At 42.0% G+C, this 58,792-nt stretch overlaps 1 protein-coding gene across 5 annotated transcripts; it reads right to left on the reverse strand.

Annotated features, from left to right (window-relative positions):
• Positions 1-1,063: 1,063 nt before the first annotated feature.
• PGAP4 (post-GPI attachment to proteins GalNAc transferase 4) lies at positions 1,064-45,835 on the reverse strand. Of its 5 annotated transcripts, none has more exons than XR_011145003.1 (6): positions 45,661-45,835; positions 28,705-30,386; positions 23,967-24,133; positions 23,109-23,187; positions 4,964-5,029; positions 1,064-1,673 (listed from the first exon to the last, which is right to left on the reverse strand). XR_011145003.1 is itself a non-coding variant. In XM_068973903.1 (2 exons), the coding sequence occupies exon 2, from the start codon at positions 30,308-30,310 to the stop codon at positions 29,099-29,101; it is 1,212 nt and encodes a 403-aa protein (XP_068830004.1). In that variant the 5' UTR covers positions 30,311-30,386; positions 45,661-45,835; the 3' UTR covers positions 26,398-29,098. The 5 variants fall into 5 exon arrangements, 1 of the variants encoding a protein (XP_068830004.1); XR_011145004.1 differs by lacking the exon at positions 45,661-45,835 and adding an exon at positions 45,269-45,345; XR_011145006.1 differs by lacking the exons at positions 1,064-1,673; positions 4,964-5,029 and adding an exon at positions 9,820-9,927.
• Positions 45,836-58,792: the final 12,957 nt, after the last annotated feature.

Consider the following 58,792-nt stretch of genomic DNA (forward strand, 5'->3'; position numbering starts at 1 on the left):
GAATGCCATGGTTAGAGAAAACACGATTACCTCCTGCTAGTGCTCTTGTTCACATGTGTGTAGGTAAAGTTACCATTTTTCCCATGTCCTTTCCTCTCCCCAACCACTAAGGCACTTGTCTCTAGGGTCTTTTTTCCCTTATAACTTCTCCCATATCCATCTCGGACCTAAGAGATTAGCTGCCTATAGCGGTTCGGCAAAAGAGAAGGTCCCTTTAGGATCTAGTAGGAAAGAGAAAGCAAGACCATAAATAGATATACATAACTCAGATCTCAGCTCTGTGCACCTTCTGTGTGTGTGTGTGTGTGTGTGTGTGTGTGTGTGTGTGTGTGCTGCTGGTGATGGGGGTGGGGGTGGGGTTTGTACTGCCCAGCATGCAGGACTGGTTCCCCAATCAGGGGTTGAACTGTTGCCCCTACACTGGAAACACAGAGTTTTAACCATTGGCTGCCAGGGAAGTCCTTCTCCTTGCCTTTTTAGATCCACATGTACTTGGCTCAAACCTCCATTTTACAACCTCAAAAAAGCCCAGTGCCTTCCTTCACTTTGAGAAATTTCCCAGGGGAGCTCTTGGAAATTATTAAGGTCACTCTGGCTCAGAGCTTCTCCTTTCACTGATAGTTCAGCCAAGCACAGGAGTCATTCTTCCAGCCCCAGGGCACCAGCTCTGCCCAAGCCTTGGTGACCCAGATGGGAGATTTCACTCCTTCATTCAGTTCAGTTCAGTTCAGTCGCTCAGTCACGTCCGACTCTTTGTAACCCCATAAATTGCAGCACACCAGGCCTCCCTGTCCATCACCAACTCCCGGAGTTCACTCAGACTCACATCCATCGAGTCAGTGATGCCATCCAGCCATCTCATCCTCCATTGTCCCCTTCTCCTCCTGCCCCCAATCCCTCCCAGCATCAGTCTTTTCCAATGAGTCAACTCCTTCATTAGACTTCCACAAAAAAGCAAAAAAAAAAAAAAAAAAAAAAGACACAAAGTTCACTCTCACAAAGTTCTCTGGTAATGTTAAAATATAAACTGAGGAATATTAAAAATATGGGAATTTACTTGAGCAATGCCAGCTGATTAGAAGCGCTCTGTAGAAGGAAGCTGGGGAACCGCTTTCATAGAGCACAGGTGGAAGCCAAGGAAGGTGTCTCATGGCCTCCTTGCTGAATTCGTTTAACAGCAGACATCACTAAAGGTGTGTGGAAACGGGAATCACATGGCCGCCACAGAACAATTTAAAATTGAGCATTAGCCAGACGTCCCTCGTTCCAAGAGCCTTCTGAAACACAGCAGATGTAAGACGCCGCAGTGTCCTTTCCCCCACCTCCCACGCTCCTCCTCACTTCCTCCCTCGCAGACTGCGCTTGGAAGTGGGGGTTGATTCTACTCTACCAACTGAAGCAGTGCCCCCTCAACTCACCTCGAAACATTCTGTCTCCAAACAAATCCGCTTGCGCGATCCACGCGCCATCTACTCCGCTCGTGAGGCGCGCTCAGGAACCCTGAGACTTCCTCTTACCTGGTGCACCTTCTTTTAAAGGAACCTTCCTTCAAACACCTTCCTTCGTGTTAGGTCACAATTTTGAGTTCTCACTTAAGGCTATTCCAAGGCTGTGTGGTGTGGGGCACGAGACTGGCAAGCCCTTGCTGGCGAGTTCAAAGGAATGTTCTCTCCCTGAGAAGAACAGAAACAGCGCAGGCAGATCAGAGTTGGGTCTGTGCTAAGTCTCCAGCTCTGACACAGAACTTCCGGTGCGTGTCGTGGATGTGGGAACAACGTGGGCGCCGCGTTGAGATGAGAAGCAATCTTTGCGTGGTCCTGTTCTCCCCCTCCTCCCTCGCCGCCCTTCTTCCCTGTGACTGTGGCAGTTGTGAAACAGAATCGGAAACCACCAGGGAAGAATTAACAAGGGACAAGCGTTCCTTTGGATTCAGATGATGTAAATTCATTTTCTTGAGCTAGACGTGACCAGGACAGATGGTGGTTCTGTGAGCTAATCATCTCAGGAAGAAAAGCAAGGGAAGATATGGATGATTCTGAACTTTAAGTTCATATTTTTTTATATATATATAGACTTCCACATCCTTTAAACTGGGTGTAAAAATCTGCCCACACAGGGTTGACCTTCCTCCACATTCCTTCTGTTAAACCCAGGAAGAGCAATATTTTAAGTTCGGTGTGTATCAGTGGAATTTTTCTCTTGGCCAAGTAGGGAGTCTAGGCCAAATTAGAACTACATATCCATTAACATACAGACTGCACTCCAGGCACCTATGTAAGGGGCTTCCAGGTGGTGCTAGTGGTAAAGAATCTGCCTGTCAATGAAAAAGAGGTAAGAGTTCTATCCTTTGGTAAGGAAGATCCCCTGGAGGAGGGTACAGCAACCCACTCTGGGGGGCTACAGTGCCTGGGGTTGCAAAGAGTTCAACAGGATAAAGCAAGTTACCATACTTGCATCTATTTAAAGTGAACAAAACAGTTTTTGTATTTGCTTCCATACCTGTGGTTCTAGACTGAGTAAAGATTGGGCTATTTAGGCCCACAGCTTCCTCAGCTTTCACCAGGAACAGTGCCAGAGGCCAGGAGGGGCTGTGCTTCACATTCAAGAAAGACCTCAAATTTCCTTTACATGTTATCTCTACATGAGTTACACAACAGTTATTTCGTTGCATATGCGTTCAAAACATTAATTTGCTGAATGTATGCATTCAAATTACACCACAGATTTGGTCACTCTAGCTCTGCCATTTCTACATTTTCAGTATATTTACTGGAACCTTAAAATTATGGAAATAGCCTGGGTCTCTCTTGGGCACTGACAGCCAACATCCTACACCTACCTTGATTGTTTATATACATAATAAAGGAATATAAACTTGGACTCAAGTCCCCTAATTATTTATCAAACGATCCCCTGAAAGAAATATTAGGAAGAGATTCTTTGACGAATATGTAGTCTATCTAGTTTGATGATATCAGAGGTACATTGCACAGCCAGTCTTTGCTGCTGGAGTTGTTCTGGGTAAATAGCATTAGTGTGCTTTCCATGTAATGTCATGTGACTTGCCTGAGGGCCATCATCAAAAATACTTCTGTGTAACTCACTCTCTGGTTATCGTCCAATAAAATCTCATCACAGACTGTGTTCATTATGAAGTTCAGACAGAAATTCTTGTCTGATCTGAGACCTAAGAATATTTAGTTCTTCTCCTGAGCAATGAGTTTAATTTTATCTTATAATGTTCTGAAGTTGCTCAGCTAGCTAGGTTTCCATTTCTCATGGCCTGTTAGTTCATTCACAGACACATTTTTGATCTACCTATACAAAGTGGCAGACCACTGTGGTTAGTTAAATCTAATTTGTTTACTACTTCTTTTCAGTTTTATCTCTGGGCTTTTGTTTTTGGTATTTGTTTTTTTTTTATTTTGGTTTTTAATAGTTTAGTTCTTAATCCAGGTGTATTTTATTTTTGTGAATGGTATTAGGCAGGGATGTAAGTATATTTTTCCCCAAATTGTAAATTGTGAGCCGTGCATGTTCTTAAATTGCAAATAACAGATTCTACTTGTCTTAACTTGAGTTGCAATAAAAATAGCACAGGTTGAATAGCTTAAATAGCAACAAATATTTTCCTCACAGTTCCGGAGGCTGAGAAGTCCAAAATAAAGGTAGATGCAGGCAGATCCAAGGTCTGCAGAGGACCCACTTCCTGGTTTGCAGATGAGTATCTTCTCATTGCATTCTGACATGGCAGACAGCAGAGAGGTGAAAGAAGCTCTCTCCTGTCTTTTTATAAAGGCATTAATCCTGTTCCTTGAAGGCTCTACCCTTCAGACCTAATCACCTCCCAGGGTCCCCACCTCCTAAGACTGTCACATTGAAGGTTAAGATTTCAACATTTGGATTTTGGGTAATTCACAGACCTCTGAGAGAGCCAGAGAACTAGACTTTGTAGGCCACACAGCCTAGAACAAGACAAGCAAGGTCAATACATCCAGAAGAAATACCCGACCACACCACAGGATAGTTCTGGCAAAAAATAAAACCAAACAAAAAAACAAGCAAATGAAAAAAAAAAAAAGATTCAGTGGGACACTGCAACTCTGACATGGTGGTCTGAAAGAGCAAATATTTTTGACGCCACACTTGCCAGACGGGTCTCTCTGAATATGCCCCCTTCTACATCATGGTTCCCTTCTACCTCAGATGTCAGTGGTGGGAGGAGTAATAGAATCAAAGTCATATGCCTGATTTATGGATTCTCTCAGAAAAGCAGGACTTGCTTATGTTGTGAGACATAATTAGAATGTCAGAAGGGTATTCAAAAGATATCAGGCAGCCATAATGCAGAATTCCACTACATTAATCAGTTATCTCAATACTGTCTCTTAAACAATTCAGCATTCTTTTGAAATACTGCCCATAAAACATTGATTAATACATAGATGTATCCACAGCATTAACACACACACAAATGTATTATGCTTTCCATTTTTCCTTTGATGCATTTTTGTTTATCTTGTATTACTCAACACTGTTTTAATTATTATAGCTTATGATACATTTAAATATCTAAAAGAAAATGTCCCTACAATCTTCAGAGATTTTTGCCTCTTCTTACCTTTTAATTTTCCAAACAAACTTTAGACTGGTTTCATGAAATCCTCAGTTTGGCATCCTGACTGCAATTATACTAACGTTATAAACAAATAGGGAAGTAATTGGTGGTTGTTAAAGTTTACCATAAAGAAAAGCAATATACCACTCCATTTACACCTTAATTTTTGTAATTCACTAAATTTTCTAACTTCTTTTGATAATTGGAACTTTGCATTTTCTGTTCAGTTTATCCTAGGAATTTTTGTTGTTGTTTCTATCAGTGGAACATTTTTCATTATATTTTAACTTATTAATGGTATTAGAAAGTCTATATATTATAGAAAAGTTTTCTTTAGTAACTCACCTTCTTTTTGACATCCATAACTAGTTCTAATTGTTTTCCAGTTGATTGTCTTTCCTTGAAAAAAATCTAAAATAAGAGAAATTATATTGTGTAGAAATAATTCACAATTGTTATATTCATTTTCAGCTTCTTACTTTTACATTGGTTATGATTTACAGAAAAAGGCTAAAATTTTGTGTTAATAGTATGCTGCTTATTATTTTTCATAGTGAAGTAAGTTATCAGTGTTTCATTAAGTGTAATATTGCTTTTTTAGTTTGAGATATGAGATATCCATTCTTTAAAAAATTATATATCTTAATCTGAATTAAAATGATAAAGAGAGAAAAGCAAGTATTATAAATGAACACATATATATGGAATCTAGAAAAATGGTACGTATGAACCTATTTGCAGGGCAAGCATGGAGACGCAGAGATCGAGAATGGACTTATGGACATAATGGGAGAAGGAGAAGATGGGGTGAATTCAGAGACCAGCACTGACATACTGTACACTGCTATGTATAAAATAGATGGCTAGTGGGAAGCTGCTGAATAACACAGGGAGCCCAACCTGGCTGCTCTGTGAGGACCTAAAGGGGTGGAGTGGGAGGGAGGGAAGACTCAAGAGGGAGATAAATATATATAGTTATGCCTGATTCACCTTGTTGTAGGGCAGAAACTAACACAACATGGTAAAGCAAGTATCCTCCAAATTAGAAATAATGATAAAGAACACTGAAGCAGATGCTTTCAGCAGCCTCTGGCCACAGGTCATCTGCAGGAGGTGCTGCCTGGGATGGATTAGTGACAAAGTTGTCATAGGCAACTTTGCCCGAGTGGGCACGGAGTGCAGGGCCAGGTCTTGTTTTTGTGGTGGTAGAGGCTTTTGCTGGGCCTGGCGGAATCAGGGCGAAGGGGCAATAAAAAGGGGCAAAGCGTGAAGAGATCCGTCATTCCACAGGGAGCGCGTCCTGGAGCCCGCGCAAAGCTGGCTAAGTGGCCACTAGGCGGCGCACGAGGATGTGGTTACCCAGGAGGCGGCCCAGGATGGGGTGTTGGATTTCAGAGGCGGCAAGCACCACCACTTGTGTACTTCAGCAAATGGAGCCACTTGACTATTTGGCCTTGGAATCCAACGCGTGTTGGCTTCTCAAGGGTCGAAAATATTTTCTTAATCAAATCTCAGATGGATGTGCAAGAAAAGAGGATGAGTAACGATATAATCCATGTGTCTCCAGGCAGCTTCCTAAAAAGTATAGCTCATGAATGCCGGCGACGGAATGAAACACCAACACTGCAGAGTGGTTTAAATCTTTATGTTTTAACACTTGCTTCTTACAGCTACTTTATTTTATATCCCTTGCACAACAACCTACAGGGCAAGCTGCCAAGCACTATGATTCAGAGACTATACAGTGCGTAGGCGCAGGGCGAGATAACGTTTACCTTGACTTATTTACTGCAGCTAAGACTTTGTTTGGGGGAACTTCCTTATCAACTTAGAATCCGTTTTGTCCCAGGGTCTGTTCCTTTTGAGGAATCAGAGAAACATCCTTGTGTGCAAGAAATGTTCTTTTCCCACGGGAACAAACAGGATTCTTAGCTGAACATCTCGTTTGCAAGAATGTTCAGCTCAGGTTGAGAGTCTCGTTTGCAAGCACTTCTCAACCTTCCTTAAACCTAGTTCCCTACACTGGGCAGAACATCTCGTTTGCAAGAATGTTCAGCCCTGGTTGAGAGTCTCGTTTGCAAGCACTTCTCAACCTTCTTTATAACTTGTTCCCTACACATGAAAGCAAGTGTTAGTTGCTCAGTTGTGTCCCACTGGGGTAACCATAATTCTAGGCACCAGCACAGTCAGCTGAATTAACCTTAGAAGTGCAATAGAAAAAGAGGATGAGTAACGATATAATCCATGTGTCTCCAGGCAGCTTCCTAAAAAGTATAGCTCATGAAAGCAAGTTTTAGTTGCTCAATTGTGTCCCACTGGGGTAACCATAATTCTAGGCACCAGCACAGTCAGCTGAATTAACCTTAGAAGTGCAATAAAATGTGTGACCATAGGAGAATATTACAGGTAAAGAACAGAAGCTGGGAGAGATTCTTGGATATAGATATAAAATATATATAGATAAAATATAGATATGTACCATCTCACACTTCCAAAATAAATTGAAGATATGCAGGCACTTTTGAGTAATAGAAGAGTAGGGGTGTGTGGATGTAGTCAATTATCTAATAAGACATTAACAAAAGAAATGGAAAACCCCTTTGTACAAGTAAGATATAGAAGTGCCTCAGCACCACCCCTACCCCCATCTGATGGAAGGAAATTAAAAATCATTTCCTGAAATAAGTTAACTTCATTTTAGGCTCCAAGTTTTTTCCACACATAATGTTTCAAATACAATATCTAACACACCTTAAAAGATAAGCAGACAAGTGTACTGAAAATATTTTAATTAAATAATGGAAATAATTTATATTAAAGATTTTCAGAGGCAAATGAAGTAGCACATTTTTTTACCTGAAGTACTTTTATTAGAATAGCAGAAAGACTGTGCTAAAGGTAAAAAAAGAGAAGAAACCAGAATAAATCTAAAGAAAGGCTTTGAGTAGAAACAAATAAAACAAATGACTTCCCTGACAGCTCGGACAGTAAAGAATCTGCCTGCAATGCAGGAGGACTCAGGTTCGATCCCTGGGTCAGGAAGGTCCCCTGGAGAGGGGAATGGCACTCCAGTATTCTTGCCTGGAGAAGTCCATGGACTGAGGAGCCTGGTGGGCTACAGTCAACGGCATCCCAAAGAGTTGGACACAGCTGAGTGACTAACACAGAAACAAATGAAACAAGATAAGTTTATTCTTTGAAAAGACAAATGACAGACCTTCTGCCAAGATGATTGATTTTGCCTTCTCCTTGTCTTCATCAAAGTTAAGAATTTTCAAAAGGGTATGAAAAAGACAACAAGGATATCAAGAAACTTCTGGCCCACATATTTGAAAGCCTAACTAAAATGGACAATTACTGGAATGATAACAAAATTGACTCAAGAAGAAATAGACCAACACAATTCTGTAAAGCAATTATTCTTCAATTAAAAATAAATAAATTTAAAATAAAGGAGAAATAGAAAAACCATTAAAGAAGTAGAAACTGAAGTTGCTCTTAGCACATGGAAAAAATTCAAGGGCCACAGTTTTATTGATTTGTTTTAACCATGGAACAAATGCTTCTGATTTTACTCAATACTATTCCAAACTGCAGAAAAAGTAGACACTTCCAACTTATTTATGAGACTCACAAGAGCCTGAAAGTAAAACCTAAAAAGATAGTATGAAAAATTAGTTAGTCTCTTTAGTGAGCGTATGGTGGTGTGGTGTGGGTGCTCAGTTGTGTTCAACATTTTGCGACCCCATGGACTCTGGCCCACTAAGCTCCTCTTTCCATAGCATTTCCCAAGCAAGAATACCGGAGTGGGTTGCCATTTCCTACCCCAGGGAATCTTCCCCACCCAGGGATTAAACGGATGTCTGTTAAGTCTCCTGCATTGGCAGGCATGTTCTTTACCACTAGAACCATCTGGGAAGCCCTTAGCGAAAACATAGATGGAAAAATTCTAAAGAATATCTTAGTCAGTTGAATACAGTAACTTATAAAAGTGAGTATGACATGGATTTATCACAGGGGTGCAAACGTACTTTATCATAAGAAGATACAATGATATAAGTAATTACATTATCAGATTACAGGGGGGGGGAATAATCATCTCATAGTGAAAAGGTGTTAGAAAAAACTGATTTTAATCAATAGAAAGAACTGTCTTTAACCTGATAAATGTATCCATGGAAAACCTGTGTCCTAGTTAATGGTGAAATATGAGAAGCATTTTGTTTAGGATAAGGAATAAAGCAAGGGTATCCAGTATTACCACATCTGTTCAACATTGCCCTAGCCAATGAAATAAATGGTTTAAGACAAGAAAGAGAATAAAAAATATAAAGTTTAGAAATGAAGAAACAAAATTGTTCATTATTTGCAGGTGATAAGGTTATCTACCTGATGGAATAATTATTAGAATTAATCATAGTTTAGAAAGGTTGCGTGCATGTACTCAGTCACACAGTCGTGCCTGAATCTTCGAGGCCCCATGGACTGTAACATGCCAGGCTCTTCTGCCCATGGAATTCTCCAGGCAAGAACACTGGAGTGGGTTGCTATGCCCTCCTCCAGGGGATCTTCCTAACCCAGGGATCACACCTGTGTCTCTTGCATCTCCTGGATTGGCAGGCAGATTCTTTACCATAGGTACAAAATCAGTATATCTATTCAAATACATCATAAACAGAAAATATATCTTTTGAAAAATAATTTTGAAAAGCATCAAACAATATAAAATAGAAATAAACCAACAAATAGGTAAGATCTCTATGGGAAAGTTAGAAAACGTTATAAATTAAAATGTTAAAACTTAGATATAATTCAAAATTTAGTTTCTTAGCTACTCTAATCTCATTTTAAGTGCTTAATAGCCACATGTGACTAGTGGCTACAATATTGGGCCTTATGGTTATAAAAAACTAAGCAAGTTTAGCAAGTTTTAGTAGTTTGTTGCAGAGAGAAGTATGATGTAGTGTTCAATATGACTTTCAAGCCTAAAAAATGTATTATATACAATTATATTTAGTTAGAATTCTGTGAGGAAAAATGACAATAAACATGTTCTGAACAATCACATGTATTTTTCTTTAAAGAATGATGTGTATGTGTATGAGTCCTTAGTCATGTCCAACTCTTTGCAACTCCTAAGGACAGTATCCTGCCAGGCACCTCTGTCATAGAAGTATCTAGGCAAGAATTACCTGGAGGGGTTTGCCATTTCCTCCTCCAGGGGATCTTCCACACTCACGAATTGAACCCCTGTCTCTGTGTCGCCTGCATTGGCAAGTGGATTCTTTACCACTGAGCCACCTGGAAAGCTTTAAAGAATGATGATGAATATTTATCATTATAGTATTTTAGAACCCTTTGCATGTATTTTAAACAGTGACCAATATTAAAGCATTGGATATTATATCCTTTGGAACTCTTTAAATTGTATGTTAATATAAAGTGCAAGAGTGTACATAGTTTCTGAAAATTATTTGTGGAAACACATGGGCACAATTTGAAGACAACTATCTTAAGAGTAACTGAATCTTTCTTCAATGGAGATTATATATATATAAAATCTTTCACAAAATAAAAGCAAATATTGAATTATTATCAAAGTCTGATGTTTTTTAAAAAATGATTTATTATTGTTGGTATAGTGTAGATTTAAAAATCATTAATTACTTTTGTATCTTGTGTATCCCTGGATTGCTCCAGGGTCCTAGCAAGGTCACAAAACCAAAAGCTATTAAAAATAATTCAGATTTATTCATGTTTCTCAAGGGACATTAACGAAGATCAGGCTTATAACCACAGCAACAATTCTTTAAATATCCTTTTGTTTTTATCTTATACCGATGAGCTTTAGAGTCACTGTCACAAACTCTCCATCTTCACTCTCCTCCAAAGCTCTCCCACACACCTCTCGAGACAGAAACTTCTCTGTCCCCCTTCCCTTGGGTGTGTGTGCTCAGCTGTTCAGCTGTGTCCAACTCGTTGCAACTCCATGGACTGTAACTTGCCAGGCTCTTCTGTCCATGGAATATTCCTTGTGCCCCTCCACATTTCTTCCCCACAGGAAACAGAAGTCAAAACTTCTGTTCTTGATCACCAGCTACAGGACTCTAGAAAATGGCTGGAGGACATAGGGGCTTTTTGCCTCTGTTTCTCAGTAATTCTTTACAGAATAGAGTGCTCGAAAAATGTGGTTGTTTTCACAGTCTGGCTGGTTTTCTTGAAAAATCCTCATGGAGAGTTCTTTAAGAATAAATGTTCAACTTTATTATTGGACTGAAATTTTCTTGGTTATGCTGCAGAATCAGAATCATCAAATACAATGATGCAATATATTGCCTGTATAAGGCACTCACACTTAGTATAAGACTGGGGGAGGACGTTGCATATATATGTAATGTTATTATATGTCTTCATAAGCAAATAAACTTGCCTTCTTGATGTACATATTTACCTTATGATTCTCGTTAAAATGTCTCATTCTGAGAGACAAATCTGTCCTGAGTCTGCAAACAAAATCCAGATTCTGATCCTGAGGGACTGTGGTTCAAACATATACTGGGAGAAATTTACTCTGTGAGGTCTGTAGTCTTGTTCCCTTAATCCCTGTGATAAACTCAGACATACCCATCCAGCTGAAAAAGTGCTTCTAAATAGTATTACCTGTAGAGTTGTGCATTTTGCTTTTCTCATGTACCATTGCATCTTGAGCATTTTCCTATAACATTGAATATTCTTTGAGAACACACTTTTAATGGGTATTTAATTTTCCAGAATATAGATATGTCTTTATTTATTTAACCAATTTTTCTGCTTTGGAAATCTGGGTTGTTTCTAATTTATTTGTCATAATTATAAAAAGAGATGCAGTGAATACCCTTATACTTAAAAGTTTTTATTATACATTTCTGTTATTTCCTTAAGATAAATTCCTAGGACTGGAAATATTCAGAAAACGAAGACCATGGTATCGGTCCCATCACTTCATGGGAAATAGATGGGGAAACAATGGAAATGGTGTCAGACTTTATTTTTTGGGCTCCAGAATCACTGCAGATGGTGACTGCAGCCATGAAATTAAAAGACGCTTACTCCTTGAAAGAAAAGTTATGACCAACCTAGAGAGCATATTCAAAAGCGGAGACATTACTTTGCCGACTAAGGTCCGTCTAGTCAAGGCTGTGGTTTTTCCTGTGGTCATGTATGGATGTGAGAGTTGGACTGTGAAGAAGGCTGAGTGCTGAAGAATTGATGCTTTTGAACTGTGGTATTGGAGAAGACTCTTGAGAGTCCCTTGGACTGGAAGGAGATCCAACCAGTCCATTCTGAAGGAGATCAACCCTGGAATTTCTTTGGAAGGAATGATGCTAAAGCTGAAACTCCAGTACTTTGGCCACCTCATGAGAAGAGTTGACTCATTGGAAAAGACTCTGATGCTGGGAGGGATTGGGGGAAGGAGGAGAAGGGGATGACCGAGGATGAGATGGCTGGATGGCATCACGGACTCGATGGACATGAGTCTGAGTGAACTCCGGGAGATGGTGATGAACAGGGAGGCCTGGCGTGCTGTGATTCATGGGGTCGCAAAGAGTCAGACATGACTGAGTGACTGAGCTGAACTGGAAATATTAGAATCAAACTGGATGAATACTGTGGTCAACTTCACATTGTTTCCAATACCCATTTTCCTCTTCTTCTAAAATAACAAAGTATTAGCTGAGTAAAAGGCTGCTTGGCTAAAGATATTGCCCAGTCAGCCTTATAGCTAGATGTGGCTGTATGACTAAGTTCTGGGTGATGGAATTTGAGTTTAGTGATGAAGGCCCATAAAAGAATTGTGCTTCCGGGACTTTCCTGGTGGTCCAGTGGCTAAGATTACACATGCCCAGTGCAGGGGGCTCAAGTCTGATACCTGGTTAGGGAACTAGATCCCACACACTGCAATTAAGACTTCCCATGCTGCAACTAAAGATCCTGCATGCCTCAATTAAGACCTAGTCCAGCCAAATAAATAATGTTAAGAAAGAAAGAACTGTGCTTCACTTTCCTGGTCTTTCTACAGCTCGGAAGATGAAAGACACTGAAGCAGCCAAATTGAACCCACAAGTGGAAGTCATGTGTTGAAGACAGCAGCAGGGCCAGCTACAATTTGGGGGCCCATTGCAAAATGAAACTTCAAGCCTCTTGTTCAAAAAAAAAAAAAAAAAAGGTGGGGGGATTGCCATTAAATATAGTAAAATTTAGTCTTCTCATCTTTCCATGCTCTTTCTTCCGGCATTTTTTTTTGCTATTTAGTTTTCTGCTAAGTAAACTTAAAACTTAGATCATTAACATGAATTTTACCATTCATTGTACTGTGCAATGTCCATTTATAAGTGCAAATATAAGAACATTTAACTCATGTGCAGAATCACCAAAATTACATGATTTGTATTTTGTAATTCATACAAGCATATATATCTCATTCTTATCAGAAGAGTATAAATGCTGCACAAAACTGATTTAAATGTTTTGTTTCACTTCTTCATACATATTCTATCAACACTATCTTCAGGTTATTGATGAGTAAGGAAAGACTGAAAGGAAAAACACTTTCCCTGTTTTCCTAGGCTATCATTTTCAAGGTAAGTGACTTGTCAATACAGGGAAGTAACGCAAGTAAGGAAAGATGTGAAGAGGTTCCCTGTTGTTTGTGTTTCTTAGAGTATTATTGTCATCTTTCTGGATTAGTATTAAATTCTAGTTTAAATGGAGAGCATGTCCTCCCAGGACTCCCAGGACTGCCAGTTCCCTTCCTCACTTCCTTTCTTCGGTCCAGTCGCTCAGTTGTGTCCTACTCTTTGCAACCCCATGTATCGCAGCACACCAGGCCTCCCTGTCCATCACCATCTCCCGGAGTTCACTCAAAGTCAAGTCCATCGAGTCCGTGATGCCATCCAGCCATCTCATCCTCGGTCGTCCCCTTCTCCTCCTTCCCCCAATCCCTCCCAGCATCAGAGTCTTTTCCAATGAGTCAACTCTTTGCATGAGGTGGCCAAAGTACTGGAGTTTCAGCTTTAGCATCATTCCTTCCAAAGAAATCCCAGGGCTGATCTCCTTTAGAATGGACTGGTCCTTTCTTAGTCATCAACATAACATACTTGTACTCACTTTGAGTTCCTCTGAACTTCTCTGTGCTGTGGGTCCACTGGAATTCTGGGTTCATGAAGCACTGCCAACATGAATGGCAGGAATGCAGACACGAACTGTGTATTCCTCTGCTCACTTGCATGAGCAGTGACTTTACTTTTAAAAGTAAAAGTTTCCACTGGACTTTACTTTTAAAACACAAGTTCAAAGATAAAATTAGTAAGACTTTCAAGATAGTAACAGTAGCGCATTAAACCAAACTCTGGGCCCTTCTGAGCATGGGGCTCTGTAGAACTGCACAGATCAAATAGTCATTAAGCTAGACCTGGACTGCCTACCTGCTGGATGTTGAGACTGAAACACACTTCTACCCAGTTTAAACTGTTGCATTTTGGGGTCTTTTTGTTACACTTTGTACCCTGACTCATGCAAACACTTTTAGTTCTCAAAAATATCCCTTCCTATAATCTGGGGACTATGTATTATAATGAGTACTCTAAGTCATACTTTTAACATTTTTGAAAATGGAGTGAATATTATAATAAGTGTATTTTAATATATTTATTTTACTCTTTCCCCCTAAAAAAGTCATTAAAAGCTAGAGATTTAGTGTTTTATAATTGAGGACATTTTCAAATCAAAGGAAGAACCCCCCTCCCACCTCCCTCCCCACATGGGAGGGGGGTTCATGTTTGGGATCGCATGTACACCCGTGGTGGATTCATGTCAATGTATGGCAAAACCAATACAGTATTATAAAGTAAAATAAAGTAAAAATAAAAAGTTTAAAAACATTTAAATTAAATTAAAAAAACAAATCAAAGGAAGAGTATATTAATGTAACTCATCAATAGAACTTTAGATTCAGAAAATATTTTAGCATTAAAGATCAGATGATCCAGAAGATTCTAAAGACTTAAAAAGATTTTTTAAAATTTTTTCCCTTAAACTGCTCATTTTTTGAAGTAAGTCTTTAGAGAGACTATATATAGTTGTTGTTCAGTTGCTAAGTTGTGTCTGACCCTTTGCAACCCCATGGGCTGCATCACACCAGGCTCCCCTGTCCTTCATTCTCTCCTGGAGTTTGCTCAAATCCATGTCCATTGAAACTGTGAACAGACAGATAAAAGTGCAGTGGGATGATAGGCAACCCAGAACATCCACCCCTCCTCTCTGCTGACCTACAGTAAAAGGAACCTTTAGGGAGCAGTCTGAAACATAATGAAAAGACACCAAGCCAATTCTTTCATCTTTGGCTGGTGCAAAGCACTAAGCAAATCTTTTAAAAATAACTTTATTGAGATATAATTGGCTTATAATAAATTTCACATTTGTAAAGCATAACAGTTGATGTCTTGACATATTACATCCATATGTTTTCACACATATGAAAACATCACTGCAATTAAGATATTGAACGTATATTTACATTACCCCTGAAAGTTTATTTTTTAAATTTTATAAGCCCCACCCCATCTCCAGGCAAAACTTATTTGCTTCCTGTCACTATAGAGATTAGTTTGCATTTTCTAAAATTTTACATAAATAGCATCATTCAATAGGTACCAATTTTTTTTTTTTGGCCTAGCTTCTTTCATTCCGCATAATTATTTTAAAATTCATCCATATCCATCCTTTTCATTGCTGAGTAGTATTTCATGTGCTGCTGATGGACATCTGAGTGGCTTCCAGTTTTTAACTACTGCAAAATAAAGCTCTGTAAGTATTCATGTATAGGTCTTAAAGTAAATGTATGTTTTCACTTTTCTTGGAATACCTAGGAGTGGAATGGCTAGATCTGATCAAATAGTATGTATATGTAACTTTTCAAGAAACTTCCCACTTGTTCTTCAAAATGACTGTAGCATTTTATATTCCCAACATGAGTGTATGAGAGCCTAGTTGCTCTGTGTGCTCACCAACAGTTGGTGTAGTCATTTAAATGTTTTTTTAGCTATTGTATTGGCTGTATGATAGTATCTCATTGTAGTTTTAATTTGTATTTATCCAATGACTAATAATGTTAAGCATCTTTGTTGTGGTTGCCATCTTCTGTGGTGGGAGTATCTGTGCCACTACTTATAAATCTTTCAACTCTTTTAGTCTTTTTTTCCTTGTAAACTTTACACTCCTTATAAAGTTTCTGCCATAATGAGAATGCTTTGAGGCAGTTTACACTCTTTGTCTATTCTAAAATTCTGTTGATAAAACTATTAGATAAATAGCACTATTAGTTAGAAACAAAGAAGATCCATGTTAAGAGAGAACTATCCAAATGGGCTGATATTTGTGGCATCCATAGAGATGATTCACACTTATTTAAGCTAGCAGAAGTGAAAGTGAGTGGGGAAATGATGGCATAGAATTGGGAGACAGTGGGAAAGGCTGAGAAGAATAAGCTAGGCAGGGCAAGACTGATTTTGCTCCATCCAAAGTCTCTACTCCCACATGTGCCCCAAACTATCTATATCATGGTCAACTCTTTGCAGCCCTTCCCCCCACCTCTCAAATGTTTTTTTTTTTTTTTTCATTATTATGGATGAACCTTTGTTCCTTTATAGAAAATATGTTAAGAAGATGGGAAGCCTACTTCAGCAGAGGAAACTAGCTATAGGCCATCCTTTGTGGTAGGCTGCCAAGAATTCTCAACCATGGGCCACTGGATCAGAAACCCATGTGTAAGCAAAAGAAAGTTTATCCATATGGGAGTGTTAACATCTAGCAAGTTTTGTATTTTTTTAAAAAATGACTTCATACAAAGCACAGTAATAAGCCTAGAGTTTGACCTTGTCTCTCTAGCAAGCAGGTAGGGTGAGAACACTGACCTAGACTACAGTTCTGAAGATAGTTTGTAACAGAGTGTAATGGGTGTGACTAGGGGTAAAGGATTGAAGGGCCTGGGCAGAGGCAGAAGTGAAGATAACAATCACGGTGAACAGGAGAGAAGAGCTAGTCATGTTAAGAAGACGGAGTCTCTAAGCTGGTGTTCCCTCATCTGCAATTACAGTCCCCTATTTCAGTGCATCAGAGAAGGCGATGGCACCCCACTCCAGTACTCTTGCCTGGAAAATCCCATGAACGGAGGAGCCTGGTAGGCTGCAGTCCATGGGCTCGCAAAGAGTTGGACACGATTGAGTGACTTCCCTTTCACTTTTCACTTTCATGCCTTGGAGAAGGAAATGGCAACCCACTCCAGTGTTCTTGCCTGGAGAATCCCAGGGACAGGGGAGCCTGGTGGGCTGCCATCTATGGGGTCACACAGAGTAGGACACAACTGAAGTGACTTAGCAGCAGCAGCATTTCAGTCAGGATCTGCCTATTCTCTCTTCTACACATGGGCTCTGCATCAGTTGCCCCTGGTCTGTTCCAGACCTTTCCACCAACTCTGAGTAATGGAAATGACGGAAGCTTCTTTAGGATTCTAGGCCTAAACAGCATAATCTGATTTGGCTTGACAAAGATCTCTGTACTGGGAGGCAATTGGGTGCCTATCAGGTCATAAAGCTTATTTTGGGATTTTCCTGGTGGTCCAGTGGTTAAGACTCTGCACTTCCACTGCAGGGGAGTGCAGGCTCAATCCCTGGTCAGGGAACTAAGTTCCCACATGCCATGCAGCATGGCCAAAAAATGTTATTTTATTTTCCATTTGGTTATTGTTCTCATGGGCATATTCCTCAATTAGGAATCCCTGAAGAGGTTTGAGTGGTAGGATTTCAGCCCCTAAACTGTAACTAACATTTCCATAATTAATCCTCAAGAAAGTCCTCACCCAAGTGGGGCCCCCAAAATGCACAATAGTACCTGAGACAAAAGGACTACAAAGAGGGTCAAGGTGACAGGAAAATAAAGTGGAAAGAGACATGTATATATATAACCAAATCATTTTGCTGTATACCTGAAACTAACACAACATTGTTAATCAACTATACACCAATGGAAAATAAAATAAAAAATAATTTTAAAGTAAAGGGGAAAAAAAAAAGAAAATGGAAACAGGCTCCTTTGAGCTTCATCTGTGTGTGGGTAGAGAAGAAATCATCATTCAGCCATCCACCTACCTCCCCATCCATCCATCCACTCATCAACACATTTCTGAGTTCTAGGCACCAAGCTGGGACATTACGATATAGCAGCAAACAAGTTGAACCCTGTCTGAGGGAGGATTAGGGGAAAAGGTGGGAGAATGTATGTGAATTTGTCATAAAAGAAAAAGAAGTTAGAATGAGAGATCTCACAGCATTGCCCCCACAATCTTAGACTTTTTGAAGCTCCTGTAGAAAGGGAAATTAGAATTAAACAGTGGAGCTTATACTCATGAGCTAATTTTGGAGACTCTGGGCATAAGATGTACTGATTTGAGGATCAGGTAACAAAACAGCATAGAACTGGAGAAGGGTCATTATTTCCATGTTTTCCAAGAATCCAGCAACTGACCTGTAAAGCAGATATTCCCAGCATTCACCAAAATCTGTTCTCTTCCCTTTTATATATTGATATAGAAGACCTCTCAGCACTTTTTGGACCTCTTGCAGTTGAGTGGCTCAGGCCATATGCAGTGTACAGCAGAGAGTACCATTCAGTCCTTTATCTGGTGAGTATCCCTGTAAGCCTGCTTGGTTGATCAGAGAGGTTTCCTGCTCCTAATGGAGCAGTTACAGGACTGTGAAGTCCTCAGTCTAAATTGCTAGGTTTCTATAAGCGAAATAGTTCCCCTAAAGGGTGCCCAGATCTTTATTAGATTTTGTGGTATTGAGAAATAAAACCCTTGTCATAGCAAGTTACTGACTGAGACATTGGCTTTTGTCCTTGCTATGCCAGTTTAGCCTTGCCTGGAAAACTGAGAGTTTGCTGAACACTAAGAAATAGTAACCTTAGCACCGGTATTGATGTTCCCAAAATGGTTATCATGAGCAGGCACAAGAGAGATGCCCTTTAGAGTTACTTTGTGGAGCCAGAATAGGAGAGGAAAGACCAGACAGATGCTCTGTGATGATTGTGGTTAGCAAACTGCTTTGAGAACACATAGTTGTAAGCTTTCTCCTTGGAGATTCTCAGAAATATTTGAGTGAGAATTTTGAAGGGTGGAGAAGAGTGTGTCAACAAAGGAAACTATGCATTATTTGATATCAAATGACTATATTAGTGTCACCAGGTGAGACCTGGTGTCTCTAGGTATTAATTGACTGAGTTGTGGGATATCCTGTGTTGGAGAGGGTTTGCAATTCCAGTTCTAGCTGGCAGAGCTGACTGCGTTCTTCTCTTTGTCCTTACTTCTTCCTTGAAGAATAAACTCCCAAACATTGTTCACATCACTAGAAACTTTGGGATCTTCCTGGGATTCATGTTGGACTTACCTCCAAACTTCCAAGGATGAGGTCTCTTGGTAAACATAATGTGATTTCAATTTCATTGTTTTCTCTTGAAACTGAGTACAAACAGGAAAACATTTCTAATGCAGATGTATTAAGGTTTGCACGCCAAAGAAAGTTTCAGAAATTTATAACATGGTCCGTACTGTGCGTTAAAATTCATGCAACCACTTTACAAAACTGTGAATCTTGAAAAAAAATTCAAAGCTCTTTGTGTGCCCTAAATCAATAACTTCAGGACAGTTCAACAACAGATTGAAAGCATAGTTTTCAGTAGTCAACGGCTAATCCCCATATCCAATTTGAGTTTAAATATCTATACTTCTTTGAAAGTAGCAACAACAATCTTGTTTCCATGATGTTTCATGTACAATTGTTCAGGAAGAAAATGCAATCTTACGGGCCTCTAGGAATCAGAGAAGCTTCTCCAAGCCCTGTAATGCTTTTAACTAATTAATCCTATAATTAATCCTGTAGCACTGTATTTTTGAAAGGTCCCTATGACCTAACCATATGATTATACAGTTCAATAAATCTAATCTAAATAAATCTACATGTTGCTTTGATTTCTAAATACCATATAAAGGGGCAAAATCAGGAAGAATACTAAACACTTTGATCACTTCCCCCCAGGGTCACTGTTCACATTTTGCCTATAAGCTATCCATATAGATCTACTTCCTTGCTGTCAAAGATCTCTTCTTGTTTGGATGGTGAGTAGAGCCCTTCAGGTCAAGAAAGACAGGGCCTCACACAAGCCACAAGGGAGTAAATAGTGGTTGGGCTTTTCTCGTTTATTTCCCTTTGCCTCTGATTGGTCTAGGAATGGGCCTATGGCCCATATCTGGCAGATGAAACAAAAGGAGAGGTCAGTTGGGAGACTTCCTGTAATTGTTCTTCCTGGAAAAAAAAAAAACAAAACACCCACAGAAATTCACATGAAGAAAGCATTTTACCTCAGCCTTTCCTTTTTGCTTTGAATGTGGACTTGATCTTAGAAGCTGCAATAGACATGAAGTGGCAAAAGGTGGCAGAACAAGACAGAGGAGAGTCTGGGTCCTTAATGACATCACTGCACTGCTGACTGACTTCTTAGGTGAGAAAATTTAACATCACCATTGCTTAAGGAAGGCCCTGGGAGACTGGATTCTGTTATTTGCTGGTGAATGCATTCTAATGCTACAACCATCCCAAGCTGAAACCAACCTGCAAAATTCACAACACAATTTCCAGACGTAAGTTAAAGAAAGTGAAAGTGTAGTGGCTCAGCCTTGTCGGACTTTGTGACCCCCATCGACTGTAGCTTGCCAGACTCCTCCACCCATGGGATTTACCAGGCAAGAATACTGGAGTGGGTTGCCATTTCCTTCTCCAGGGATCTTCTGACCCAAGGATCGAAGCTGGGTCTCCCAAAAAGCACCCCAAACATCTTTTTCAGAGAAGCAGAGTGATAATAGCATTTTTCCAGTTCATTTGAGCTGTCTGATCTTTGGCAAATAAAATCAGAATTTTCATTTGCAAACCAAACTTATTGTCAAGTGACTAGAAATTACTAGTGAATGCTTTCTAACTAGGAATTACGTTTGCTGAAAACTCAGGTCTTTCTCTTATTGTTTTGTTATCCTGCTTTGTTTATTCATACGGGGGAATCCTTGGAGGTAAGGACTAGAGTTGCTGAAGAGTTATGAACCATGACTGTGAGTTAACAAATATCCCATTGTCTGTGGAAGAGCACTTTGATCAGCTAGCCTTACAGCCAGATGGACAACTTTGGCTAATATTGTTTCAATGTGAATCGACAGAAACTAATTTTAAAAGGAATGAGTGTCTTCAGGCTTCAGATCTACATGAAACTGATGAGGACAAGCAGAAGAAATTTTTGGCCCTCAGTTAAATATCCTTCATAGTTTAAAGAAGGGTGCTTACTCTCTTGTGGTGGGTGAGAAAGTCACCCACTTATGAGGGCAGGAAGCTCTAGGAAACTGGATCTAACGTGCAGTTAGCTGTGGAGAATATAAGCATTGCAAAGAACAGACTTTGCAAAAGAGACTCAAAGGCTACAAGCCTTGGCAAGGCAATGTTGGTTTTCACCTTGAGAGACTGAGGACAATTGTGACCCTCACAGTCCTCTTTATGTGAGGATCAACAAGCTTTTGTCACCAAGATGAGATAGTAAAACATTTGGGGTGAGGTTGTGAGGTTTTCTTCCTCTTTTTTTGGCTGCATGACATGTGAATCTTAGTTCCTGACCAGTGATGGAACTCACGCCCACTGCAGTGAAAGCGCAGAGGGCTGGGGAAGTCCCTGGAGTGAGAGGTTTCCTTGATTCTTTTTTGAGGTAAGGGCAAGTTGCTGCCAACAAGGTGTGTCACCTCTGGGCAAGCAAAGTTCTTTCTTTGGAAGTCAATTTTATTCAGTTTCAGAAAAAAGACCTCACATGAATTTGGATTAGAAAATAGGATATCAAGAGACTTGTTTTCCTAGAAATGCAAGAAAAAGAAATAACCCTTCAAGGATAATTTTCTGAATCTTCCTCTTACATCAAAAGATACATATCTTATCCCCACAGTACCTTTTCCAAGCGTCAACTCACCCTCCTTAAATTTCTTTTAGCTGGGACAAGCCAATTCCCTTCACCCACCCCTCTCATTTTTTTCTGTAAATAAATATTTATGTAAAACATTTCCTTTGTTAGTTGGAGACCTCTTTGGTGGACCACGTTGTGCTCAGCAAAAGTGGTTGCAGAAGAGCTGAGGAAGTTGGAGTAACTTAGACCCCTGGCATTTTGGGGTGATTTATAGACAGTATCCTATAATCCCACCATCCCAGACTCACCTTACTATACTAGCTGCTCCCTTGGATGCCAAAGTCCTGAAAAGAAGAAAGCTGTCTTACTCACTCATTGTTGTGTCTCTAGCACTAGGCATAGTCCCTGTCACGCTGTAGGCACTCAATAAATGCAAATTAATATGTGAGATATGATGGTGTCTTTTAAAAAACAAAATTACTTGTCTTAAAGGGCTCCTGAGATGCCATTCAGAATTTAATGTGTCTACCTTAGTGTGAGGACTATGTTTAAGTGTGACAATAAGGGGTTAATTTGGCTGAAACAGTTCTTTTCTTCCATTGGCTGGTGTTAACTGGTATCTGGAATCAAGATTGCCTGCAGAAATATCAATAACCTCAGACATGCAGATGACACCACCCTTATGGTAGAAAGTGAAGAAGAACTAAAAAGCCTCTGGATGAAAGTGAAAAAGAAGAGTGAAAAAGTTGGCTTAAAACTCGACATTCACAAAACTAAGATCATGGCATCCAGTTCCAACACTTCATGGCAAATAGATGGGGAAACAATGGAAACAGTGAGAGACTATTTTGGGGGGGCTCCAAAATCACTGCAGATGGTGACTGCAGCCATGAAATTAAAAGACGCTTGTTCCTTGGAAAAAAAGTTATGACCAACCTAGACAGCATATTAAAAAGCAGAGACATTACTTTACCAACAAAGGTCTGTCTAGTCAAAGCTATGGTTTTTCCAGTAGTCAGGTATGGATGTGAGAGTTGGACTGTAAAGAAAGCTGAGCATAGAAGAATTGATGCTTTTGAACTGTGGTGTTGGAGAAGACTCTTAAGAGTCCCTTGGACTACAAGGAGATCCAACCAGTCCATCCTAAAGGAGACCAGTCCTGAACATTCATTGGAAGGACTGATGCTGAAGCTGAAACTCCAATACTTTGGCCATTTGACGCGAAGAACCAACTCAATGGAAAAGACACTGATGCTGGGAATGATTGAAGGCAAGAGAAGGGGATGACAGAGGATGAGATGGTTGGATGGTATCACCTTCGTGATGGACATGAGTTTGAGTAGGCTCTGGGAGTTGGTGATGGACAGGGAAGCCTGATGTGCTGCAGTCCATGGGGTTGCAAAGAGTTGGACATGACTGAGTGACTGAATTGAACTGAACAGGCATCTGAAAAAAAAATGATTCTAACCTCTTCAAAGCCTTTTCTCTTTCAGATTCAAGACTGTGTTTCTGCCGATTGGGGCATTTATGCTAATAGTTCAGCTAGTCTGAAAAAGAAAAAAAATCTTGAGTCAACTGAATACTGCTAATATGATTTAGACATTTATTAAGTTAGCTAAATTTAGATTTACTTATGATTAATTTGTTTGCCGTAGCTCCTTATATAATAATACATGAACTACAATTTTGAATGTGAAGATACATATCATTGTTTAGTATCTTTTAAAATATGGTTGCTCTTTCCTTTTCTTGTTCAAAAGAGGGAAAGCATTCCATGTGTACGTTACAGGAAGAAGATGTAATCCTACTGCTCCTTTATCACAAACCTCTCTGGAGGGAGAGCTAGACAGAAGCCAAGCTGCTTTTGCTGGTTATGGCTTCTGGTTGTGTATGTATTGCGGCTGGAAGGAGGTTTCGTAAAGGACAAGAGTAACTGTCCAAACATGTTGTTAGAAAGAAATCTACACACACTTGTTGACTTCTGTTTCAGGTCTCCCAGTCGCAACAATGCCAGGGTTTACCTTTTTTTCTGGATAAAAGCAAATAGGGGTTAGACAAAATTATTTGTCTAACATGTTGCTAGTGCACGACTTTTGCAGAGGATTCAACTTGTTCAGATTTAAACAAAGCTACACTAACAGAAGATAAACACCCAAGTTGTGTACCAGGAAAAATGATCCTTAAAGTTTCCTGCTCCTCCCATCCAGCCTCTAGGGAAAGTTTACCTCTCTATTCTTGGTTTGTGTTAAGTCATATAATGCTTTGCCAAAGCCCACCCCTATTGAGCAGAGCTACGTGGTATGACTTAAACCATCTTGCCACTTACTGAAACAACTTGAGAAGAGTTCACTGGTACCAGGTGGTGATCTTTCTTTCATTCTCTTTCCAGCCTCTTGCCTATAAGTCCTAGAATAGGTTGTAGAGCCACCATGGGTGGTGTGCACGTCTAGATGATTCCCACTGGTAATACCAGGAAGACGCAGCAGTTGAAACCTGAAAGAGAAAACCCATCCCTCCCCTAAGAATAACACGTAGGGAGGACTCCCCCTCCCAAACACACACGACCCCCAACACACACACTGAAACCAAAACTCTAATAACAACAAAGGAAAAAGTAGCTATGTGGTGGTGTAGAAAGTTCCTTTTTGGATTTGCCATTCTCTTTGCCTGGAATGCAAGTAGAAAATTTTTTCAGGAGTCAAAATTGTACATTGCAACCAGTCCTCACTACCTGGATCCTCTTTGCTCTTCCCTAATTTTCTTCCCTAGTTCCATTTCTCTTCCTTTCAGTATTCTTCTTTTCTGTATGCATTTCCACTGTGGATCCCTTTACTCTTTTCCTCCCTTCCTTCCTTCCCCCACTACCCCCATTTCTCTCTCTCATTCATTTCCTACTATGTGTCAGGTATTGTTCTAGGTTCAAGGGATAGAGCAATGAAACCTAGAAGACTCCTGATATTGTGGCACTTATATTCTGTAGGGAGGTGGGGAGAATGGAGGGGGAAAAAAAGACAAAATAATAAGTTTCAGGTAAGAAGAGCTTCAAAGGGAATCAAACTGCATAAACTGATAGATGACCTGGGGGTTGGGAAGGGATAAGAATGCTTTAGATGGGATGAAAAGTCTGTTCAGGGAGGAGGGGTTAAATTTTAATTGAGATCTGTATACAGGAAAGATTCAGCTAAGAGAAAAGCATTCCAGATAGAGAGAACGGCAGTGCAAAGTCCCTCTGTGGTAAGAACCTATGTAACAAGTCCAAGGAAGTGAAAGACAGCAGGTGTGACTATAGCTTGGAGAAAGAGGATGGAAGTGGCAAGACATGAAGTTTTGCAGCGACAGGTCACATCTGGCCTGGAAGGTAATGTAGGGGTTTGTATTTTATTCTAAGTGTGAGAGGAAGCCGGGTCCTAGCAAAGGGATGAATTATTTATCCAGAACACTATCCATTATTTTGTTCCTTTGTATTTTCCATAGGCTAGCCCTATAAGCATTTCATGACAGTGGGGCGGACATAGAGGATTTATTACATAAAGGAGTCTGGGACACACAAGAGGTGACAAACGTGAGACCCTCTGCTTCACTCTACATCCTTGTCTACTTCACCCAGCTCTCTGAGCTACCCTGTTCCTACATAAGTATGCCAGCTGTCCTTCTTTTTGCTAAATTAATCATTTGCCTTTGGATTTTCATCCGGTTTTACCCCCAATTTGTTAACATAATACTTAAAAAAAAATCACTCATCTATGTTTCTGCATAGGTCATTAGGGAAAAGATCATGACATTTTGTTAATTTTCTTTATGGGTGCCATGGGGGGAAGGATGTGGGGAAGGAATAATTAGGGAGTTTGGGATGATCATGTACACACTGCTATATTTAGAATGGATAAACAAGGACCTACTGTATAGCACAGGGAATTCTGCTCAATGTTAGGGGCTAGCCTGGACAGGAGGGGAGTTTGGCAGAGAAGGGATACGTGCATATGTGTGCCTGAATACCTTCCCTATTCATCTGAAACTATCACAACATTTTTAATTGGCTACATTCTCATACAGAATCAAAAGGTTTTTTAGGAAAAAAAAAAAAAAGAAAATCTGTTAAATTTTAAAGCAGAATTCCCCATTCGTTGCACACCGATGACTCACAACAATGCTGCAATCTGACTACTGGAAGCCATACCACATCTTCACTGCAGTCTTATTAAGTACTTTAAAATTACATCTCCAATCATCTTTGACATAGTCCCAAAGGTATTTCAAACAAAATCCAACCTAAAAAAAAATTGTCAGCTAATGAACATTTCTCAGCAGATTCATGTGGTTGGGATAAAAATATCCAAATGGTTCGTGTGACTTTAAAATTACCCAGTTTTGTATCGTGTCACTGTAATTCAAAATGCATCATAGTATATATAAAAATCCCACAGTAATCAAATCCAATTAGGATGTCTCTTTACACAAATTAAGTTACCAATTAAATAAATTCCCTTAAATGAGGACTGTATCCAAGGTAAATTAAATTAATCCTATCATTATATTCATCCTACTTGTATTCTCTAGTTGCACTGTAGTATTCTCACCACTTTTTAAAAATTATGACAGTAAACACACACACACACACACAATTCCAATGTTTCCATTTAAGAAATATAAGAAAATCAGTTATGAATTTTTAAGCAAACAGCCCATACTTTTGAACTGCTACCTTCGGACTCCACAGTAGTGTAAGCATGTGGGTGGTTTTGATCCTATTCACCATATCACAAAAATCCAGCTATAGAAATGAGAGAAAACCAAGGCTTCTTAGGATGCCTCAGTGAAACGGTTCATTTATTTGAACTGATAAGTCTATGCAAATACACTCAGTCACAATAGGGAGCTTCTTAGACCTGACAATAATTTAAATTCTGAAAAGTATACAGGACTATTAGAGACCTTCATCCTTCTGGTAGATTATGTCCCTTGATACTGGAAGGGGACTTGAGTTTCTCCCTAGCCCCCTGCTTAGGATTAAACGAGAGACCTCAGCTTTGGTGTAAAGCTGCCAGCAGTCCTAGTCCAAGACAATGTACACAATTTGGACTCTAGGAATGAGAGACAAAAGGAAGGGTGATCTAGAGAGTGGGTAGGATTGTTGCTTCTGCAGAAAACGTCCAAGGGTGGCAGATTCTAGCTAAGATCAATGTGGGAATATGTCTTAGTGTGTAGGTAGAAAAATAAGACAAGACAAAGATGACCTCAGCCATTGAGAAGGAAGGAGTCACAGGAAGGGATGTCTGTGTGCAGTAGACAGTGGAATTAGAAAGAGCAGAAATGAAAACCAGCAAAGATTCTGATCTAGGGATTAGCTAGCTTAAATGTTCTGTCATTGGACACAAACTTTCCACAAGGAGATCTAATCTTAATGCAACAAACTCAAATTCGTTCTAGGTTGGGAGTGGTTCTGTTCTCAGACATGAGGCTGAACCTGTTACTGGGGTGGGGGCAGGGGATGAAAGGGTGGAATCTGAGCATCTCAGTAAGTCACCTAGCAGCTCTGGTCACTTTGGACATTCCCAGGGGATATATAACAGCTCACTATAACAACACAACACACACGGACACCTGTTTGTTCCCCAAGACCAACACCACAGTGAGTTTTTACCATCTTAGCTTACAAAGACATTATTTCATCCAGGTTACAGATTTCACAAAAGAGAATTTGACTATATAGATATTTATAAAATGAATGTGGTTGAGAGAAAAGTACAGGGGCTTGAAGTCAGAAAAGCTACTACATTCCAGTCCTCTCTGCTGCTGTTCAGCTGTGTGAACCTGAAGAAGTCCTTAAACATCTCTGGGCCTCTTTGTTCATCTGTAAAGTGTGGTGATGAAGCCCTGTTACTCCCTCGATGGTCTCAAGCATATTCCAAGACAGGAGCTCACTGTGAAAACTTAAAGCAAACAGAAGACGTGGCACTGAAACAAAGCAGAGAGCTGCTTGAACTCTAATATAATCATCCACCGCCATAAGGACTCTTTGGCCACTGGTTTGATAAGTGTTGTCAAATGACATTTATTTGTAACTTTTGAGAAAAGTAATTTTCAGATGCTAGTCTTGGAATAGGCTCAACCGGAGTCTTAGATCATTTTCAGTTTGAATGAACAATTCTTATTTTGGGCTTGGTTGGAGGTGGGGCTAGATGAAACTGAGCTGTATATCCTTCTGAAGTCACAAGGAAAAGTCAACCTTTATTCTAGTAGTGTTTGGTCAGGAACAGCTGCTCCATAGGTGTCAGCCCTATACCCCATCTCATACTTTAAAAAATATCACTAATACCTTTATCCAAAATACACTTGAGTTTTATATGCTGAATATAGGAGAGAAAAGAGTTAATATTCATCAAATGCCCTTTATGAGATAAGCACTTGCTAGTGTTTTACACATATTCTGTCATTTAATCCCCAAGGCAACTTAAAAGGGAAGATATCACTGTTCCCATTTTACAGGTGAGAAACCTGAGGCTCAGAGTGCATACAACTTGCCCAAGTTCACACCACTAGGACACGACAGAGATTTGATATAAAAATTCAGGTCTTCTGACTTCAGTCCCTACTTTTTCTTCTGTAACATCATGCTATAGAAGAAAAAGAATGAGGGTGAATGATTAGCCAGCAAAGTTGGGGAAAAGGATTCGCTATTAGTAAAGAGCTCACCCATTCTACATCATTCTGCAAAGTCCAACTTTTAAAGAATCAGAATATGATAGAAATCTTCAATATTAAATTGAAAACTAAACATAAGCAATCTGACTTGATGATCCAGAAGGCGCTTTCAGATCTTGCTGTGCCTTAAAGTTTTCACAGTCAAAATTGATTATCAGTGCACTACAGATGTGTGGAAAAGAAAATGCCAGGTAACAGTAGCCAGCTCACCTGCCTCCAAGATGGCAGGCACTACGCAGCTTTTATTATGTCATAGCAAGGAAACAAATAGAATCTATGGTCCTGTGTCTTGGGATATATATCCTAAATATATATCCATTCTTATTCCCAGTGAGAAAGAAGTCACTATAAGAGAATCTCACCTTTCATCATTCATATTCTACCTTTAAAATCCTAAACCAGTGGAACCACTGTGCACAATAATTTTGGCAGTCACAAACTCTGTCACGAAGCAGAATGAGAAATAGGAGAATATAAGTGGTACTTAAATGTCCATCATTGAGTGGGTCAGACTGCATGAGGCAATGTGGCTGTGTGGAGGGCGAGAGGTCTGGGCCCACAGTGAACAGCTTGCCTTTGCCTGAGAGTTACTAAAGCCAATGTTCTTGACTTATATTTAATCTCAGCTATCCCAGTGCCTGTATCCCTGGCAACCTTAAAACAATGAATTATCCGCAAGCAACCAGGTCCAAATAAAGAGCTCAACAGTTGAATCTCCAAGAAGTGGCCAGTTTCAGGAAGGCATTTCTTGGCAGGCTAGAGCAGACTGGGGTGAAAGTTGTACCGAAGGCTGGAGAAGAGTCCAATATGTTTCACGAGATTGGGCTCCACCACGTAGGCCCGTTCCCCCTTGGCCCTCAACAGTGAGTACAGTGCCATGTCCTTGCCAAAGCCTTTGTGGCAGTACACCTGGGACAGGTAGGTGAGGGTCCGGCGGGCCGCAGGGGCAGGGAAGAGCATGGCAGGGGTGCAACACTGTGAAGCGGGGACCACGCTGTACAGGGAAGGACTCAGCCGCCGCAGCTCCAGGAAATAGTGGCGGCCCACCAGCTCCACCAGACCCATGCTGTACAAGGAGAAGAAGAGCATGACGGGCCAGCTAAACCCCGGGCGGCTGGCAAACCGCATGTATATCCAGGTTAGTAAGGGCCCCAGCAACATGCCGACACCGACCCACTCCAGGATACGCATGGGCTCCGGGTTGATGTAGTGCTGGAGCCTCTCGGGGTGATAGAGCTTCAGATAGAGGGCATCTTGGAGGTGGGGCTCAGAGAAGCGAGCCCGCAGAAGGTGTTCCAGGACTGGAAAGATCTGCTCCTCTGGGACGGCATCATCTTCCACCATCAGGACGTAGTCTGGGTTGTAGGTCTGCAGGGAGGATTCCAGACAATAGACGTAGTCCTGCTTCTCTTTCTCAAACGAGTTGGTGGAAGGGTCGTCGCCATAGTCATCCTCGGTGCCCTCATAGCGGTTGGCCACGGGGACGTACTTGGACAGCAGCTTGGCATCGAAATGGCTCACGCTCCGCTCCACGTTGCACAGGAAGAGTTGGTGCCCCTCGCACTGGGGGCCGCACTGTTGAAGGAGCCGGTGGAACTGGGACACCACCTGCAGGACGTAGTGGAAGCCAGGCTGCCTGTCCACAGTGATGATGGTGATGACCAGCCAGGGCCGTGGTGTGGCCTGCCAGACGATGGGCACCGAGCCGTTGGCAGAGGGCAGCTCCTCAAAGTAGTGTAGGGCCGCTTCACCTTCTTTCAAGCTTTGCTGCAGGAACTCTTGGCTCATTTGGTTCAGATGCCAGTGGCGCAGGTAGAAGTAAGAGTGCAGAAGCCGGTGACAGGCCAGCGGGGCCAGCAGACCAAAGGTCACCACTGTTAAGATGAAGAGCTGGACAGCGGTGCTGCCCCAGGAGAGCCGCCTCAGCCTCCGGAGGAGCATGGCAGCTGGAGAGGTTGAAGTGCTCATGAGGTCGACTCTGGTCAGGTCTGGTCCCAAGAACAAACCATCCTGGACCGTAGGCCAAAATCAGTGCAAGTCAAACCTAAAGAGGGAAGAAGTAAAGAATGGTACAGGGCTTAAAAAAATCCAGGGATGGAACTCAGCACATATCAAACCAGAAATTCTTATTCTAGTCTCTGTTGCTGCTAGAGACTCAAGTGTTTTCTCTAGTACTTTCTTCTTAGATTGTATCTGTTAGTGATCTCTGGGGTTCTTTGATCATTTCTATGAGTAATGAAACCTTGGTGCACTCAACCAAAGCTCCACACCTACAGACACTTAATTAAGATTCATAGTGTGCCAGAAAAATCACCAGAGAGGCTAGTAAAATCGTTATTTCAATTCAACAGCTACACACACACAGGTTCTTCCAACCGACACAAAAATAGCAAGGCTTACCCAAAGGAAAAACACATTTAGAGTAAGTTCCAATAAATACACTGCAAGTACTTGTTGACTGACTGTACATAGTAATTTCTAAAAACTTTGTATGTCCCAAACAAGAAAGGGACTATTTAGGATTCCCTGAAATGTTTTTATCAACGTTTTCCATTCTTTTTTCTCTAACTTTATGTAACTAAACTCAAAATTTCATATTAACTTAATCCTGATTGGTCTTCCATTTTATATTTTATAAAACTACCATGGGAACCAGTCAGAGACAGGATCTCCCTACATATACAAGTGAACTCTAGAGCCCCAGAGTTTGAAAGGGGAGGAACTATCTGAAGGAAGATGTATGGGCAGCTTTTTGTGAGGCAGGGAAAGGGGAGGCAGAGAGGAAGATGAAAAAGTTGGTCTAGCCTGGTCCAGAAAGGAATGTAGCATGAGGTCTTCTCTCAGAGTTCAGGCCTGAGGTCAGGCAGGAGTGAAAACAGCTCAGCCACTCACTTGGTAAAAGGTCACTTCATCTCTCCACGTCTCTATACCTCTAAAGTGGAGGCAATAATAATACCCATCTCATAGGGTTACTGTGAAGATTAAGTGTGTTACAGAGCAAAATAATACAGAGTAAAAATGCCATTAAAATATATCCATATGGGGATTTCCCTGGTGGTCCAGAGATTAAGACTCTGTGCTTCCACTGCAGGGGGAACAGGTTCAATCTGTGGTTGGGGAACTAAGATCCTACATGCTGTGCAGCACAGCCTATATATATGTATATATATACACACATATGTGTGCTTAGTCACTTCAGTTGCGTCTGACTTTTTGTGACTCTGGACTGTAGCCTGTCAGGTTCCTCTGTCCATGGGATTCGCCAAACAAGAATACTGGAGTCAGTTGCCGTGCCCTCCAGGGGATCTTCCCAGCCCAGGTATGGAACCTGCAACTCCTGCATTGCAGATGGCTTCATCACTGCTGAGCCACTGGGAAAGCCTATATATATATACAGCCTATATATATATAGATACACACACACACATACACAGACTATACATACAAACTTAGTAATAGGAGTAAGAAGGTCTAAAATCTGAGGGAAAATAGACTTGCACCAAAAAACAGAACTAAAAGGACAAAGCCAGTATAACACCAGTAAGGTCAGTGTATGAGCATGGGATTTTCCAGGCAAGAGTGCTGCAGTGGATTGCTGTTTCCTTCTCCAGGGGATCTTCCCGACCCAGGAATCGAACCCACATTGCAGGCAGACGCTTTACCGTCTGAGTCACCAGGGAAGCCCAACAGAGTAAAGGCAAATCTCTTACCTGAGAAGTATAATAAAGTTTGCACATATTGGGAAGAAAATGGCCTAGCTTGTGGGTTATCCTAAAGAACTGCCCAGGTACCATATGAGGCTGCTGTGCTGCAGTCTCTAGTGCTCTCATACATTTTCTCCTCCTTGGGCACACAGAAAGATCACATTTCCTAGCCCACCATCTTCAGGTGGGGTCATGTGACTCAGGCTTGCCAGTAAAATGTGAGCAACATGACAGCTATGACTTCCAGATCAAGGTAACTGAGAGCAGTTGTGCCTTCTTGACTTTCTCTTTCTCCACCTGGAGCTGGACAGCCTTGCTGGATCTACAGGAGGGAGGAGCCACTAGCTGGTGTGAGCCTGGGTCCTTGAATGTCTGCATAGCACTGAGGTCTCTCCTACTGCTCATCTCCCAGCACCCATCCAACCTAGAGTGGGATGTGTTGTCAGTCATACACAAACTGTTGTATCTAGCCACTAATGATTTTTTGACTTATTAGTGGTTAGCCTACCCTGCCCGTTTTGTGTGTGTGTACACACTCATTCACTCAGTCATGACCGACTCTGCAAGCCTATGGACTGTAGCCCACCAGGCTCCTCTGTTCATGGAATTCTCCAGGCAAGAATTGAAATGGGTTGCCATTTCCTCCTCCCAGGGATCTTCCCAACACAGGGATCGAACCTGCATCTCCTGCATTGGCAGGTGGATTCTTTACCTCTGAATCACCTGGGAAGCCCACCCTGCCCATTAGAGTTGTATAAAATACCAAACCTCTCTCTATGGTATGATGACATAGTAATTCAAGGAAGTAGAGAGACAAGTCTCATTTCATCAACAGAAGCAGATTATATTGCAGGGCCTCAGAGGTGAGACAGACTATCCCAGTACTAGTAAAAGACCTGGATATGGATCTCCAGATCCCCATTAAAGAGGGAAATGAGCAGGGAGAGGTTTGAGTAGTATGCAGTCCTTGCTGGGATGTGGACTTCCAAAGTACTGCAGATTGGCTGCATCTCCCTGGGATCTGTTCAGGCACACGGTTGCACATTTCCATGGCCTCAACCAGTTCCGCATCACTACCAGCGGAAGCCAAGGACTGAAGCCTTAGTTGGTCTTGGGAATGGAGTCATTCATTCCTGTTCATACTGTTCTATCTTGCGAAGGGAGCTGTAACCACTTAAAGAAGGAACAAAATGCAGTCAAAGGGATAAGACACGCAGCTCAGAAAATGCCAGGCACATACTAAGTGCTAAGATGACAGTGCAATTATGATGACAATGCAGAACTCAGGGTTTGGTGTAAAACTGCCATCCAATCTCCTTCAACACCCTCTTCCAGTGAGTTTTTGGTAAAACAAGAAAGTGACACTCTTTAGTCCAAATAAGTCCCGGGGTAGACTATTCAAGGAATACATGTGCACACACACACACACACATAAAATTATTTAAGAATGTAAATCTGATCATGTCATGCTCCTGCTTAAAACCATTCTTATATTTCTACTGCTCTTTTAATAAGAGCTTTTGAACTGTGGTATTGGAGAAGACTCTTGAGAGTCCCTTGGACTGCAAGGAGATCCAACCAGTCCATTCTGAAGGAGATCAGCCCTGAGATTTCTTTGGAAGGAATGATGCTAAAGCTGAAACTCTAGTACTTTGGCCACCTCATGCGAAGAGTTGACTCATTGGAAAAGACTCTGATGCTGGGAGGGATTGGGGGCAGGAGGAGAAGGGGACGATAGAGGATGAGATGGCTGGATGGCATCACTGACTCGATGAATGTGAGTTTGAGTGAACTCCGGGAGTTGGTGATGGACAGGGAGGCCTGGCGTGCTGCAATTCATGGGGTCGCAAAGAGTCAGACATGACTGAGTGACTGAACTGAACTGAACTGAAACATCTTATTGTGATTCAAAAGGCCCTTTATGATCTGGACCCTGCCCTCCCTTGATATCTTGCTCTACTGCCCTCTTTGTATGTTCTAGACTAATAAAGGCAAGATAGTAAGTATTTTAGACTGTGTGGATCACACACAGTTGCACATTCCCCTTACATTATTTCTTTTTTTAACTCTTTGAAAAAATGTAAAAACTATTTTTAGCACTCAGGTCACATCAAAACAGGCTATAGACCAAATCTGGCCTGCAACTCATAGTTTACCAACCCTATGCTCTACACTATGACTGTCCAATGGAAATATACTGTAAGTCATATATGTAGTTAAAATTTTTCTAGCTGCCACAATAAAAAAGTAAAAATAAACAGATGAAATTCATTTTAATAATGTATTTTAACACAACACATCAAAATTATGATTTCAACATGAAATCAATGTAAAAAATTACAAATGAGGCATTCTATATTCTTTTTTCCATACTAAGTCTTTGAAATTCAGGTGTGTATTTTATATTCACAGCATATTTCAACTCAACATGAGCCACATTTAAGTGCTTAGGTTCCAAATAGGAAAAGGAGTATGGTAAGGCTGTATATTGTCACCCTGCTTATTTAACTTATATGTAGAATACATCATGAGAAACTCTGGGCTGGAAGAAGCACAAGCTGAAATCAAGACTGCCAGGAGAATTATCAATAAACCTCAGATATGCAGATGACACCATCCTTATAGCAGAAAGTGAAGAGGAACTAAAAAGCCTCTTGATGAAAGTGAAAGAGGAGAGTAAAAAAGTTGGCTTAAAGCTCAATATTCAGAAAATGAAGATCTTGGCATCTGGTCCCATCACTTCATGGGAAATGGATGGGAAAACAGTGGAAATAGTGTCAGACTCTATTTTTTGGGGCTCCAAAATCACTGCAGATGGTGATTGCAGCCATGAAATTAAAAGACACTTACTCCTTGGAAGGAAAGTTATGACCAACCTAGATAGCATATTCAAAAGCAGAGACATTACTTTGCCGACTAAGGTCCGTCTAGTCAAAGCTATGGTTTTTCCAGTGGTCATGTATGGATGTGAAAGTTGGACTGTGAAGCAAGCTGAGCACCGAGGAATTGATGCTTTTGAATTGTGGTGTTGGAGAAGACTCTTGAGAGTCCCTTGGACTGCAAGGAGATCCAACCAGTCCATTCTGAAAGAGATCAGCCCTGGGATTTCTTTGGAAGGAGTGATGCTAAAGCTGAAACTCCAATACTTTGGCCACCTCATGCGAAGAGTTGACTCATTGGAAAAGACTCTGATGGTGGCAGGGATTGAGGGCAGGAGGAGAAGGGGACGATCGAGGATGAGATGGCTGGATGGCATCACTGACTCAATGGCCATGAGTTTGAGTGAACTCTGGGAGTTGGTGATGGACAGGGAGGCCTGGCGTGCTGTGATTCATGGGGTCGCAAAGAGTCGGGCACGACTGAGCGACTGAACTGAACTGAACTGAAGAGCCACATATAGCCAGTGAGCAAGGCACCTCTAGATATGCTAATCTTCTTTCAGAACATCGACTGTGCTAAGCTCTTGCCTATCTCCTGGCCTTTGCTCACTCAACTCCCTTACCTGAGAACATTCTAATCCCCACACTTTTCCTTGCCTCTTCATATAGATAGCTTTTTCTCATTCTGTAACACAGTCTCCTAGAGGAGCTGTTCCTGGTCTTCATAAAGATAGGACTTACTACATAGGTACTCATGTGTTTTGCATTAGCTATATGGGAGTTGTAAATTGGCACAACCTCTGTAGAATTAATTTAGAACTATCTAACAAGACACACTGGGGCCTCCCAGGTGGCACTAGTGGTAAAGAACCTGCCTGCCAATGCAGGAGACATAAGGGACGTGGGTTAGATCCCTGGGTCAGGAAGATTCCCTGGAGGAGGGCATGGCAACCCACTCCAGTATTCTTGCCTGGAGGATCCCATGGAGCAACCAGGCAGACTATGGTCCCTAGGGTCACAAAGAGTCAGACATGACTGGAGCAACTCTGCATGCACTCATGCAACAAGACACCCTAAAGCTCAGCAATTCAATTTCTAGCATTCTTTCCTAGATATATATTCTCATGTGTGAGGAATGACTTGTAGCACCAAGTAGAAGAGCAGAATATTGCCAAGCACCCATCAACTGAGTGAATCAAATAAACTATGGTACCTCCAAAGAATGGGATACAGCTATCCATTAAAAGAAGCAAACTCAGGGAGAGACAAAGATGACAACATTTAATGCTCCTGATCTTTCCTCTTCCCATGGACATATTGAATGTACAGCTGCACAAGGAAAATTCCTTCTAAGAGAAATCCAGAACCTAGCTGAGTGACTCCTACACATCAGGCAAATAAGAAAATACCCACATCAAAACAAGCTCTTACCAAAAATTCCAACCTGGCACAGTGCCAGTCAATTTGGACTAACACACCCAACAACAACCAGCTGGTCCCTGAGTGAAAGATTTGGACCACATACACAGAGCTCCAACTTTCAAGGCTCCCACCTGATGGACAGGCCCCAAACACCTAGCTCTGAAGACCAATGGGGCACACATCCATTAGACCTACAGGAATAGTAAAGAAAGAAGCAGTTCTTAATGGGTATGTGAGTACTCTCCGTTCCCGAACCTCCAGGGCTCAAAGGTGAGAGAAAAGGTCAAAACAATGTTCATCTCCCACTCTTTCCTGGATAAGGGTTTGACTGAACACTTTATAAGCTACTCCCTGAGTGTGTGGCATGTTGCAAAGAGCCAGGACATCAGAAAAAGAGATTGTTACAAATTTAAGTTTCCTTCATGGATCACAACCTTGTCAGGGCAAACGGGCTTGCATAACTCAATGAAGCTACGAGCCACGCCATATAAGCCACCCAAGACAGACAGGTCATAGTGAAGAGTTCTGATAAAACATGGTCCAAGGAAGGAGGAAATAACAGCCACTTCAGTATTCTTGGGGCTTTTCTGATGGCTCAGATGGTAAAGAATATACCTGCAATGCTGGAGTCCTAGGTTTGATCCCTGAATCAGGAAGATCCCCTGGAGAGGAAATGACAGCCCACTCCAATATTATTGCCTGGAGAATTCCATGGACAGAGGAGGAGCCTAGTGGGCTAGAGTCCATGGGGTTGCAAAGAGTTCAACACAACTGGGTGACTTTCACTTTCCAGTATTCTTACCTAGAGAACCCCAAGGACTGTATGGAAAGGTAAACAGATATGACACAGGAAGATAATCCCCCCAGGTGGGAAGGTGTCCCATATGCTACTGGGGAAGAGCAGAGGGCAGTTACTAAAAGCTCCAGAATGAAGTGACTGGGCCAAAGTGGAAACGGCACTCAGGTGTGGATGTATCTGGTGGAGAAAGTAAAGTCTGATGCTGTAAAGAATAATATTGCATAGGAACCTGGAATGTTAGGTCCATGAATCAGGGTAAATTGCAAGTGGCCAAACAGGAGATGGCAAGAATGAACATTGATATCTTAGGAATCAGGGAACAAAAATGGGTGGGAATGGGCAAAATTAATTCAGATGACCATTGTATCTACTAATGTGGGCAAGAATCCTTAGAAGAAATGGAGTAGCCTTCATAGCCATCAAGAGAGTCCAAAATGCAGTATTTCGGTGCAATCTCAAAAACAACAGAATGATCTTGGGTTGTTTCCAAGGCAAAGCATTCAATATCACAGTAATCCAAGTCTATGCCCCAACCATTGATGCTGAAGAACTTGAAGTTGACCAGTTCTATGAAGACCTATAAGATCTAGCTGCTACTGCTGCTAAGCTGCTTTAGGTGTGTCCGACTCTGTGAGACCCCATAGACGGCAGCCCACCAGGCTCCTCTGTCCCTGGGATTCTCCAGGCAAGAATACTGGAGTGGGTTTCCATTTTCTTCTCCAATGCATACATGCATGCTAAGTCACTTCAGTCATGTCCAACTCTATGCGACCCGATGGACAGCAGCCCACCAGGCTCCTCTGTCCACAGGATTCTCTAGGCAAGACTACTGGAGTGGGTTGCCATTTCCTTCTCCATATAAGACCTAGATCCAATACCAAAAAAAGATGTCCTTTCAATCATAGAGGATTGGAATGCAAAAGTAGGAAGTCAAGAGATATCTGGAAAAACAGGCAAGTTTGACTTTGGAGTACAAAATGAAGCAGGGCAAAGCTAACAGTTTTGTCAAGAGAACATGTTGGTCATAGTAAACACCCTTTTCCAACAACACAAGAGATGACTCTACACATGAACATCATCAGATGGTCAATACCAAAAGAAATCAGATTAATCATGCTCTTTTGCAGCCAAATATGGAGAAATTCTATGCAGTAAAACCAAGACCTGGAGCTGCAGATGGTAACTGCAGCCATGAAATTAAAAGACGCTTACTCCTTGGAAGGAAAGTTATGACCAACCTAGATAGCATATTCAAAAGCAGAGACATTACTTTGCCAACAAAGGTCCTTCTAGACAAGGCTATGGTTTTTCCAGTGGTCATGTATGGATGTGAGAGCTGAACTATGAAGAAAGCTGAATGCAGAAGAATTGATGCTTTTGAATTGTGGTGTTGGAGAAGAGTCTTGAGAGTCCCTTGGACTGCAAGGAGACCCAACCAGTCCATCCTAAAGGAGATCAGTCCTGGGTGTTCATTGGAAGGACTGATGTTGAAGCTGAAACTCCAATACTTTGGCCACCTGATGCGAAGAGCTGACTCATTTGAAAAGACCCTGATGCCGGGAAAGATTGAGGGCAGGAGGAGAAGGGGATGACAGAGGATGAGATGGCTGGATGGCATCACCGACTCGATGGAGATGGGTTTGGGTGAACTCCAGGAGTTGGTGATGGACAGGGAGGCCTGGCGTGCTGTGGTTCATGGGGTCACAAAGAGTCAGACACGACTGAGTGACTGTACTGAACTGATTTATTTTCGGTTGCATCCAGTCTCAATTGTTGGCCTGAGGGATTTTTTTTGTTTGTTCCAGTGGGAAGGCTTCTCTCTAGTTGTGATGTGTGGCCTTAGTTGCCCCATGGCATGTGGAATCTTAGTTCCCTGACCAGGGATCACACCCACACCTGTTGGTTACTATGAGTGAAATGACACAGAACATACAAGACATACGAGATGCACACAAGAGACATACACTCTGGCCAGAGGGACAAGAACTGCGTGCACCAGCGAGCTCGCGGTTTATTTATATACATCCCCTCTGGGCAGAATTCCAGACTGTATGACCAAACTTGTTCAATACAGCACACGTGCATAAATGTTATCGTACAGCAAAAGGGAGTGAAATTCCGGCCTACAGCAGAGTCTGTCCAGAGCCCTTATCACAAGAAGGGAATGTTCCCTTATTTGCAAGGGACCATTAATCTCAAGGCTGTGTCTGTCTCCTTGGCAGAACATCCTGTTTGCAAGCAGCACATCTCCACTTTCCCTATTGTGGCCGCATTAACCCTTCACACACCTCCTGCATTGGAAGGTGGTTCTTAACTGCTGGACCACCAGGGAAATCCCTAATGTCTATGATATTGATAACACATGAACTTTAAATGAAAAGTGCCTGATTGTTCTCCCTCCTACCACTCCTTGTTACTCACATGTGACCTTAATAATTAGACTCCTAATCTATTCCCTCCAACATGAGACATAATACCTAGAAAATGTCTTTCCTTACACTGAAGAACAAAATACCTCTGAAAGTAGAAAACCTGACACTTGATAAGCAATGCTTTTGGAAACAGATCTTCATCAAAAGGGGGAGATATAAAAAAATTAATAAATAGAAAACTCAATTAAATAGAGCATGAGGATCAGAAAGGGAGCTCTCAGGTCCTAGAATGACAACAGAGAGTCACCGGGAAGAAGAAAGACTTCCCTTCTTTCCTGGCAAGGACTCAGCCAACAAAAAGTCATGAGCTCTTAGTTTACTATTGCCTTCCAACATTCTTTTCCCCTCCATAAAAACACTTGCCCTCCCTTGATGTGCAGAAACTTGCACATGACTCACCATGGTTGTAGATCCTGACCTGCAGTTCTCTGTTGATCCCAAATAAACCCATCTTTGCTGGAGAAATAAATGGCAATCTGTTTCAGGTAAACACGCCCGAACAGAAATAATTTCTTTTTTTCTTCAAGTTCTAGGGTCCTTTACATGAATTTTCATTCCAGAACATTCATTTGTCACTTTCTACTTTAAACTGCATCTATTTGTAGCTACCACTTATTAAGCTCCTCCTGGGCTTCCCTGGTGGCTTAGCGATAAGGAATCCACCTCCTAATGCAGGAGACAAGGGTTCAATTCCTGGGTTGGGAAGATGCCCTGGTAAAGGAAATGGCAACCCACAAAAGTATTCTTGCCTGGGAAGTCTCATGGACAGAGGAGCCTGGTGGGCTACAGTCCACGGGGTCACAAAGAGTCGGACACAACTTAGTGACTAAACAACAACAGTTAAGCTCCTACTACGTATCCAAGTTCTGGACTAGACTTACATATATTTCTTCTGACCAAAGAGCAACTCTCAAACATTAATGGAACTAATCTCATTTAAATGGAAAAAAAAATGCTACCAAGGTGAAAGCAGGGAATTCAAACACAGGAAAGATTTCAAAGCTTATACTTTTTATATGATGCATGCTATCTTACATGGCTTGATTCATGGCCTGTGATTTACAACCTAGTTGGACTTATAACAAAGGTCCATCTAGTCAAGGCTATGATTTTTCCAGTGGTCATGTGTGGATGTGAGAGCTGGACTGTGAACAAAGCTGAACACCGAAGAATTGATGCTTTTGAACTGTGGTGTTGGAGAAGACTCTTGAGAGCCCCTTGGACTGCAAGGAGATCCAACCAGTCCATCCTAAAGGAGATCAGTCCTGGATGTTCATTCGAAGGACTGATGCTAAAGCTGAAACTCCAATACTTTAGCCACCTCATGCGAAGAGTTGACTCACTGGAAAAGACTCTGATGCTGGGAGCGATTTGGGGCAGGAGGAGAAGGGGACGACAGAGGATGAGATGGCTGGATGGCATCACCGACTTGATGGACATGAGTTTGAGTGAACTCTGGGATTTGGTGATGGACAGGGAGGCCTGGCATGCTGTGATTCATGGGGTCACAAAGAGTCGGACACGACTGAGCGACTGAACTTAACTGAACTGGACTTATAGATCCCTGTTAGTAGACTCAGTTTGATTTATCTTTGATATCCTTCACAGACCCAGAACAGGATTCTTTGCACAGAAAAGATTTAATGTTTGTTAAGCAAATAAAAGACTTCTATAGGGTTTAATTCCTAAGATATAAAATTGGGAGTAGCAAAGAGTCTGGTCATATAATGTGCAGAGATCAACTTACTTGGAAATGCTTGCTGAGCACTTCTTATGGGCACTGTTTTAAGCATCTCATTTATTATCATAAGAAGCCTATGAGAAATACTATTATTATACCATTTTATATCTGAAAAAAATTAAGGCATATTTAACTTGTACCCAAGGTTAGCAAAGCTTTAAATCTTTAAATAAGTGGCAAAACTTGAAAAGCAAGCAGACTGTTTACAGAACTCATGTTCTCAACCATTATGCAATATTGTCTCTGCATAGATTGGAAAGCCAAGAAAATCAACTGGAAGATGATTAGAAATGGTACAGACTTTCAGAATGTGTTTGGTAGCAGAATTAGTATGCAAAAATAATATATGCTATGATCTGTGTGTGTGCTCACTCAGTCATGTCTGACTCTGTTCCCCCATGGACTGTGGCCCACCAGGCTTTTCTATCCATGGAATTTTCCAGGGAAGAATACTGGAGTGGGTTACCATTTCTTGCTCTAGGGGATCTTCCCAACTCAGAGATTGAACCCAAGTCTCCAGCATTGCAGGCAGAGTCTCTACCATCTGAGCCACCAGGGAAGCTCTGTCTCTTGCATCTCCTGCATTGGCAGGGGATTCTTTTTACCATTGTGCCACCTGGGAAGCTCTATGCTATGTTACACACCACATAATCATATATATATATGATTGCTTTCATATAATCAGACAATTACTAATGAATGGGATAAAACATCTCAGTCAAAATGGACAAAAAAAAGAAACCAAAAATATCTAGAATAAACTTTAAAAATATGTAGCATATATACTTCTATAAAATCCCACTGAAGGACACTGTAAAAGTCTAATAAATGGATAAAAGTAACATCTTCCCTGCTGAGAACCCTCACTATTAAAAGAGGAGATGGAGGTCTCTTGCTCCAAAATCAATCTCTACATTTAAGATAACATCAATTCAATTTTCTTTGAGAGAGTGAGCCAGTACAGTAAATGGGCACTTTTATATAAACTGGTGTGACCTTCAGAGAGAGAGTTTGGATGATATCTGCAAAAATTTTATATGTGCATCTCCTTTGACATAGAAATTCTACTTCTAGCAATCTACTCTGCAGCAATGCCAACACAGGCTACCAAACATAGACAAGGAATGTTCACAGAAATTTTGCTTGACAGTAAGAAAGAGAGGGAGAGGAATAGATGGAGGGCAGGGCATCAAGATGGCTGGACAAACTACAGGGAAAGGAAATGGCCAAAAACAGGGAACAATGTTTAGATAATTATACATGGGGATGATACGGACACATTAAAAAGAAAAAGAAGGGTTTAAATACACTGACATTTAAAAAGCCTTACCTAAATCTCTGCTGTGGACTGAATGTTTGTGTCCCCCATTCCCAAATTCATACTCAAAATCTGAATACCTGATGTGATGATGTTTGGAGATAGGGTCTTTAAGAGATATTAAGGTCATGCCCGTGGAACTCTTTTGCTGGGACTAGTGCCCTTATTAGAAGAGACAGAATACAGCTTTCTTTCTCTCTCTCCTCTGCCAGTGAGTACAAATCAGGAAGGCAGGCATCCATAAACCAGGAAAAGGGCCACTTATCAGAACCCAACTATGCTGGCACCCACCCTAATCTTAGACTTCTGACTCCAGAACTGTGGGACATGAATGTTCTGCTTAAGCTACCCAGTTTATGGTAATTCATTGTATCATACAAAGCAGTTTGAAAGTCTCTAATTGAAAAATGTAAACTATGTCAGTGCAAATCGTAGAAAAGGGTACATGGTATGATCATTTTATTTTTAATGTGGAGTATAACTTAGTGAAGGAGAGATTAAAGTATGAGGGATGGAGGGTTCTACTCTTGCTTTCTACCCTTCTGAAAGCACATGCATTACTTCTATGATCATAGTTTAATTCAACCAATACTGAGTCTTGCACCAGGCACTGGGGTAGTGAATGTGACACTCAGGGGACCTACTCTCAGGACCCTAATTATCAAAGATCCTATCGGAATCCAAAGATGATTTGTCTCTTTTGGTGGAGCAGAGACAGGATGGATAATTTGACCAAAGTGTGGGGCTTCCCATGTGGCTCAGTGGTAAAGAATTCTCCTGACAATGCAGGAGATGCAGGAGACTTGAATTTGACGCCTAGGCCGGGAAGATGCCCTGGAGGAGGACATGGCAACCCACTCCAGTATTCTTGCTCGGGAAATTCCATGAGCAGAGGAGCCTGGGGGGCTATAGTCCATAGAGTTGAAAAGAGCTGGACACAACTGAGCGATGGAGCATGCACACACACTATATCTTAATAAAACTGATTTTTTTTAAAGCAGGTGGATATTACTGGGTAATAACAAAGACATTAAATTTGTTATAAAACTTCAGTAATTAAAATAACATGGCCCTTGCACCGAAATATACTGATAGACACATGCAAAAATCTGCAGACATAAATATATAATAATTTAATATACCATAATTATAGCAGTCTAAATTAGGCATAAAAAATGAACTTAGCTTTGCAGCAACTGGCTACCATTTACAAAAAGTAATTAGCTCTCCACTTTACATCTTAAATTAGAATAAATGACACGTTAAAATTTTTCAACAAAAGCTAAAATACCTGAAGAAAATATAGGTGAATATTTATACAAACTCAAGCTGGGAAAGGCCTTCTCAGCAAGACTCTCAAGCAGAAACCATAAAGAAAAAGAATAGAACTGAATGGCCAAAGATGAAAAGCTGACCCCCCCAAAAAAAACAAAACACATGTTGATGTATGGCAGAAACCAACACAATATTGTAATTATCTTTTAATTAAAAATAAATCTTAAAAAAATAGGCAAAAGACTGTGCAACACAGATGACAGAATTACTATCAGTACTTTAATGTGTAATATATAACAAGCACTTAAAACTCATGAACAGAAAGATACTGACTGAAAGAGGTAAGAGAATTAATAGTTCACTCACACCAATGCAAAAGGCCAATACAGAGAGGAAAAAGCTGATTACCTCTGGATAATCAGACATACAAATTGAAATAATTTTTTTTGCCCACCTTACTGGTTTAAAGGTGTGCATGCAGAGAAATTTTTAAGATACCTAGGAAAACAACAATCTAGGAGATGAAGTTTTAAGTTATTTTTATTTTCTTTACATTTTTCTGTTTCTTGAATGTTTTGTAATAAGCTTATCCTTTAAAAAAATTCTAATTTAGATAACGTTAAACAAGCATGGTTTTATCTTCTCACCTAAAATATCTGGTGCCGGGCACTAGAAACACATTCCTAAAAGCCAATTTCCCCTTAGAAGGTTTAGTTCTCTGGGGGAAAGGCGCGCACGCCTACGCGCGCACACACACACCAGCAGGTTTTCGCTAATGGTCCGCATAGTGAGATCATCATTGGATCCGCCCTTGTGTCCCTTCACCTCCAGGGAGAACAAGAGACAAGCAGGGGCTGGCGGGGTTACACTCAACCTCCAATTTTCGCCCTGGATACTGCGGGCGCAGTGCGGCAACTGGCAACGCCCGTACACAGAGACCAGGAAAAGGGCGAGGCGAGCCGGGGTGGTCCTAACTATCCCTCAAGGAAAGAGAATGGCAGCGGAGGACCAGAGTCTCGGATTTAGCGTCTGCCACCGACCGTGGGGAGTCCCCGCGGCGCTCCGGTCTCAGTTTCCCTACCCGTAGGAGGAAACTAACAGCCTAAATCGCGGCGTTGCCTCCGGGCGTCCTGTCTTTCCCGGAGCTGGGAAGGACGCCTTCCTCTGCCCCGTTGACCTTCCTCAGTCTCGGGGCTGCGAGGTCGCCTGCAGAAACCCAACGCCGCAGCAGGGCGTTTGTCCGTGCTCTGGGCTGGCCCGAGGCGCGGGCAGATAAAGCCGCGAGCGGGCGGCCATTAGGCGATCCACCCTTAGGGTGCTGGGCCCAGCCAGACTAGGCAAGCAGCGGAATCTTACCTGGACTCGTACACGCCCGGCTCGCGCCTTTCCGTCGGCCTAGCGGCGCCAAGGAAACAGGCGAGGGGTAGGGAGGCGTCCTTGCTGCGACACTCAGTCATCCCTGCGCGGATGCCGGCCCAGGCCGTGCGGGGGACGCCCTTCTGGGGTCTCCACATTCCCCCCGCAGGAAGCAGCCGGCCCCACGAGCGGGGCCGCACTGAAGCCAGCCCGCCAAAGCGCACCGCCGGGGGCACAGGCCCTCCCAGGCTCGCCAGCCCCTGCAACTGCTCTCCGTGTGCTGGCTGCAGCAACCCTAATCCATTTTCCCTCGCTCTGGAGACATCTCCCGGGTGGGCGCTCTGGTCATGATGCCAAAGCGGCAGAGCAGATCGTTCGCAGCGGGAACCTACCGGGTGAGAGCGGTCAGCTGGATTCTCTGAGCACGCTGACGGCCACTGCCGAAGTCGCCTAGGCTGTCTGGCTCATGACCACGGAGGAGCCATCGCTGGACCTTGAGGCCTCGGAGGAGCAGTCGCCGCAGGACTTGGACGCGCGCGGAAGCCTCACCTCCCACGGCGCAGCTCTGGCGCGGTCCCCTCGCTCTGGCAGGCCATGTGACCTGCGAGCTGGGGAGCGACCGCAGCCCCCAAAAGCCAGCTTGGGGGAAAAAGGACGGCAAAAGGCGCCAACTGATGGGCAGAAAGGGAAAAGCAGGCTCCGCGCAAAGGAGGTTGAAATGCTGGAAGGATTAAGTATCTGCATGGTTCACAGTCCCAGCTGGCCATTAAACGTGTTCTCTGCGGGAGATTTGTTTTTGCCAGTAATAAAAATAATAGCGGACATCGCTTCCATCCCTAATCCCCACCGTACCCCCGTTATGCCAAAGACGCTGTATGAAAACGCCTCTTTCACTTTATTCCTGTACTTTAAGAGACTGTTCGTCCAATTTGCAAATGACCAAAGAAAATTTGAGAAGGTAACTTAACAAGTGCAATACTCCAAAAGCCAGAATACTTTTTCATTAACAACAAAAACCGAGAAAGGTTTGCTGTAATCAAATTAGCTATCCATGAAAGCCTCAAGGCTTTCATGCATTGAGATCATTGCTGAGCTTCACCTCTTGAAAATCATTTACTCCATAGGCGACAGAAGTTTAATAAAAGATTGTATACATAATTAGGTGATAGCTGAATACAACTTAGTATTTGCCGGGGTCCAGCCCTGGTGGCTCCAGGGTGATTCGAAGGTGGGGACAGAGTCGGTGTCTTTGGAAAAATACATATTTAATCACAGATATAGAGAGATTAGAAATGGATAGTGTAGTAGGAAGATTAGTGGAGAAAAAGAGGCTGAATAACTTGGATTACGTGGAATAGCATCCATGCTCCAGATGGGAATTCAGCCAGAAAAACGGGAGCAAGAAAGAAGCGACATGGGGGAATCAGTCTTTCCAGAAACTGATCCATTTTCTTTATTTTTAGGTTAGCTTATATACCTTTTGTTACACATAGGGATGAATACAGAGTCATGGGGGGGGGGGGTGGTCAGCAGTCCTGACCTTTATCAAAATCAGGTGCTTCACATAAAAAGGTCTTAGGGATTTTATGATCCTGTCTTTCTGATAACCAAAAAACTTATTTTTTCCAAGGGTGTTTTCTCTTAAACCAGGAACCACCCGCCAAATAAAGTTGCATTCCTATAGGGTGAGGGTGTAGTGAGTTACAATCAAGAAAGGAATTTATTTAACCTAAGGTTAACATGATTAATCTTAAAGGTTAATACTTATTTCTCCTATATGCTTAAAGGTTAATACTTATTTCTTCCTATATGCTAGTTATATTCATTATAAGGGTAGGGAACATGGAGATTTAGCAGCAAGCATCAGCCCAACAAATGAAAATCCTTTCACCAATGTTCCCCTTAAGATCTATTTGGTCTTAAGATAGTGATAAAGTTACATTTTCACATAACAAGGACACAGTGATTTATAACAAAGCACAGTGATCTATTACAAAAGAAAAAATCCATTAACTCAAAAAGTCTAGTATTGCTAACATCAAAAACTACTATATTTCCTTTGCTATATTCCAAATACATTGATTTATATATTCCCAGGTGCCTAAGGATATGCAGGCCTGGCGGCAATCATTGACTCAACAAGAAGAAAAAGCCCTATGCTAATTAAGACTCTCAAAATACTCCAAATCTCTCTGTGCTGTTTATGGTTAAGAGGTAGTAAACAATCATGTGGCAGGACTATGGATATTCCTGTCACACAAGCTAGTCTGTCAGCAGAGAGGTTTGACCTGAGATACCCTTGTCCCACCCAGGGGAGGGAATTAGCAGCAATTATTGACACAACAAATGAAAAACCCTTCACCAATATAATTCCTGACCAACCCACTATACTAATAATTTCTAACTCCCCAAAAGAATTTGCCTTTAGTAAGTCTAAAACATCTCATGCCTCTCAGATTGGGAGGCTGTAAACAATCACATGTGGCCAGACGAACCTATACAGGTGGGCTAGATAACCTTCAGAGGAGTCCCTAAGCTGAAACACTCTTGTCACGGCCAAGAATTTTTATTGCCTTGGAGCTGCACGTTTACTCCTTCTCCGAGAGAAACGGTTATGAGGGAGAGCCCCCCGTAAAGTCAGAGGTGTAGGGGAGAGCATAAAACAGACTCTGGTTTTGGGGTAAATGCTCGGGAACAGGGGGTTTCCTGAGGCTTGATCACGCCTTTGCGTATGCCAAGCCTCCTTCCTCATGACCTTTGCCATGGGCGGAGTTCCTCACGCTGGCCCCCGGCAAGTGTTTACTGTGAAGGCAATAAGTGTTCATAGAGTATATCATAAATGCTTATTTAAATCGTATCACTCACGTAGAGCCAGACATCCTGGAATGTGAAGTCAAGTGGGCCTTACAAACCATCACTATGAACAAAGCTAGTGGAGGTAATGGAATTCCAGTTGAGCTATTTCAAATCCTGAAAGGTGATGCTGTGAAAGTGCTGCACTCAATATGCCAGCAAATTTGGAAAACTCAGCAGTGGCCACAGGACTGGAACAGGTCAATTTTCATTCCAATCCCAAAGAATGGCAATGCCAAAGAATGCTCAAACTACTGCACAGTTGCACTCATCTCACACGCTAGTAAAGTAATGCTCAAAATTCTCTAAGGCAGGCTTCAGCAATACGTGAACCGTGAACTTCAAGCTGGTTTTAGAAAAGGCAGAGGAACCAGAGATCAAATTGCCAACATCCGCTGGATCATGGAAAAAGCAAGAGAGTTCCAGAAAAACATCTATTTCTGCTTTATTGACTATGTCAAAGCCTTTGACTGTGTGGATCACAATAAACTGTGGAAAATTCTGAAAGAGATGGGAATACCAGACCACCTGACCTGCCTCTTGAGAAATCTGTATGCAGGTCAGGAAGCAACAGTTAGAACTGGACATGGAACAATAGACTGGTTCCAAATAGGCAAAGGGGTACGTAAGGCTGTATATTGTCACCCTGCTTATTTAACTTATATGCAGAGTCCATCATGAGAAACGCTGGACTGGAAGAAATACAAGCTGGAATCAAGATTGCCAGGAGAAATATCAATAACCTCAGATATGCAGATGACACCACCCTTATGGCAGAAAGTGAAGAGGAACTAGGAAGCCTCTTGATGAAAGTGAAAGAGGAGAGTGAAAAAGTTGGCTTAAAGTTCAACATTCAGAAAACTAAGATCATGGCATCTGGTCCCATCACTTCATGGGAAATAGATGGGGAAACAGTGAAACAGTGTCAGACTTTATTTTGGGGGGCTCCCAAATCACTGCAGGTGGTGACTGCAGCCATGAAATTAAAAGACGCTTACTCCTTGGAAGAAAAGTTATGACCAACCTAGAGAGCATATTCAATAGCAGAGACATTACTTTACCGACTAAGGTCTGTCTAGTCAAGCCTATGGTTTTTCCTGTGGTCATGTATGGATGTGAGAGTTGGACTGTGAAGAAGGCTGAGAGCCGAAGAATTGATGCTTTTGAACTGTGGTGTTGGAGAAGACTCCTGAGAGTCCCTTGGACTGCAAGGAGATCCAACCAATCCATTCTGAAGGAGATCAGCCCTGAGATTTCTTTGGAAGGAATGATGCTAAAGCTGAAACTCCAGTTCTTTGGCCACCTCATGTGAAGAGTTGACTCATTGGAGAAGACTCTGATGCTGGGAGGGACTGGGGGCAGGAGGAGAAGGGGACGACAGAGAATGAGATGGCTGGATGGCATCATGGACTTGATGAACGTGAGTCTGAGTGAACTCCAGGAGATGGTGATGGACAGGGAGGCCTGGTGTGCTGCGATTCATGGGGTCGCAAAGAGTCGGACACAACTGAGCTACTGAACTGAACCGAACTGAACCGAACTGAACCGAACTGAACTGAAGATGTGATCTGTTATAATTTGTAACTTTTGTTTCATTCATGTATCAAGAATGAAATGATCATAAATCTAGGCACTTTTTAAAAGAACAATGAGGTCTCAAGCCCACTCAGTCTCCAAAACAGTACTGCAGGATGTCCTTCCCTTCGCCCCACTCAGATGGCCTTCACTACCCATCGAAGCACATTTATATAAATCTGTTTCTGCTTTCTGGGCTGCCCCCAAGTCATGCAAACAGAAGCATGTGGCTTTTGTGAAAGGAATAGAATCCAGCATTATATTTCATTTGGGAGGCACACAGAGATATATGTGCATTAATGAAATGCTGTCTCTCAATGAACCAATGAACTAAAGCCCTTCATTAGAAAGCAGTTACTTTGGGGCTTGAATGTTTTTCAGTCTTCTAGAAACATTTTTAAATACAAATGGTCCTGCAAGAGAACTCTGAAGACACATGAAAAAATGTGCGTGCTGTTGAAAGCCATTCCGGAAGAAGTGGAGCACAGGAAAGAAACGTGGAATAATGACTCTGGAAAGGAAAAACATGAGGTTAAAAAAGTGAAAGCCAGCTATATTCCAGCCTGACCTTCTTCTTAGGGCTTCTACCACAACGTTTTACTCCTTTCTCAGCTCCTCATTTTAATCGTTTGCCTTGCTAGGCCAGGCATTAGCAAACTCCCACTCACTGCCTGGTTTTTTTTTGTGCTGCCCACAGGTAAGAATGGTTTTTACACTATTAAATGGTTACAAATTAAAAGGAGACCATTTCAAGACATGTGAAAATCACATGAAATTCAAATGCCAGTGCTATCGACATATGATCATTCATTTAGATATTTTCTATGGTTATTATCATATAAAACAGAAGAGGTGAATAGAGACAGAGATGTTGTGACCCACCTAGTGTAAAATAATCTGTTATCTAGTTTGCCAACATCTGCTCTACAAGGTCTGTTCATCTGGTTACAAGGAAAGCCGTAAAGCCTATGTGTGGTCATATGATTTCTGTATAGCTTAACAATAAAACAGTCTTAGGCTGGGGAGGGCATTTCAAGATAAGACCATCTCACCCTTCCCCAGTTGAAAATTACCAGCAGTTACAAGCAGTTGAAGTTCCAGGAAGCCCTAACCACCCTTGGTTAATCCAAGGGTGACCAGAGCGGTCCATGAAAGAAGCCCAATTTCTTTCCCCAGGTGCAGACCCCCTCTTGGTCTTGCCCACAGCTTCCTTGCAGTGTACTCAATAAATCTTGCTTTCTACCCTCACTTCTGGCTCAGTAAATTCTTTTATCATCCTTGTTGGCACTATTGGGCCCACTGCCGCATCCCGAGGTAAGTTTTGTCTTGTGTTTGTTAGGATAGTTGAAACTAGATATTGAGTTTCATATATGGAGTTCCATCCATCCAACTGAGCATCCATACATCCTCTGTTCTTAAAACCCATATTTATTGAAGACTTGTTCTGACATAGTGCCAACAGTATGGATGAGAAGATGAGAATTAGATGTGCATCTTGCTCTCAAGGACTCTGTCATTAGGAATGCCAGGATGTCTATATAAGACCGCATAGGCTGAGAGCTGAATCTGGCACAAGAAAACAACTTAGGAACTTATTCTTGTCTCCTAAACCAAGCCCAGACTTCCACCTTCCAGACCTCTTTTATATGAGAAGGTTAAACAAAAATTTTAAAGTTGCTGTTATTTTGGAGTAATTTTAAAATTATGTATCATTAAACTTAATCCAATATAGGTAATAAAGCAGCAGCAGCAGCTAAGTCGCTTCAGTTGTGTCCAACTCTGCAATCCCATAGACGGCACCCCACCAGGCTCCTCTGTCCCTGGGATTCTCCAGCCAAGAATACTGGAGCGGGTAATAAAGAGGATTACACAAGTATCTGAAGTTGTTTCATACTCATTTTCTAATTTTATGTTTGGCAGTCTTCAGTTCATCCCTGAAGTACCTAGATAACAGTATCTGATGCACACTTCCTGAGTTGTTTTACAGATGCTAAAACTTCCACCAAACAGAAGTTAGCTACTAGATGAGCATAAGCACATAGCCCCCAGACCTACTGAAGCCTGAGGATTGGTAATGTTAACCCCTGAGACACTGCCCTGCTATTTCACCATCAACCAATCAGAGAACTGCACATCAGCTGATCAAATAAAGGAGGGGTGACTCCCCTCCTTTAAAGGCAAAGCTCACCTTGCCTTTAAAAATGCTTCCTGAAACCCACTGGAGAGTTCAGATTTATTTGAGTTATTAGCTGCCCTGGACTCCTTGTATGGTATCTACAATAAATGCTGCATTTTCCTTCACCCCAACCCGGTGTCTCTAGATTGGCTTTACTGTGTGTGGTGAGCAGACCCAAGTTTGGTTTGGTAACACAGGGACAGTGGGAGCCTGTGGATGCGAGGAGGCCACTGCAGTCTTGCCAGTGGTGCTCTCCCCTTGACCCCTGTCCTAGGCAGTGTTGGCTGCAAGAGGGCTTTCTGCCCTCCTCGCTGACCTCCTGGGGCCAACAGTAGCATTCCCCATAGTCACTTTCAGTTTGGTAATGGGAAGTGGCCAGGCCCAAGAGCCAACAGGCGAGACCAGGAAAAGGCCAAGAATGACAGCTACCTGACAAAACAGAAAGATGCTCAATCCAAATTTAGGAAAGGACACCCAGGGGTGCCTGAAAGGGAAAGGGCCCTAAGGTAGGTATACTCGGCCAGTGACTTGACCTCTCCTGGTCAGTGCTAGTTTCTCTGAGGTAGGCTGGGGTGTCTTATAAGCTTCTTGCAAATCCAGAATCCCCATTATTGGGACACCCTTTGAACTGCTGGCAAGATCAGGAAACACCCACTGCCCAAGCTCTCCTCCTACAACTGCTTGGGAGGTGAATCTTCGATGATTCCTTATTGCCCAAGCTTTCAGGGCTCTTCTGGCATCAGCACAGAATGTCAGCTGCCCCAGAGATCTGGTACATCCCCTGTGGGACTCCCTCCTGCTTTTAGCTCTCACTCAGAAGTCCAAACACGCCTTTTCAGCTGAAGAGGAAAAAGACTGCCACCCGCCCCCGCCCCCCACCCCCACCCCCAGACAGCTATGTCACTACTTAACAGGTCAACGTGGTCAGGAACTAAGGTGGCTAAGCTGCCATGGCCTGGAGACATTCTTACCTCCTGTGGGATATTCTGACTGAGGAGGGACTTACTACCTCAAACACGGGTTATTAGAAATTCAAGTAGGACTCTCAGTTATATCCGAGCCCATGACATTTGTACACCTCCTATTTTGGTCTTGTGAGGGACCCATTAACAGTTTGGTCCTGGTTCCAAGTTTCCTGAACTATAAATCTTGGGTCAAATATTCTGGCATTTGCCTGCCAAGAAGTCTCTCCAACTGCCCCCTCAGTAGTTGGAAACAAATCCAAAATGGAATATCTAAGGAACAAAACATCCACCATGCCAAAGGATAGCCCATTAGGGTGCATCACACAGAACTGGAAGTTTTATAGGGTATCACCCCGTGACCCCAAAATATTTAATCTTCCTATGTTATACAGCCTGGCCCCAATATTGACTGGGAGATGAGGAAAGTTGTCCTGCCAATGGGTTGCTAAATTACAATGCTGTTTTACAGTTGTACTTGTTATGCCAGAGACAAAAGAAGTAGGGTGAAATTCCTTATGTCCAGTGTTTTAACAGCCTTATATCAAAACAAAGTCCTTCAAAGGGGATGTGAGCTCTCCTCCACTGAGGTAATACCAGTTCCTGACCCTCCTCCTTAGGACCTTCTTGATCTCTTCCCTACCTTCCTCCACTATGTAGAAAACATTCTCAGTGCCAGCCCTGCTAAGGAGGCCTCTGACAAAAATACTGTAACCACTCCCGACCACCTAGCCAATAATGGATGTAAGGTGCTGCCCCCCACCCCCACCCTCACCCCGCCAAAAGGCTCAAAAGACACCAATTAGGGTGACCTACATAGGCCTCATTCTCACAGAAGGTTAGAAAAGCCTATCCCAGGAAAAGAAAGAAGCCATTTGCAGCCTCACTACTTCTAAAACCAGACGACAGCTTAAGGGTTTTTCCCTGGGATGGCCTGGTTTTGCTGCAACTGGATCCCTAATTGAAAGGTTGTTGCTGAGCCATGAAATATGCCAGGATTCTTGGCCTCTGGAAGAGATGATTTCAATCCAGGGCCAGTGACGAGGCTTGATTGCTCAGAGCTCTTGTGTAAAAAAGTTTTATTACAGTATAAAAGAGATAGAGAAAGCTTCTGACTTAGACATCAGAAGGGAGCAGAAAGAGTGCCCTTTTGCTAGTCTTTAGGAGTAAGTTATATACCTATCAGCAAGCTATTAATTAGAGAAAGGAAATGTCTCAAAACTCACAGACTGGCACCAGACCCCTCACCCACAACATGCATTTTGAGATAACACTGGCACAGGTTGAGTCATTCCAAGCCATAAAACATGAAGAAACATTGACATGAATCTTGAAAAACGGCAGGTTTCCAAGTAAATATATAGTTTTATTAACATAGATTAGGAGAACAATGTATGAGTAAAACATACTGGTTTGTTGAGTCCTTATCATTCTGAGTCTTCCCGGGCCTCTGCCCCTGGCCTCGGGCACGGGGTGGCTCCTCCCAGCTGCCCCTGACCTGATGTTCAAGCTGGTTTTAGAAAAGGCAGAGGAACCATAGATCAAATTGCCAACCTCCGCTGGATCATGGAAAAAGCAAGAGAGTTCCAGAAAAACATCTATTTCTTCTTTATTCACTATGCCAAAGCCTTTGACTGTGTGGATCACAATAAACTGTGGAAAATTCTGAAAGAGATGGGAATACCAGACCACCTAACCTGCCTCTTGAGAAACCTATATGCAGCTCAGGAAGCAACAGTTAGACCTGGACATGGAACAACAGACTGGTTCCAAATAGGAAAAGGAGTACGTCAAGGCTGTATATTGTCACCCTGCTTATATAACTTATATGCAGAGTACATCATGAGAAACGCTGGGCTGGAAGAAGCACAAACTGGAATCAAGATTGCCGGGAGAAATATCAATAACCTCAGATATGCAGATGACACCACCCATATGGCAGAAAGTGAAGAGGAACTAGGAAGCCTCTTGATGAGAGCGAAAGAGGAGAGTGAAAAAGTTGGCTTAAAGCTCAACATTCAGAAAACTAAGATCATGGCATCCGGTCCCATCACTTCCTGAGAAATGGATGGGGAAACAGTGAAACAGTGTCAGACTTTATTTTTTTGAGCTCCCAAATCACTGCAGATGGTGATTGCAGCCATGAAATTAAAAGACACATAGTCCTTGGAAGAAAAGTTATGACCAACCTAGATAGCATATTCAAAAGCAGAGACATTACTTTGCCGACTAAGGTCCGTCTAGTCAAGGCTATGGTTTTTCCTATGGTCATGTATGAATATGAGAGTTGCACTGTGAAGAAGGCTGAGCGCTGAAGAATTGATGCTTTTGAACTGTGGTGTTGGAGAAGACTCTTGAGAGTCCCTTGGACTGCAAGGAGATCCAACCAATCCATTCTGAAGGAGATCAGCTCTGGGATTTCTTTGGAAGGAATGATACTAAAGTTGAAACTCCAGTATTTTGGCCACCTCATGCGAAGAGTTGACTCATTGGAAAAGACTCTGATGCTGGGAGGGATTGGGGACAGGAGGAGAAGGGGACGACAGAGGATGAGATGGCTGGATGGCATCACTGACTCGGTGGACGAGAGTCTGAGTGACCTCCAGGAGTTGGTGATGGACAGGGAGGCCTGGCGTGCTGAGATCCATGGGGTCGCAGAGTCAGACACGACTGAGCGACTGAACTGAACTATCATTCTGAGTCTTAGGCAGAACCACTTTGAAGAAAGAGTCAAGAAAATACATAGTTCATTAACATAGCTTAAGAAAAGCATTTCCATAAGAAAAACAAATTGGTTAGATCAAGGTCTGAGAAAAAAGTTAAGTTCCGGTGGAACCAGGTGTCATCATGGCAACACAGAACTTCAAGAGAAATCTCCTTTTAATTTTGTATAGAGAAGGGAAAAAAACCTGGCACTTGTAGTTGATTTCCTCCTGCCGCTCAAGAGAAAGGTAAAAAATGTCTAACACTTGCAGCCTATTTCCTCCATTTGGAGACCCCTAGCCTTCCTTCTTATTACCCTCTCATCAGTTCAGTTCAGTTCAGTTGCTCAGTTGTGTCTGACTCTTTGCGACCCCATGAACCACAGCATGCCAGGCCTCCCTGTCCATCACCAACTCCCAAAGTCCACCCAAAACTATGTCCATCGAGTCAGTGATGTCATCCCACGATCTCATCCTCTGTCGTCCCCTTCTCCTCCTGCCCTCATTCTTTCTCAGCATCAGAGTCTCTTCCAATGAAACAGCTCTTCACATCAGGTGGCCAAAGTATTGGAGTTTCAGCTTCAATATCAGTTCTTCCAATGAACACCCAGGACTGATCTCCTTTAGGATAGACAGGTTGGATCTCCTTGCAGTCCAAGGGACTCTCAACAGTCTTCTCCAACACAATTCAAAAGCATCAATTCTTCAGCGCTCAGCTTTCTTTAGAGTCCAAATCTCACATCCATACATGACCACTGGAAAAAACTATAGCTTTCACTAGACCTAGACAGCATATTAAAAAGCAGAGACATTACTTTCCCAACAAAGGTCTATATAATCAAGGCTATGGTTTTTCCAGTCATGTATGGATGTGAAAGTTGGACTGTGAAGAAAGCTGAGCACCAAGGAATTGATGCTTTTGAATAGTGTTGGAGAAGACTCTTGAGAGTCCCTTGGACTGCAAGAAGATCCAACCAGTCCATTCCTAAAGATCAGTCCTGGATGTTCATTAGAAGGACTGATGTTGAAGCTAAAACTCTAATACTTTGGCCACCTGATCAGAAGAGCTGACTCATTGGAAAAGACCCTGAAGCTGGGAAAGATTGAGGGCAGGAGGAGAAGGGGATGACAAAGGATGAGATGGTGGAATGGCATCACCAACTCGATGGACATGGGTTTGGGTGGGCTCTGGGAGCTGGTGATGGACAGGGAGGCCTGGCGTGCTATGGTTCATGGAGTCACAGAGTCAGATACGACTGAGCAACTGAACTGAACTGAACTCTGCATATAAGATAAATAAGCAGGGCGACAATATATAGCCTTGATGTACTCCTTTTCCTATTTGGAACCAGTCTGTTGTTCCATGTCCAGTTCTAACTGTTGCTTCCTGACTTGCAAGGTTTCTCAAGAGGCAGGTTAGGTGGTCTGGTATTTCCATCTCTTTCAGAATTTTCCATAATTTATTGTGATCCACAAAATCACAGGCTTTGGCATAGTTAATAAAGCAGAAATAAGATGTTTTTCAGGAATTCTCTTGCTTTTTTGATCATCCAACAGATGTTGGCAATTTGATCTCTGGTCCCTCTGCCTTTTCTAAAACCAGCTTGAACATCTGGAAGTTCATGGTTCACATACTGTTGAAGCCTTGCTTGGAGAATTTTGAGCATTACTTTACTAGCATGTGAGATGAGTGCAGTTATGCAGTAGTTTGAACATTCTTTGGCATTACCTTTCTTAGGGATTGGAATGAAAACTGACCTTTTCCAGTCCTGTGGTCACTGCTGAGTTTTTCAAATTTGTTGGCATATGAGTGCAGCACTTTCACAGCATCATCTTTCAGGGTTTGAAATAGCTCAACTGGAATTCTATCACCTCCACTAGTTTTGTTCGTAGTGGTACTTCCTAAGGCCCATTTGACTTCACATTCTAGAATATCTGGCTCTAGGTGAGTGACACACCATCATAATTATCTGGGACATGAAGATCTTTTTTTATAGTTCTGTGAATTCTTGCCAGCTCTTTTTAATATCTTCTGCTTCTGTTAGGTCCATACCATTTCTGTCTTTTATTGAGCCCAACTTTGTATGAAATGTTCCCTTGGTATCTCTAATTTTCTTGAAGAGATCTCTAGTGTTTCCCATTCTATTGTTTTCTTCTATTTCTTTGCACTGATCACTGAAGAAGGCTTTCTTATTTCTCCTTGCTATTCTTTGGAACTCTGCATTCAAATGGGTATATCTTCCCTTTTCTCCTTTGCTTTTCACTTCTCTTCTTTTCATAGCTGTTTGTAAGGCCTCCTCAGACAGCCATTTTGCTTTTTTGCATTTCTTTTTCTTGGGGATGGCCTTAATCTCTGTCTCCTGTACAACGTCATGATACTTCTGACCACAGTTCATCAGGCACTCTGTCTATCAGATCTAGTCCCTTAAAACTATTTCTCACTTCCACTGTATAGTCATAAGCGATTTGATTTAGGTCATACCTGAATGGTCTAGTGGTTTTCCCTACTGTCTTCAATTTAAGTCTGAATTTGGCAATAAGGAGTTCATGATCTGAGGCACAGTCAGCTCCTGATCTTGTTTTTGCTGAGTGTATAGTGCTTCTCCATCTTTGTCTGCAAAGAATATAATCAATCTGATTTTGGTGTTGACCATCTATTGATGTCCATGTGTAGAGTCTTCTTTTGTGTTGTTAAAACAGGGTGTTTGCTATGACCAGTGCATTATCTTGGCAGAACTCTATTAGACTTTGCCTTGTTTCAATCTGTACTCCAAGGCCAAATTTGCCTGTTACTCTAGGTGTTTCTTGACTTCCTTCTTGCATTCCAGTTCCCTATAATGAAAATGACATCGTTTTGTGGTGTTAATTCTAGAAGGCCTTGTAGATCTTCATAGAACTGTTCAACTTCAGCTTCTCAGCATTACTGGTTGGGGCATAGACTTGGATTACCATGATATTAAATGGTTTGCCTTGGAAACAAACAGAGGTCATTTTGAGACTACATCCAAGTACTGCATTTCGGACTCTTCTGTTGACTATGATGGCTACTCCACTTCTTCTAAGGAAATCAACAGAAATTTGATTAAAGATTTACTGAGTATGGCCCCGAACACCAGAACAAGACCCTGTATCCTGCTAAGTCAGTCTATCCCATCAGGAAGCTTTCATAAGTCTCTTGTCATTCTCCACCAGAGGGCAGACAGACTGAAAACAACAATCACAGAAAACTAACCAATCTGATTACATGGGCCACAGC

This window comes from Capricornis sumatraensis, chromosome 6 (assembly GCF_032405125.1).
Source record: "Capricornis sumatraensis isolate serow.1 chromosome 6, serow.2, whole genome shotgun sequence".
Classification (NCBI taxonomy): domain Eukaryota; kingdom Metazoa; phylum Chordata; class Mammalia; order Artiodactyla; family Bovidae; genus Capricornis; species Capricornis sumatraensis.

Coding starts and splice junctions, on each gene's coding strand:
- PGAP4 (XM_068973903.1), bottom strand. CDS start 30,310: ATGAGCACTTCAACCTCTCCAGCTGCCATGCTCCTCCGGAGGCTGAGG.